Consider the following 56,186-nt stretch of genomic DNA (forward strand, 5'->3'; position numbering starts at 1 on the left):
CAGTGAGTAATGAAATAAAGGTATGCATAAGCTTAAAATGAATGAAATTGTGTTAATTGTGTTATTTTTGGTTTCACTTTTTCTAGTACTACAGAAACTCGATTTTCATCCATAAAAGAGTTCTATATAAAGCTGTTTATGTACACTAGTCTTTTACTTGAAGCTTTCATGAATCCAACGCTAATCAATTAGTTTTCCGTGGACAAAAAGTAAAATTTAAAGACAGCTTTTTATCGCGTTGTTCCATTTTTAAGGTTTTTCTAATATGCGTGTTCAATAAATATTGTACAATGTTACGGCTCAGCATGGACGGCTTCAAAGATCTTCAAAAGACACAATAGTGTAAAACATTCTATTTATGTTCTGCGCACGTTTCGCGTGACTATATACAATGCTATTTGATTGTCGAGGCCTTACGATCAAAATCGAGTGCTAGCGCGCACAAGGTTGTCCTTTGCTGACAGAAAATATAAGTAGCAAGGGGCGATGCTATTTCGAATGTAATTGAAAAGAGTCTTCTTACGTGGTCCAGTAATAAGCTTTCCTTACATACATGATTTGAATTACTCATTTTCTTCTAAACGTATGTCATCTTTCAGAATTTTTTTTCTGGTTCCCTGCTAACTCATGGGAAATCAATCAACGAAAAACGCAAAGGGAATTGATCGTAAAAGTAACAGTATACTCAGAAAAAGTATCTTTTGATGTGTAGATACAAAGGTTATTTAACTAGTGTCACCTTGAGCAAGGCTAGACATTCAGTGTTATCGGCGAGTGGTGAAAACATGATGCTCTACTCAAGTATGTGTATGTGAAATAAAGAGTTATGTATGTATGTTATGAACTTTCCCCACGTATAACCGTTTATATATCACGCGCGGTTTTGTTCAATTATATTCAGAAATGTTCAGGTTTTAACCTAACATTTCTGTATCTCGCCGATTGTTCCTTTGAAAAAGAATATTTCTTCGAAACGTCGGATTTAACAGCTATTAATACGGACTGATTTATAAGTTCCATATGCATTTCTATGTATGTATGTATGTATGTATGTATGTATATGTATGTATGTATGTATGTATGTATGTATGTATGTATGTATGTATGTACAAAATGTATCTCACTGACACCACTGATCATGAGAATGACCAAATCATCACATCAAACTTCTGAAAAGAAGCACACTAACTGAACCGTAATTTAAATTGCAAAATTCTGGCAGATAGACTACCTATGGACGATGTTACACGGTTGGCTATCTTTGCATGTGTAATAGTGTTGATATATAACATCATTTGTTGTCATCCAGTTACATTACATACATCTTTTTACAGCTATAACGATATTGCTACATCGTTCTCTGTATGACTGTGTTTTGTTTAGGCAAGGAGAGCACAAGTGGTTTTCTCTGAGATCTTAGCAAACCAATCGATTGCATATCGTGCCATAATACTAGCTATCTAGCAAACATTTTTCTTCAACCTTGTTATTTTCAAACAAGGATAATTTGATAAGGTAAACCTTTATTATTTGTACAATGTGATCAATCGTGAGAGTGTGTACAATTATCTTTTTTTCACGTGGACCATTTATTTGATTTGCGGCCTCTTACCCCAGAGACGTCATTTCAAGCTTGTGTAGCGAGTACCAAGGCAATATGTACATCAATTTCTCCTTTATAATATCACAGTATCAGAAAAAGGTCCTTCCGGCATAAGCATGAAAGATCTCACACAATAAAATAAAGCGATATTATTAGATTTTCAAGTGTATTGAAAAAATGTATTTCTACTCAACAATGGCCACGTGGTATGAATGTTCTTCCAAGGTCGGTACAGTGTAAGCAGCGTTTAAGTGGTTTACTTTGAAATAAGCCGCAATTCCGTCATTCAAAATTGGGGAAGGCAGTTCGACATTTTAGCATAGATAGAATATTATTAGAAATTGGTCCCAAATGAATTGGTTGCCTTATGGAAGACAACCAATGACGTTTACAGCGGCGAGCCTTGTGAACGTCTGGTAAGACTTAGAGGGATCGAACTTTCAAAACCACCATCATCAATGGTGCATTGTGCGATATATATTTTCGAAGGTTCTATCGTCACTGCAAATAATCCCAAAGCCCCTTGCATAACTCAGAGCGTGTTCAGAGAGCTACTGCATGTGTGTGATATGAAGTTAATGGCTGTGGTCCCTAATTCTAAGGATTCAAAGAAGAGTTTAATACATATTTTAAAATTAAAAGAAAAACTGGCAAGACTCTGCGCCATACTTTAAAAGTCAAAATACATCTCTATTGAGATTATCGATTCTTCACATGCATTTTGATTTTATTGCGAATTCTGTCAAATGCCGGTAAGTACGATTTAGTCGAAGTGGTTATGAAACATCGTCGGCCGTGTTCATACGTGGAATCGAATACGAACCATTAAACTTTCAACAAAAGGCTTCCGGGCACGATGGATGTGTTGATGAAGCTAGCACTGTACACAGGTTAATACGGTATTAGATACTACAGGTGGGTGAAGCAAATGTTTATCGTTTATGCACAATTCATTTGAAAGGTTATCGAGATATCACATGAGTATACACCTTCGTGTGTATACATGACAAAAGCTACACACAATCTTTCAAATGTATTTCTCAGGAACATGGCGTCAGATCTCAGACGGATCTCACATTGTATACCTTGACCCGGGGCGTATAATACATTACGTTGTATAGTGTTTACACTTTCTTTTGCTCAGATCGTGCTTAGGTATAAATCTGCCTTAATATTTTACTCTGTCAACGTGTGTTTGTTTGACAGTGTATTCCTCATATCTTTCCTATTGAGTTTCCATTTCTATATAATTTTTCTCTGCCTGTTGGTCTCTGTCGCAATGTTTGTCACTATTAGTCTCTCTCTTTGTCTCTCGTTGCCTCTGTCTCTCTGTCTCTGTCTCTCTTTCTCTCTGTCTGTCTCTCTCTCTCTCTCTCTCTCTCTCTCTCTCTCTCTCGGGGATATTTCGCGGCTCGGAACAATAAATAAAGTATAGCAATGATATTCCCATATATTTTCTGGGCGAGTAAAAATGCAATGTAGATACATATTTTATCATCAATAACTTCATTTAGAAGAGGAAGAAACATATTATTTAACGATTACCATATAGACGAAAGATTAACTTTCATTTGCATATTCAATATCTATTGTGTGCAAGCAAGGTGAAGTCGGGTTGACTTTGCTGTGCCATTGGTTAATAAATGCGTGTCGGAAGGCACTGTATTGTTTGCACGTTGCCAAGAGCAACGTTTCCATCGCGGCTCGTCATTAATAACGCGTACGTATTCCGACACCTTTATTCGTTGCTACTTTATCAAACGAACTAATAACCAAGATTAATTAAAATTTCTGTCTACTTAAAAATAAGCAGTTTAATTTGACAGAAAATTACATGAATGGAATTTGACGGATCAATAAAGGCCTAACACAGAAAATTCCAGTAAAATCAAAGTCACTGTGTTCGGTAAAACCCTATGTGTTGAAATATGTTTGTCTGGCACTGAGCTTACGACCAGGGTGAAAATTATGATTATTATTTGCTGTACTATAAATAGTATTTCCACGCTCAGTTAATTGTAATGCCAGTATTAATGTGACAAGTTTTAAATTCGTGACAAAAAGGTAGCGTACAAGCCATTTCATTAGGCATATTATGAAGCGTATTGCCCTTTCGATTTAGCTTTTGTGCAATTTACCCTGGATTCGATAACTGAAAGTTGACTGCGTTCACAGCGCAACAAGAGTATGGACGAGATACTTTGAATAGGGTGTCTTTTTATATTTCTTTCTAAATATTCCATGCAATACACTATATGCATGGCTTTGGGAGGACGACAGTGTACGAAGAAAAGGGGAATATTGTACAGAAAGCCCGGGAGATGCATCGAGAAATGACGGTGTTCAACAATAAAATGCCTACATGGGGTTAAGAAGTCCTGCTCTTTCAATTTTAATCAATTACTCATCTTTCTCAAACTTATGACATTGCATTTCAAATACAAATTCATACAAAGAATATATATATATATATATATATATATATATATATCATCTTTTGAAAGATGATACAGTGTATTCTCGTGAATTAAAAATAAGGGTTTAACAGTACAGTTTGGTAAGGTTTGTCATCAAGACAAATGTAAAATGCATTTTTAAGTAACGTTCTTCCGTTTTTCAACAGACTTAGCCCCTACATTCGTAACAATAATATCATACTTACGACGTAAGGAATGCCGTCAATGAGGTAGTCGAAGAAGACAAGACAGCAGACCAGAATACAATTTTGATGATTACAACGAATGTCCATCCTTCCTTCTAACGCTGGCGTTCTTTCTCCAGTTTCACTTTCTATAACAATGGAGGGAATTCGGTTGTTGCGTCGATGTCGTCTTGCGGCCCTTTGTGAAGACAAGTACATTCCGACAACACAGGCAATGATACAGGTTGAACCCACAGCCTGTGTTAGCATGAGAAGTATTTCCATGGAGACCGCATAACCAAGACCCATGTTTGACAGTAATATGTGACACTGACCCGTCTGCTGAACGTCGGCGTTCGTCGTGTCTTCCCAGCCAAGGATTGGCATAAACCCGGCTAAGGTACTTAATAGCCATATAAAAACAACTGTTTTACTGCTCCGGTGTGCTGCAAAATGTACTCGGTAGGTAGATGGCCATTTCAGAAACCATACACGATCTAATGCAAGAAAGGCTTGGTGTAGAGCCACAACAACTCGAAACGTTAGCATACTCCACAGAAGGAACTGACAAGTTGTCGTATTCCACTTAGACTCGGCCACGGTAATAATTGATAATATTGACATAGGCATCGCAAGGTTGAAAAACTCCGTTAATATCAATGAAAATATCAACATATCACCGCTCTTCCATTTCTCCGTGTATTCCGCCACTACGTGCATACATATCATATTATGTATAAGACTAAACGCCACGACCGCCGTCCACGCCACAGCATTGCCGTATTCCATCGAATACGTCTCCTCGCCAGCTGTGTCATTCATTTCAGCTGATGTAGGCAACATTAGGAAGAAAAGTAATGAATCGATCCAGTTAAAGCACTCGTGCTGCGAATATGGCGGTAGCGCTGTGAACTGTTCAATTTGATATTACGCTCCATAATTCTGGAAACACCGAAGTCTTCCTTACTCGGAGACGGGGTATTGTGACTCGCGGAGAATAATAACATAGTAATTAAGCGCAGCTTCTGGATATCGAAAGTACTTCCTGTGAAGCACACGTCATGGGGTCATGTGATCACGTCTCCAAGCAAGACGACTACAAAAGATACAACGACGAGTTGGTTTCGCTCCAAATTTTATTACACGAAAAGAAATCCTGAGTTTTCAGTTGGTATCGACGTCGTTAGCACGTAAAAGACGCTGCGTTTGTTCTTGTATGAATTAAAGTGTTCTTGATGTATACCATCCTCTTTGCACGTGGTCTGGTGGTGTAAAAGATTGTTCCCGGAGTGACGTACTGAAAAACAAAATTATTAAAACGTACGTCACAAACTTGAAAGTGCAAGGTTGGGACAAAAATAATACATTTCATGTTTAACATACGTGATTATTACTATGCTGTCTTGTTTAGCCATTTAAGGTAGCCATATGGATAGGAAATAGGTCTATTTGGACAACTTTACCATGTTTGAAAAAATGACCAAGTTTGCGTTTTTAAGTAAATAACTTATTGTACTATGGGAAGTGATTTGTAAACAAAGTGGGGACACACACAAATTACTATGTCACATTCAGTTTGTGAATGCGTCTGTCATTTTCCTTATATACAGAAACATCATTATGCATAAATAGTTTGATAATTTGAATTGCATTTTACTTGTGATTGGAAATCTTGTGCTTACCCAGTTTTATTTAAAAATCTCTTCCTGTACATGCAGACGTTTTGGACATTCTTTTGAATTCCCTGAGTTGCGAACACGGAATTGTTTATGTTATTTCACATTGTTTATTCAAATAGGAACACAAAGTATGTAGTTTTTTTTAATAATTTAAGAAAAATGAAATTAAATAAAATCTTATATCTCATCCAGATGGTTACGTTAACACAGTCGTGTTTAGTGCTACAGTTGTCGGTGTGACATCAACGAATAAGCTCTTCTGATGCTGACAAATCCCAGACTTATTGTAACATCCGTTCTGATCATGACAAGTATCTTCGCGCCTTTTTTCAAACGTTTATCGTTTTGCTTTGTATATTAATAGTTTATCATTTTACATCTCAATTAATGTTAAGTGCATAGAAAAACAATATTTCAAATCAATATTTTCGTTCACAAATGATGATTTCCCCCGAAAAAGTAAACTAAATGTAGTCTCTAATTTCTTCAGAAGTAGTTGTGAGTACAAAGACATCTTGAATTTTTTTACTACTTTTGAAGTTGAACGGGGCTTTTCAAGAAGTATATAGTTTTAATTTACATTAACAACCAAAATAGATTAAAGGGACATGAGCCAAATAAAATGTTCTTATCCACATTTAATACTTACATAAAACACATGAATATAATATTCATTGTAATTTGCGCATTGATATGAGTATAATATGTCGACATATCCTTGACAGATTTTACTATGATCATGACGTCAAATCTGGGTGTTTCTTGATGCACCAAAAAATACGTCGTTGAATTATTCAGTTTGCTATATTGTTATCGTATATATTTCAGTGATAGCTAGAGATGTTTCAGTAAGTACCATGCACGAGCCAAGTTGAATAAAAAATATGGAATATATACACATGTCATGACAACACATATCTACGTCACTTTTTCTGTTCAAATATGAGTCATAACATTCAAAATTGTCATTACTTTCCCTGATTTTTCTTTGATATTATTGGCGCTATTATTATTATGCTATTCTTCAATATATTTCTTCTCGCACAAAATTATTTGTAACCTAAGGGTTGTCAACGCGTAGTGACAAAGGCCTCATGGGTCACTCGTATTTCCCTTGGCTGAACGAAGAAAAATATTGGGAATAATATTTATAAATTTTTCATTTGAAATAAAAATATCAGAAATTTTTTTTACACCTCGCCCAAATGTACATCTCACCTCATCAAAATGTACATCTTTGCCATATCAGTTTGTTGTGTAGATTTGGGATCGTCTACGTAACTATACAGTTTTTTTTTAAAAAATTACCTTCACTTGGTTGACACTGTTTAAAAACCGCAGGAATGGGAGTATAATACACCGTTCTCGTGATAGACCTAAATACAGGGACAAGAGTTACTGTGAATAATCTGACACATTGAATATTGGATATGGATACAGAACAAAACATAATAACAGCCAAATGTTTAAGGTTAATGCATTGCATATTATTACTTCCACTGTTTTGTGATAACTATACCCTCTAGTGAGTAACAACCAATGCATTTATCGGAAGCTCACGATGAAAGATGATATGTGTAAGCCCAGAAGAAATCTCCTAGTATACGGGCATTAGAAGTTAGCATTTACAAGAAGTGAAACCATTAGCATGTCTGCTGACTACATTGCGATATTATAATGTACCTGCCTACAGCTATTCCTGTCCAGTATTACGGTCTGCTAAGCCGATTTCATACTAAATGTTAAATGACGCAACCACTGCAAATGAAAGAAAAGTCACGACAGATTGCATCTTTTGAGGTGCCTAGACCAAAAGGATCTGAAGGGGTTGATTTATCCAGCCTCCATATTTAGTATGTTTATTGCATGTGCGTGTGTCTTCTATGTGTCTGTGTGTGTGTGTGTGTGTGTGTGTGTTAGCTTCGGTGTATGATTGCTTGATAAGGTGTGTTTTCTTGTAACAGGGGAGACAGTCATAAATTGACCGACACGACACGACACGACACAAAAGACCGGGAGCTTGTTTGCACGATAACATGTGTTTTCTTGTAACAGTTGGAGAATACAGCCGCAAATTTGATCAGCACGACACACAATAAAATCAGAGTCGAAACTAATTGTGATTCCTTCTATTTCTTCCTTTCATTATAACTCCTGGTGAATACAAAGAGTGGACAGGCTAAACCAAGTTCTGTGTTCAAGTTTCTGCATTGTATGTTCTATCATAGGGGCAGCAAAAACAATAGTTGAGAATCTGCAGTTTTCTTTATACTTTTCTAGTTTTACTTCTTTTTTTCTATTTTACTCGATAAAGACGAAACTACAAAAGACTAGAAGTGTGTTTTATTTCCACTTCTTCATCTCTTATCTTTATCTGTTATCGGCTAATTCACTAAGTGTGCATTTAGGGTGTTAATGGTCTTGGGCGATGACCGATTTATTGATTTCGGGGGGGGGGGGGGGTATGGCAGCAAATTTATTTCCCATCACTGTGACAGCAATTTTATTTCTCTTGTCAGTCCAGCATCAAATTATTTTCTTCATATGCAGAAGCAATGCAAATTCTTTTTTCTTGGTTACCAATTTTGTAGCACACCGCAACAATTTTTTTTACTTCTGTCTGTTGGAACGATTTTTTTTCTCACGCTGAGATCAATTTTTTTTCTCCTTCACATGCCGACAATGTTTTTTGCCCAAATCCCCCCCCCCCACAGAAAGCAAGTGGTTCTCACCTTATTGCCATTTGAATTTCCACGCCAACTTGATATCATTGGAATGAAAGTATGGTATTTAATCTATGAACGCTTCACAAAAACAGTAATACCTCTGTCGTATTATTGTAATATGCACATGTACATTTTGTACGTGCATGGATCTATCCTCTCCAAGATCTATGGTATGTGTCATTGCGTTTATTTGTACCTTTTAAAATATCCAGTAATGAACGCCATGATCGTAACGGATATGACGTCGCGCATTTGAAACAGAGGCTCATCGCGCAGTCGCAGAACTCGCTTCTTTACATGTCATGCCTTGCTGCGACCATGCATTAGCTTAGTCTTTAGATTTACAAATTTCCGTACTCCATCGAACATAATATTGTGTACTGCAATTTCAAGATTTCTCTCGTCGTGACGGGTTCATTAGTCATGATTGACAACAAGCAAACAGTGTTGTGGTCACCCTCACTTCAAAATCATGCATTAATGAGTTGCAATGTTCAGATCAAGAAAAACACACCAAACCAGAAAAAAAACAAGACGAGAGCCTTAATAAGTGTATTAAATATGTAGGGTAATAGAAAATCGGGAAATGAAAAAATAACAATCGACAGAAGTTAAGTCTACTTATTTTAATACTGAACAATATTGAAATGCAATTGATATTGTTTACTTAGTCAGGTAAGATTACAAAGCTGTATTAATATGAGACGATGAATAGAATTCAATTCTGAATGGTTTGGGATGGTTCCGTGCTCATAAGCCTACGCCATTCTCTTCAACAGCTTCTCTTTGTTCGACATTCTTTTACTTGATTGGATCATACTGGCTTAAACATTTCACCTTGGCTGAGGGGGCCAAATGTGTGCTATATTTTCAAGGTAAAGCAATTGAGCGCAAACACAAAATATAATGCAGATATTATTTCCCGTCTGTTACATGGAATAAGAGTATCAGGAATAAAGATGAATTAGGTCATGTTGTGTAGTGTAGATATGACTCGCATAGACCAAAGGTCTTATTATATGAGATAAACAATATCTTAATATGATGGCTGAGTATATTATATAGGTCTGCCATTGAAGCAATAATAGGAAAATATGCTGAAAGTGTATGTACACAGACACAATTTGAAGCATAAGACAATGTGAGTTTGACGTGACAGTTTCAGGGAATTCGACACGCTGTAAATTGCTGGGTTCAGTGAATACATTATTGCACCCTTCTAAGGCCTGTCTCAGATATATTGATCATATTCAGACGCTATGCCAGATCGAAGATATAGTGTACTGTTACAAAGTAGCATTTTCGATCTATGCATGGGGGATGGCAGTGTAGGGAGAGGCCGACATGAACTTAATTACCTTAGCAAAATTCGCAACCCTAGCTAACAGGTGACAGATATTCACTATCGAAAATTCAAGTCAACATCCTATGCTTTCAGAATATTACTGTATAATTTATTAGTAACGGAAAAATGATGTATTCTAAACTGTAGCACCGTCCTTCTTTTCAATTTCAGCCTCGAACCGACATGATGGCCATTATGTGTAATATTTATTTTTAATTAAATCGATAACATTTTGCATAACTGCTAAATGAAATAACACCGTGAGCACGTGTCCATAGTTCTGAGATGGAAATGGCTTACATGTCCTCGAGCTTCTATCTACAATGTAACTATCAGCTGTCACTTTCAACAACACTACACTACACATTGTGACGTTTTGAGTCTGTTTTCCCTCGAGTTATAAAGAAACACAATCAAAGTTTCTGAAACGACTGAAGTATTCCTGTGATTACAGTCACTGATGATTACAACAAAAGTGTTGTAGAAGCTATTATAAACAAACTCCTGTTGAATTAAAGAAAATCTTTCAGGTACCATTACCAGTGGATTTCCACAGTATATGAATAGATAAATACAATTTGATGCAGAATTCATAGCAGTCAGTGAGGAAAATATTGTGCAAATTCAAACTGAAACAAATCAAATGAGGCCATTGTCATCTGTATCGTCTGTTAGAGCATTCTATAGCACACTCCGATGATTGACACTTTTGGCGCAGACGATAAGATGTAGTCACTTCAATTTCTTAGATGTGTTGAAAACGTTCTGCGTCATTTCAGGCAATTGAATGCCGGGAAATTAGAAAGTGGGAAAGTGAATTGAAATTTTAGAAATGCGCTGCGAAACGCTCCTTTCTTATGAGAGATCTTATTTGGAGACAATAAAATGAAAGGGAAGCCCATCAGAATGCAAATGAAGCTATAATACGGGGTGTAATTCCATTTGATAGAGAGCCACTCTTTCTGAATTACTGAGAGTGTTGTTGAAAATATGTACGCTTTGTAAGGTGCCTGCTTGCTCTCACTACCGTCTTCAAATTGGCTCTGGCGGTTCAATAAAAGTTCAAAACCTTCAGTTTATTTTTCCATGCTTAGAAAAGAGCGTGATCCGCTTATACAAAATGTTACAAATGTGTTCTTAAAAGGCTCAATTATATACTCATATTTTCGTTCTTTTAAAACTGCTCTATAAATTAGAGAGGAGAAAATGGTTTTCAAAACATATTCGTGCATTGCAGCTTGTAACATTTGCCATTATGTTGCGATAACGACGAGATTGCGGATAACATTCTAAGTAGAGTTATCGACACGAAAAGATGTTTATACTCTTTCAAAAACTTCCCCTTCTGAGGGTAAGACTCTGGCATTTCATACGATGTGAATGTCTGTTATACCACTTCAGCAAAACCGGAAAATGAGGTAAATTTAGTGAACGGACCGGGTTATTCTTACCCCAATCTCCACGTGTTTGCAGATGCATCTTGCAGAACTTGAAAGCAATCTTTACGTAGGAAAGTTTAGATCCTTTGTTATATCATTTTAAGAGATATTTTTGATGGATTGTTGCTAACTACGTATTGTAATGAGTCTTTTTGTTTTTTGAGCAATTTTATGTGTATGAAAATACTGGAAATAACTTATTATTTATCATCGTTATTATTAAGTCGTCAAAATGAATGAAAGTAGAGCAGTGAAGTTAAAAACTGTAACAGTACGATAGTGTTTTGATATATTAAAAAATATGTGGGTATGGTACATGGTAGTAGCAAGGGCCAAGGCTTTCAAATATAAAATGAGCAACTGGTACTCTATATTAAATATAACATCGCCTTCAAGCTTTCTACACCTTACAATATGCATGTGCAAGCTTAAGTACTCTGTTAAGTTGGTAGTGAAAATAAAAAAGTAAGTTGTTGAAATGACGTAATGTTGTTTTGTTTTGTTTGAGTTCATAAACACCAAACATTACGTCCAAAGACAACACAATTGGCAATCCACTGCACTCGAAAGCGTTAATTCCAACCACAGACTGGCTGTCACCAAGTAAGATTCCTTTATAATAAATACAAATTTTAGCTTTGCGTTTAGTCGAGTATCTGCTTTCTTTGACACCATGGATACATGAGATTAATCCAAGCTATTTCAATCCGGGTAATTACGGCACAAAAACGTCACAACGTCTGGAGATTATCGAAAACTGGACGCCAGTCGTCTGGGCAGTAAGATTTTAACTACTGTCCTTCCGGGCAATCATTTATTGTATCGCCTGTCTTCCGTTAGGTATATGTTACACATGTGTAACTGTAAACCAGTGAAAGACAATTTATCGTTGGATTTGTTCACCAAGATAGCCATTTGCGTCGGATATTGGTTAAGCTAAGAAAAATAACCGAACGACTGAACATGCACACTAATCTGAGCTACAGTGTGGAGTCTGGACAGGAGGCTTATTCGTTATTTCATTTACGACATGGAGATAGGAATATACTCCCAAATTAATTATTGTGATGAGTTGATGTCTTTGATGGCACAGTATTGGATGACTACTACTCAATATGTTTTCTTCGTTCAGCCAACGAAAATCCGAGTGACCTAAGAGGCCTTGTCACTACTAGTCGCGAGATGAATAGGCTACGTTGGGTCACGAGTATTTCCCAGCTTAATGAAGACAAATATTGGCGAATAATATAATTATACCTTCCCAAGCATAATTTATGAAATTTGGGTAAATATTTTAATGGCTATTGGGAACGTTTTGATTCGTATTTCAGTATCTCAGAAACAGTGACGTAGACACGGGTTGTAGTGATGTAGAATGTCCAGAGTATATAATCCGTATTTCTGTTCAATACAATAACTTGACTTGTGCATGGAATTTAATAACTATCTACCCAGGGGAAATGTACACAAACCATATTAGTTTTCCAACCCACATTTTAACCCACAAACCCCATTAACAACTTTTGTTTGCGCTGAGGATGAGATAAATGGACAATTTAGGGGATTTTATATGAATAATCCATTTGAAAAGATCCACGGTTTGGACAAATGCAGTCTTTATTTACAGTATATACGGGCATACACGAATATTGATTATCAAAACCTGAAATAAATTCGCAATGATAAAGCATAAATACTTTAATATCTGTACATTTAACTCAAAGTGGTCGCAATCAAGTGAGAGAAACATGTGCGATAAAAGAAAACTGTGCATTATACCCATTTAAAACCTTTCAATTGTGCAAATAGAATTTGACACGACGTCTGTTTATGATGAATGCACAAAATAAAGTGATAAAATGCCTTTTAACTGGTAAAATGTTTATATCAGCAGCCAGGTGCAGCAGTAATTGTTAAAGGTGATTCAAAATGCCCCATACCGCAACCTTGAAAAATGTTTTTTATATGTTCTCTTAGCCAGTACATACAAAGCTAACTATTCAAAATTGCATGATCAGTGAGAAAAAAAAAGAGTTAAAACATGGCGATCAGCGGCCGACCTGAGCAGCCACGAATTTACAGTTATACTTACCTATTGTTGTCCCATTCAGGGATTATGACGTCATAGAGGGGAGCGTCTCAGTTAGCATAGTAAGGAATGGCAGACAGTAGTAATTTTGACTTTGATACTCGTCAGAATTTATCAGAGAGTGATGAATCTTCGTTCATTGACGATTTTACCAAGTTCGATAGATTGAACTCTAGATAGAAAAAGGAAATCACCAGAAATATCCATGACTCTACTGATTTCCAATAAAGGTTAAATCGTTCGATTTTCCTTTGCTGGTATTGAAGCTACCGACAAATAATATCAAATCTACAACTGTCTACATTGTCAATAAACTTGAAATGATAGCAAATGGGGTTCAGTTACAATGCGCATGTGCAATACATTATTTTATTTCTCTGCACATTCATCGGTGAGATGAAACAGTTTGGCGTGGTTATGACCATGAGATATTGTGAGGAAGCAATCAACATTATGTTTAACTGTAGGCGTCGTATTGGTCCCTTCTTTGCCTTTTATCTCTTAGCGCAAAAGTGTATCATCTACAAATCATCCCCACTATTAAAGAATAATTGTGTCCAATGATTTATTCAAAATATTCAATCTAAACGAAATTGGAATATAGAAATACCTGTCGGTGAAATTCAATTCCTTTCTCCTCACTTTCTTTCCTTATAATCTTAATCAAAATATCGATTTTATGTCAATGTCTATGTCACTTAAATCAACATAACCACAAGAAAGAAAACTGGCTATTATAACTGTGTATAATATTTAGCTTTGTTTTTCATATTTTGAGCATTACTTTATGGCGTTTCATACCCAAAGTAATTTTGATGTGTGACTCGATTACAAGAAAGGGTGTGTAACATAATGATTTAATATTATTGCAGATAGTAGCCATTTTTTCTGTGTGGTTCATATCCTTCTTTATGGAATATTTATTAATCCAATATAAAATCCTATGGGAATTTCATATTTGGATAAGTCTGCATGTAGTAAGGCTTCGATTGTAGCACGGTGTAAGTTACGAGTAGTTGTTAAAACCCTGGTAATTGAGCCTTCAGTTTTCTAAGTCGGACACAAACTAACTAAAACTATTGTCACAACATGTTGATACAACAGTGATGAGCTATTGAATGAACGTTGGTTTAATTATAGTCTCAGTAGGACTGGCGTCTCTGAAAACTGGTTTATTTAGAGTTATAACTTACATGAACTTGCAGTGCTGTTTTGGGACTTCCAATGGTGACTCTATCTTGATCAGAGTGATTAGAATCACACAACAGAGGGAGCGCAGTCCCCTACTTGTGTAATCTACCACATTGAAGAACATTATATTTAGTTTCCATTTATCTCTTAGCAAACCGAAGGCTGGATTACCAGTGTCCTATTAAGCTACATGTATAATCATAACTCACTAGTTAACCCATTGTTTTTGTTACTGTAGAATTTTATTTGATATGAGTGGGTTGTGTTGTTTTTGTCATATCAGCAAAATATATATAAGACAGTTTGTCCTTTTATATTTCTATGAACAATTGTGTTCATACAACGTACAGGGTTAGGAGACAAATTGATATCTTATACATATATATGTAAATGTCAATTTATCTTTTTTGATCAACATGTGAGGTGACCAAGAGGGCAGTGTACACCCCTTTAATTAGGTTTGAACGCTTACATCTTGTCTTACTAGTAATATAATCATACTTATTATTACTGAAGTTTTTTTTCTGCTGTTATATTTTCAGTTGTTGTGACTAGTAAATGTAATTACCTTTTGTTGAATGGTAGAAAAGGGACGACGAAGGAAACATAATGAATATCGACACTGCTAATTGCATCGTCACATCATGGTGGTATATGAATACGATCGTGTCCACACGTATACTAGATAAGAGAGTGTGTATCAATACAAGCCATTCCAAATGCTGTACAATCGCTGTCATATTACACAGCAATTACCCTAATTACACCTCATTCACGCCTTTTACTCATTTCATGAATAAGTAATTGAATACTAATTATAATATGGTAATTGTTAGAACATATAAATCACATGGAAGTGTATTTGTACTACTAGTCTAATCATCGTAACATCGTAACATTATTGAGGTAGTCATCAGCAACAAAATAGAAACTGGTAATTCTTGTCACGCTTCGGGCAGCTACAGTAAGACATGCTAGGACGGTGATTGTGTATACGTAGTAATGATCCACATAAAGGTCGTTCGTGTATATGGTCACAGTAAATCTCTTTAGATGACACTATTTGAATATGTAACAATGTTGCACGGTTCCTCAATCCCGTGGTGTAAATATTTGCAATGCAAACAAACATAATATTTTCAGGAATGTATGTGAATCTACAGAACAATCTCTCTCTCTCTCTCTCTCTCTCTCTCTCTCTCTCTCTCTCTCTCTCTCTCTCTCTCTCTCTCTCTCTCTCTCTCTCTCTCTCTCTCTCTCTCTCTACAATATTGTCTAAGTATGTGGTTGTCACTTAATACAAGCATTAATCCTCATGCATATGGCTACTTTAACTGAAAGGCTGTTTTGATCTATAATACCTTCACACTTGTATTAAATACCTTTAGAATAAGAACGGCTGTTTTGGGCCAAAACTGCAATCTTACGACTACTTTACAGCAACTCTTCGCGTCCTGTCCGTGTTTACTGCGCACGGTTCGTGCATATATAATCACACTATGTTTAATCTTTACTTAATGTCTAATGTAAATTTTTAACGAAGAGAGGATCATTAAACTGCCACTGTGACTGAATTCTGCATCAGTTGCTTTAGAGTTTATATGTGCAGAAGTGTTGCCAATTCTTTTATATAATGAGATTGTCTGTTGGTCAATTGATCTCTTTGAATAACTCCATAAATACAACTAAAATGTCAAATAATAAAAACAAAAGTTAACGTTAGAACTGCTAGATAAATTCGGCTAGATGAGACTAGAACGCATGCGCACGTTATTTATTGGACTCCAGTGATGGTAGGAATGTTTTTGAAATGTGCACATATTCATTAATCTTAATATTCTATTAAATTCATTGCTGTGTCCATTTCCCTTTTGCAGCTAGATTAATTTTCATGGTAGCTGCAGCATTATAATATTGATGGTGGTTATGTTCCTTTTTGTTGCTGTAATTTCAGACAATTACAATCATATTTTAGTCAGGATCATTTCGAGTAACCTATTCAAGTATAAGGTAAAAATAAATTGATGCCAATACATGCCTTCTGTTACATTTTAATTTTCTTCTGACATTGTTAGAACAGTTGATTGCACAGAGATTCCCTCAACATCTTATACGTATAATAAATTACATCATCAAATCGTCTATGAATTATATCTTCTAATACATGCGGTTTTAGTTTAGTCAACTGCAAGTGAGGGTGAAGGATGCTTCATTAAGTAGAATATATACTGCGAGTACCTTTCAATATGCAGGAGAGTTATTGCCAAAAACGTATAAACTCAGCTTGCGTCCCTTTAAAGACATGGAATAGTGGGAGTTTTATTATAATAAATGACTTAAGGTCGACAAAGGATTGCAGCATTGTAGATATATATACGATTTATTTTGACAAGACGATGAATCTTTTCAATCAATCTATCAAGGCCACAACAGAGAGTCGTTTTACTATCAGACTAGGCTTTTTTTTAAAAGCAGCTTAATAATGCAGTAATAATGCAAAGAGACGGTAACTCGACTTGTCATTGTTTAATTGTGTATTTATCTCCAAAACCAGTACATGGATAAACAAACATGTATTTAATCTTTTTAAAGTATGCATTTGCACAGTCAGTTCAGATCTGAATGCGTAATCAAGACATCGAAGAAAATCATAATTAACTCACAATTCCATATACCAGCGTACTTTATAGACGGATTTTTTTGTTTATTTATTTATTTATTTATTTATTTATTTATTCAGGTAAACCAACGGGCATAAAGCCCCTTGACAGGCACCTTTAAAAACAAATAAGGAAAAACATTTCGTAGTATGAATATTTTTGCATTCCGGTTTGTTTCTTTTTATTGCCACTGGTATTATAGTTATCATGTTGCGCATCAAGTCGATTTTACGTTATATTTTATGATTTCACAGAACGATAAGCATATTAATCTGCGATCACTGATTGCTGTCATGATCGTAAAGTGTCGTGTGGTGAGAGAATAGTGTATAGCCGTGATTAGCGATAATGTCTTGGTCAGTGTGAACTTTGATATTTGAGGAAGAAGACGTCATATAGTGGCAAAAGGAATGTTAATAGGTGTTTTATTTTATGTGATGACGTTTTTTATTATGCATCGTGAATTGTTCATGGTTTTCCTGTTATTCCTTGTTGTATAATGTGATTGGATTGCCTATGTCTGGTGTCATTTTAGGTTTAATACATTTTTGAACTGATGTCGACGTCACTGTTGTTGCTGTTGTTGTTGTTGTTGTTGCTGCTGTTGTTGTTGTTGTTGTTGTTGTTGTTGTATCAGCTGTTTAGTTCAAATTTGTGGTTTTGCCATTAATTTGTGAGCCTATGTTGTATCACTGTAGTCACTGTCATTTCTGGGTTGTTGTTGTTGTTGTTGTTGTTGTTGTGGTGGTGGTGGTGGTGGTGGTGGTGGTGTTAATATTATTGTTTTCCTTGTTAAGTTTCTTATTTTGTTCTTTTTAGTAATATAAAAGTGAGCCATATTGTTGTAGTGTCATTTTGTGTCTAATTCTGTTCTTTTCACTAAAAGGACAAACTACTCGAACCATTGGAAATCTTATCGCGAACCTTTCACTGACGAATTAAACGATGAACCACTCATTCAACAGTTAAGGAAAAAAATACCATGTACTGTGATCATGATTACTTGCAAGACATTGAGCTAGTATTTACAGGGTGACCATTTGTCGATGTGATTGAATATAGGCTATTACTGTTTGACAGTGCGATAGATTATCTATTTTACCTCTCTTATTCCCTTGCCAGGTAAATCAGCACATTACTTCCTTCTGTCTACTTCAAAGTAACTAATATAAAACTAACGATATCAATGTCATCGCCTAGTCAAATATTGAAATGATTACAGATGTATGTAGTCCAACATTTAATAGAAGGTATTGCTGTATGGTTTTCTAATAATTACATCAAAGACGGGTTAACTAGATCTGCGATTTCCATTCTCTGTAGTCGCGACAGTCTGGACAGGAGCACGCGGATCAAACATATTTACATTTGTGAAAAGAGAAGGACAGAAATGTGTGAAATGTTTGAGAAGATAGCTTACCTTGTGTCATCTTTCTGCTAGTGTTTGCTGAGATTATCAACGAGCTTAGCCTGACAAAGCATGTCTATACACTGTCATTGTCGAAATGATAATCATCAAACAGACCTCCAGGCGCTTCATAGATGCTTCGCTATAACGAGCTCCCGTGGTATGACTCAACTTTGAAAAAAAACCAGATAAATGAATTGAAACCAACTCGCATGCGCTAAGCCACTAGAAGATGTATATACTTGAATGAAAACTGGGAAGAAGATGGAGCGTGAAATGTGACTTCCTCGTAAATGGGAATTAAGAAAATCCTGTCCAAGCATGGTTTGTCACGCTGCATTAGATGGAACCATTAGTACGTTATGTATGTCATAACGTTAGGGTTGATCTTTAATGCTGATCGCTTTTAGCGATGTATGTGAATGTTAGCTGAAGTGACAAGCTACATTAACGTCACATTAACTTGTATTGGGTTTCTTGTTTGGAAAGTAGTTTACCAATTGCTAATACCTATACTCCATTTCGCTATAAACCTGTGTTTTTAAGCGTATGTCATAAACCAGTGATTTATAATAGCGTAGCTCGACGGGTGTATTTTCATGACTTGTTTGGAGAGACTTTTAACGTTAGGAATGATTGTGGTGACGGACGTACTCTTATATTAACGCATTATGTGTTTGCTAGACGAATTATAACACAACTACACTACAACGTCACTTCCTGTGATAACAATGTCTAATTTACTGTTAAGATCACGAAAATGTGTTTGTATATGCTACTTCGCCAATAACAACCCTATAATATTGTGTCTACCGTCACCGTATCCTAGTAACAACTACGAGTAGGAGAAAACATGATAATTAAAGCTGTAAAACTGTGTTTGAATGACCACAAATTTTAGCAGTTTGATAACGGGTATTTTAATTTTATTTTAGGATCAGACCATCCATTCATCTATTTTGGGTTTCGTGCATTTAAATTTCGAATTACTATATATGACGTTGTCCAAATTGTCGAAAATTGGGGAAGGTAGTGAAACTCATTATTAAAGAAATACAAAGCAAATATAACACTTTGTTCTCGATTTGTTTTCCATAAGCTTGATTTGTAGCATTCGTTAGACGTGAGCAACGCAAAAATAGACAATAGCATTTTCAGCTATCAGCAGCAGCAGCATCATACATGAAGGAGTTTGTATCCATGGATTACACAGTCATTGAATGCAAGGGATTTAACCAACAATATCAAAGCTGGTATTTTCAAATTTAAACTAATAATATCATTATCCCATACGTATCACGATGCACAAATGTCGTGATCACGATATACACTAAAGTAGTATTTGTAGGAAAAATATCCCAGTTCATATTGCATTATATTGGGTTAATGCTTTGCTAAATAAGTTAAGATTGCCATTGGTTGAGTAATAATACATGTGGCGCAGCTGTTTTCGTGATATCATTAAAAGGCAGTTACGACAATTTTCTTCAACTAAAATGTTCTTTCCTCTTCTTAATGTTGGAAACGATATTAAATGCATAGATTAACTTCTGTTTAATGCAGCCAAATAAACATTTAAAACCAATTGATGTATTTCGGAGACGCTTAGCGTTTTCTCTTTATTCAATTATATAGTATCCGATCTCTTTCCCTGAACTATAATTCATATGAGTTGTAGGTACCTGGATTGTACATTAATGAATGATTTGATCAAATATTAAACTTTGGCAACCAGACATAACTTAATCATATATTTTGAATGTTTTTGTTAATCTCCTACTCAAAATTAAATTCTTCAATCGAGCATAGTTTTTTTCTCCTAGTCTGAGATTATCAATTGCAAATCATGCCAAAAACATCTCCAATAATACTAAACAATAAACCTCCTCCAGCCATTATCATTACTTCTGTGTCTACTTCCAATTATCAATAACTACACATATTGAATAATTTATCTTCGATGATTGTTATGTTGTCAAATTGCATCATTTCTAAGAATTCAACATATAATTAAATGCATTTTTAATAGTTCCCATAATATAAGATTACATATATCAAAAAAGCTGATTAAGATGTGCACCGGTTGTTGTTCCGAGGAACAGCTCTTTCCATACTGTAAATCGTTGACAATTTGAGGCCGGGACTGGAGGGTACAGCTTGATATAACAGCGCCATCTTTAGGATTACCTGTGACTGCCTGTAACTACCTGTACCATTCGTGTAGCAATTTTTGATATCATATCGAAGTTTCCTTTCTGTAAACTGTCGGATTTTGATCGTATTTACGCACACAGACTGTACTGTATGTACACATTCAAGTTGACATTGCTGTACAGTCGGAGTACCACTTTTTACTGATAAATACCAAACGTTCTTCTAATTTACTTGTCTACGGCCATACTACGCAGAATAAAACCGGTTCTCGTCCGATCACCGAAGTGAAGCTGCGTCGGCCGTGGTTAGTACTTGGATGGGAGACCGCCTGGGAATACCACGTGCTGTAGCCTTTTTTATTATTTTTTTTATCTTTTCATTCAGGTTACCCATCATTCACCTCACTATTTCAGAGTGCATTGTCTCCTATAACAGTTGTCCTATAACAGCCTTGTCGCTGTAATGTAGGACTCAACACTAGTGAGTAATTTACATAATCAATCATTTGCAGTAAAATAGGCTACTTATTAAGTGGGCATGAATTTTTTTGAGAGGGGGGGGGGGGGGGCAAAAAAGTTTTTTGACCAAAATAATTCTCCCCTCCCCTGCCATAAATTCTGATCCCAGTCTAAGCCATGTGCATATCCTAAACGATACAACTTTTAGCGCTCTCTTCAACAACATGAAAGTTTGTATCAAACCTCTTTGCAAATGTACCACCATCAAATCATTGTCGCCAAACTCAACTTTCGCAGAAGTAGATATGTACAATGTTTCGGCTGGAGGTTTCGGAGCATGTTTCCAAAGCTACGTTTTTATGATGTACATGTAGAAACTAAATTGGATATACACAGTGTCATGTCTTTTCGAGAAGGTGTGAAGGAATAACAAGACATTCAGTTTACATCTGGTGATATATAATTGGTATATTTTTACCATAATATCGGGTTGATACATTATCACTTGTATATCATGCTTTCAGAATCATTCTATAATAACTCCAGTCATGAGTATTTATCCCCTTATTTATTCATTTCAAGATACCATACCATACCACATCACATCGCCTAACATCACATCACACCACACCACAAGTCACCATACAACAAACACATCACACCGCACATCACACCACACCACATCACACTGCAAGGCACCATACAACAATACATCACATCACATGGCATTACACCACACACACCACGCACAAGACACCATATAACAACACATCACATTACACCATACCACACCACAAGACACCATACAACAACATATCACATCACATCACACCACACAACTTCATATCACATCACATCACATCACATCACATCACAACATATCACATCACATCACATCATATCACATCACAACATACATATCACAACACATCACATTACATCACACCACATCACATCAAACAGTATGACATCACAAAACAATGAGTCTTTTTTTATTATTATTTATTTATAAACGGCAATGCATCCATTAAATGGCTTTTCATGCAAATGCAAGATAAACAAATACAATACAGATTTAAAATACAAATATACATAACAGACACAAATTTAAGCACTGTACAATAATGACCATCTTGAGGAAAGAGTACAAAGGGCATTAAATTTATGAACTATTTGCAGCGATGGATGCCCTGTATCTGAAGGAACGAGAGTGGGCTTTCGGAATGTGGAATTTGGTCCTTGTATTGTATTGATGAAACGTATCATTGGTTGAAATAAGTTCAGAAAGGTACGATGGTACTTTGTTAATAATACATTTTTTGACAAGTTTATTGAAGTTGTGGTTATGTCGCTCTTGAATGGTTGGCCAATCAAGTCTAAGTCTGGCGGTAGTGACATGTTCAGACTTCTTTAGCCCACATTGGATGCGGACAGCGAAATTGATTATACGTTGCAAGCTGCATTTTAATGTGATACTACAGTTTGAATAAACAGTGTCACAGTAGTCCAGGAGTGAGAAAACTGTAGCTGTGATGATATTCTTGCGAATTTTTTCAGGAATACAACGTCTTGCTCTAGCCAGGGTAATAAGTCGATAACCACAAGCTCGACGGAGGTAGGCTATATGGTTTGACCATTTGAGTTCAGGGTCAAGTCTAAGACCCAAACAAGTCGCACTGGTGGTTGCCTGAATAACATGATCGCGAGTAGAGAGGGTTTTAATGTGATCTGGTATTTTCTGCAATTGTTGACGAGTGCCAAGTAACATGAATTGGTATTTAGAAATGTTGGGTTTGAGAGAGTTGGAGTGAAACCATGTTGTGAGATTGTTGATTTCGTCGATCAACTCATCGTGTAAGGCATCTAAGTTGGAGATAGGAGCTGCTTTTAAGATGTTGATATCGTCAGCATAGCCGTACATTGGTGTATTAGATTGGAGCCAGAGTGGAAGGTCGTTGATATAGAGGGAGAATAGAAGTGGGCCGCAGACGCTTCCTTGAGGTACCCCGGTTTTAACAGGAATGTGATTTGAAGTGTAAGAATCAAGTTTAACACATTGAGTGCGATCAGTCAGGTAGTTTTTAAACCATGATATGGTAGTGGGGTGGATGTTATAGCGTTGAAGTTTTTGAAGAAGAATAGCATGATTCACAGAGTCAAATGCTTTTGATAAATCCAGCATTAGAAGACACGAGATTTTCTTAGTATACATGTTGACAAGAATGTCATCAGTTACACGTTGCAACAGGGTTGCTGTAGAATGTTTTGGTCGAAAACCTGAGAAGGTTGAGTGAAGAACATTATTTCTTTCGAAAAAGGAGCTAAGTTGCTTGCAGACTAGACGTTCCATGACTTTTGATAAGGTGGGCAGTAATGAGATGGGACGATAGTTACAAATGTCTTGTTTGTCTTTCTTACCCTTCTTGAAGATGGGGACAATTGTAGCCTTTTTCCACTGTGTGGGCATAATGCCTTGGGTTATGGACATATTGAAAATACGAGTTAATGACGGAACAATCGCTGGCATAGAAAGTTTGATCAGGCGCGAGTCAATGTCATCAGTGGAAGATGATTTATTTGATGGCAGTGAGGATAATTCCGAATTTACATCCTCTTCAGAGACAGTCGAAAGTTGGAATTGAGAGCCAGGTGTTGGTATGTGATCTATCAAGGGGTCTGTCGGTTGAAGTTCATCCTGAACAAGCACACCAACATTAGCAAAGTAGTTGTTAAAGTTATTTGCGAGAGGGATGGCATTGTCGTGGACAGGGAGAGTCTTATCTGATGGTTTAAGAAGTTCATTCACCTTCTTCCAAACTTTGTGGCTATTGTTAATATTTTCAGATAGCAGTTCTTTGTAATAACGGCATTTGGCAAACTCAATCTCCTTCTTTACAAGGTTACGAAGTTTTATATATTCGCACCAGTAAACATGAAGACGAGTGCGGTGGTGCATTTTACGAACCCAGTCGCGAAATCGCATTTTTTTCTTGATGGATGTAGTTATCCAGGGATTGGCTTTCGGACGAATGCGTACTTTAGTTATTGGAGCATGAGAGTCGAGAACTTTGTAATACAGGGAAGTCCAAGTGTTTAATGCTTCGTTTACTTCACTGCAATGATCAATGTTCTCCCAGGGTACACGCTGGAGGTCATTTAAGAGTTTAGTCTTTAGGTAGAAGTTTAGTCTTTAGGTAGAAGTCTTTATTTAAGAGTTTAGTCTTTAGGTAGAAGAAACATGGCAATTATGCATTTAGTCAATTATTTGATTGAATAATTGGAACTTTACCAAAGCAAGGAACAGCTAATATTATATTTCATAAACCCACCAAAAGGGAAGTTCAGTTGCTTAAATTTTGATTTCTGAAATAACCAACCTTCAAACAAACAAACAGACAAACAGACAGACAGACATATAGACTATAACAAAGTCCTTTTCGTCTACAACAATATATTTATTGACCTGACTGGAACTGCAGACATTTGAAACAATACAATATTAGCTATTATATAAACAGAATTCAAAACAGAAACATAGTTGAAAGTTGTAAATAAATATTTTAAAACATGAGAAGTAACATACAGTAAATGTAACCTTCTAAAAATATTTTAAGTAAATACATATATAGTTATATTTGCTGCCAGTTCAAAAACATTCATTTATGAATATAGCGATCACAGTATAATATCACTTGGAAGTTAGTTACTTGTGTGGAAAAAGCTGCCTATCCTCACCCTTGTCCTAACCCTGGCAACAGGTTCCTATGATGAGAAGTAATTAACTATTCAAAAGTGGATGGACACAAGTATTTAGGCAGATAAACATAGTTGATAAGAATTCCATCTGAAATCATTACTGGTACAGCAGTGACTAGAGTCTAAAAAAATAATTAAAACCATGTGTGGGTTTTGGCAAGCTTTAGCCCTTCCGGGAGGTGGGAAAGCACCATACAGGACTTTAATTGTAGATTTTGGACACAAAACACAATAAGAATGAGTCGATATGAGGTTCTTATCTGTTGCATGTTTGTATGTGAAAACACTTGTCAATGCCCCTTTCTCTACCTTGATTAATTCTCATTGTAACCAATTTTCCATTCTAAGCATTTGAGGTATCTTGAATGTGGATCAATTTGTCTACCAATGAAGTTGACAATGGGTTGTTGGTGACTTACAGACCTTGTGCAACTGTGGTTGGGGTTCTCAAGCGCTGGTCTCTGTTTGCTTAGTTTGCAACATTTACAACATGTACTGCTGCATGAGGATGCACAAGCGAAAGTGATACTACAATCTTTGGAACAGAATAGGCCTTTCCAAAAATTTGCCATAGTGGTGCTCTACTTCCTGTCTGTGTGTACCTTGGGGGTATACATGGTATAGGTTCCTAGATGTCTGCACAATGCGAAAAACATCCCTGATTTACACTTCTGTAGAATACAAGGAACAAAGCTCTTAAGATACAGTACTATGAGGTGATGATGCCCCCAATTTGAGCGAGGGCACTGTATTCTCAATTTCCTGTTTGCAGTCTGCAATGGCTTATTCACATGTCGCATCGAAGACTTACAAGCAAACTGGGCTTATACTAAAGTGTGCCCTCTATCTGTCAATATATCCAGATATTCTGGAATAATGTATATATGAGACCGCTGTGAAAAACTATATAAATATACATGACTATTGAAAGAGATCCAAAAATGAACATTTTTAATACAACACCAATTTCTTTTACAATGTCTTACCAGTTTAAATTCTACCTGTCTATGTCACTGGACATTGACTACGCTACACCTGTTCTAACCATGAAGGTAGAGTATTCAGTGTTCCAGTGACATAGACAATGCTGCTACCATTTATAAATTATAGCAATCTCCATTATATATTATTATATATAATAGTTATAAAATTATAATTTTTACATTAATTGCAGTATTTTATATATCAATTTATTTCCAAATTGTACATACATGTAAAACTTGAAGATAAAGGGTTTTGTTTATTGCTGCTAAAATCAGACATTCTCTTGTCTGTATATAATAGTTTGTAAAAGTTGTTAGTGGATTTTCAATCTCTGTAATGGATACAGCTCTGGTGAGCACAAAGTATTATATAGAATTATCATCTCACTTTGCTATGTTGTTTGTCTTGAGTACTTTTTTTCAGGAATGTATAATCTAAGAGTAAATATGGATTGCATAAGTAGCCTCAATTGTCAAACTTCCTGTAATACTTAAATAATAAGTGATATCTTTCCGGCTCCAAAGAAAATTTGTACTCACGATACAAAGACAACTTATCAAGGGAACACACTTCACTGTACCATTGGGAAAACAAAACCTTTCTGAATTTCTCGACAAATATAAACAAAAACTTATCAACATTTCTCACTGTTTGAGATTCCCAAAACTCATGTAGATTACAAGTAAATAAAAGGTTCTTTATGTCATTTACCCAAGTTTTCCTGGCTCTTTCCCCGGATTCTTCAATAATGTATAACATATTGTAACATTTCTTCGGATATCTATATGATGGCATGTTCAAAATTTTAGCCCAATATTTCATACAACGCTTGGCAGTATACAAGAAAACTGGGTAACGACCGCATTCGCCTAATACTGTTACATTTGGTACATTAGTGGAAACTCCTAGAAATGTACGACAGGCTAGGTATTGAATTCTCTCAATGCATTCATGCCTCTGAAATCTGATACTTACGGTCAATCAACATTTCTAGTCATAGGCAAATGCTTGCTAGGTTTCGCTGTTCGTCACATTTCCTGCGCATAGAGACAGACAGAAAACACGGCATTGAAAGAAACCAGAGAATATGTTTATTGTGCGATTCAAATGAAGTCGAAGACGAATATCATTTTTTATTAGTATGTTCATTTTTCAATCATTATAGGGAAAAATATATTTCTAGATTTTACTTTGATCCTCCGTCTGTACAGAACTTTGTCGATTTACTTTCTTCTAACAATGTAGATACACTACAACGTCTCGCAGTATTCTTATTTCATGCCATGAAACTACATAAAGAAGTTAACAGTGTTATGTAACAGTTTCATTGCCTTTTCAATACTGCTTTACTGTAATATTGGTATATTGTATCTTTGGGCCGATGGCCTCTGAATACGGAATAAATAGACCACTTATATATAAGTGATATCAAAGAGTGAGATACAGATGGATAGAGAACTTTACTGCCCATTTCATGTCACTGTTCACTTGCTCTGTTTGATGCAACCATGCTGAAACCAGTAAGAAACTGCACATGCTACACTTTATATGTAGCAAGATTGAATGAATACAGTTTCTTGTGACATGTTGCCTAAATGGAATGACCTACATGGTTTTACTTTCTCAACCAGTTAAAAATTCCTTTCAGTTTTGCTTAAAATAATTTTCAACACCTTGAGTTGTTTTAAGCATATTCTGATAACTGCTCATGCACTGCCATGTCATGTTAGCTGTCACTTTTTCTGCACCTAGGCCTTCTTATGATACTTCTTTTGAAAATAACTGCACGATGGGTAACCAGAATATGACGTATTAGAAGGATTGAACCATTCCTAGTATAAGATAGATAAATTTTCCACTAGGCTAAAATTGACAAAACTGGTGAAAAATTACAACTATTTGAACTTGAAAGTGGCACAAGCTGAATTTATAAGCTTTTCACTCATGAAAATCTTCCATAAAATCTCGATCGGATTGTTCTAGTGTAATAAATGTTAATGTCAATGCATGCAGTATATGACATTACAACTGTCACAGTGGTATTGTTAGACTAATGTTGATTTGATAGTTTGATTTCCTTTACAATTTTCATCCTTATAATAAACTATGTCATTGGATTATTTCTAAGTTATATGTTAATACAAGGTTTGATTTCAGTCAACTGAAAGTGAAGGTTAAATATACTTCTGTCAGTAGAATACGCTGAATACCTGTTAAATATGCAGGAAAAAATATACCCCAAACTTATGAACTCAGCTTGTGTCCTTTTAAGTTTAATATCACTTACTGTACTGACGAACTTCTCAATACTGGGTGAAAATTAAAAGATATAATTAATGGACCAAAAGAAATTGGACCTGTCAAAAATACAATGACCCTGTTGGATAAGTTCACACCCTGCAATCAACTGCTTTTAATCCCGAATATAAATACATTTATAAACTGTAAAGATATAAAATGTATAATTGCTGGTAATATAACATAACATTTTTTCTTTGCTCTGGTATCCCATTCTGTAGTATTTCCAAACTTTTTAGCAAACCACAGTTTAACATCGGATGTCATTTACTGTATATTACCAGCTTGTACACCATTACTACCAACCACTTCATCTTTCTTCACTGGCTTAGTTTTCTCTTCACTTTTCATCTCTTTTTCACGGTTTCTCTGAGCTTTTCTGTACTCGTATCGTAATCTTCCTTCCTCAAATCTACGCTTTTCTCCAGCACTGTGCACCTGAGGAATAACATAGTAAGTGAATCATTACAACAAGTCTTCGTAGGAGACAGCTCCCCCTCAAATGCCTTACTTGTGTGTGACTAACAGATGAGAGAGAGAGAGAGAGAGAGAGAGAGAGAGAGAGAGAGAGAGAGAGAGAGAGAGAGAGAGAGGGAGGGGAGGGAGGGAGGGAAGGAGGGGGGGGGGAGGGAGGGATGGATGGAGGGACAGACAGACAGACAGACAGACAGACAGACAAAATCATTAACTAGTTATATCATACAAACCTTTAATGGAGGGATTGGTAGTGCTTTTTGATCTGGGCCAAGTGATACAAATGTCAGAAAGGCATCAACTGCTCTGTCCTTGTGAGGCTGGCCACCAAACACATATTCCACATCTACCAGTACTTCTATTTCCATTGATTTTGCACTGGTAAATGTGGCTCGACCAGTCAAGAATAATACACTACCTGTGAAGACACAAGAATTTAAGTTTTACACGAATTAATTTGAAGTGAGGTCTCAACTAATGCTCATGGAGTTCATCGCCCATAATTACATTATTTGCTCAATGACCTTGTATTAGTAATTAATTGGCCCATCTAATGCACAATCTAAATAAAGGTAATTATTTTTGTGAAGTACAGTTTTCAAATTTAATGATTGATTCATTATCAATAGGGGAATATTAATCAACCTCAGAGCATACACTAGCCTCCTTGTCCATTAACTTATTAAACCATATGTAAATAGGGGAATATTCATTGACTCTGAACTGTACATTGTATAAACTAGCCAAGTTCATAGTCAATTAAGGTATGTAGATAGGAAATATTCCTTGACCTTGGCTCGTACACTGTAAACTAGTCTCCTCGCCCATTAAGTTATCAAAAATATGGGAATGTTCACAGACTTTGAATTATGCACTGTATGAACTAGCTTCCCGCTAAATGCTGCTTATGACCACAATAGAGTAACAGAAAGGAAATAAATGTAAAATGTCCATGTTTGAGATATGTTTTTCCCAAAATGTCAGCATTTCATCAACTTATTTGGACTATTGGCATCATATACTCAACCCCTTTTCCCCCATTCCTAGTTCACCAAGCTCTGTATTATTACAAGTATACCATTTCTAGTATTATGATTCAGCAATCAACATTTGGCAGAGAAAAATTCTCATACAAAAATTTGAAAGCATTGAGAATTGATATTGTCTGACACAATTCTGTTGATAGTAGAAATGATTTGTTACACAAAATAAACATGTAATGAATGGCAAGAGAAGTAATTTTACAGACACAGATTTGCACACTACCTGTTATGTGATAAATTGTTACATTAGTAATCAATAAACTCTTTATTTGAACAAGTAAAGGCTTTCAGAAAGGTATTCAATGAATAATTTACAAGGTTGAATGCACACACTACATATTGGCTAGCACTGTACAAAACATGTCAGCATATTGGAATTCTATTCATTTGGAATATGGTAGTAACTATTGCTATGTCTACATAAAAGAATGGCTTTATTTAGATCAATGTCATTGTAAAATATTTCAATAAAATTAGTTGAAATGAATTTGAGGGTGCCTGTAATTAAAAAAAAAAAAGTTATGTTGGCAAACATTTTTGCAATTTAGGATTTACAGCTATACATCTTTAATTCTCAATTTCATTTTACTGCGTGTATTTATCTTTTATTGACCGATGATTAGGACATGTACATGAGTTATGTTGGCAAACATTTTGGCAATTTGTGATTTACAGCTACACTTTTTCAATTCACAATTTAATTTTACCTTATATTCATCTTTTGACAGATGCTAGGACATGTAAATGAGTCAGCTACATTGCCATTGGTACATGTATATATACCAACATGGATTTTAAACGTTTGTTAGTATATATGATACCAAATCACAATTCAAGCCTGTAAATGGTATGTATATTCTCCATGATGATGAAATACCTAACAATTTACAAATTGAAAGTCTAGACAGGCAATGTTGATGCAAATCATGAAGATAATTGTCACATAAAAAAGCAAAGAATTCTCAGTACCTGTAATATTCAATTATAATAAGCAATTTTACCACTTAGGCACACCATAAAAATAACACTTGTTCATTTTCTTGGTTGATACCATGACTTTCACTTCATGCACTTCACATCCACTAAAGGTGTTTGTAAGAATAATTTAACTGCTTGTTCTATTTTGATTCTATAGTATGAGGTACAAGACACAGTTCCCCTTCAAATACTTCACTTGTGACAAAGGTGGCATGATGTAAAAAGAAATTGGTGACAACAAATAAATACTACAAAGTATCTGTAATAAGCAAGAAATGGCTAAATTTTGATAACTGAGCCCGAAGGTCAAAGTCTTAAAAGACAGCTTATACTTAAAGTAGCCATATGGGTGAGGATTGGCTAATTATTTTTTAATTTCTAATTTTTAAAACAATTTTATCATGACTTCCTACTTGAAAAATCAATGTGCAACAATATATGCAAAGTCCTTGTTTTTAACTCAAAAGATTAATAAAATGTTTGTTATTGTATGTACAATAACAAACTTTTTACACATATCAATTATTTCAGCTTTTTGCAAGGTATTGAGTTACAAACACAGACTTGGTATATGTTGTTTCACATTGATTTCCTAAGTAGAAAGTCATGATAAACTTGTTTTATATATCATTAAAAATCCAAAATTAATTACACAATCCTCATCCATATGGCCACTTTAATAATATGGGGGTGAAAATGGCATCATGTGTACCGACATGATTTTTATTTCTCTACCTTTCTTGACAGGTACATGGAAGTCTGTAGCATCCAATGCAGCAGTGACAACCTGTGTTCTACAGTGTCTGCGTGCAACGATTCCAGCACATTCATCCATGAATTTCATAGTTACACCACCTTTACAGTAGCCATGTACAGCACAGTCTGAAGGTCCAACTAGATGAACCAGGTTGGACTGAGAGAATGGTACAGAGTGTGGCATCACACCTACAGAATAAATGTTATGCACTTAATCAATCAATCAGTTAAACAAGACTCAAACAAGAATTTCTTTTCAATAGCTTTATCAGAAAAGACCGAACTGGTAAAGGTAACTCAATGTTCTACACATCTGATTGCAATATTCATTTGCAAGTTTGACATGTATGGAATCAGTGTGCCCTCTAATGATAGCCAGATTTTGTTGTTGTGAGTCAAAATAAAAAAACTGGCAAATCTTGCGAGTCATCACATAGTAAGAGATAGGGGAACACCAAATTTTGGTGCGTCAGTGACACGTCAAATTGGCTTAGAGGGCACACTGTATGGAATAGTAACTACATTTTTCTAATCATCTTTTTAAATACCCCCAAATCCTCAAAACAAATTTCAAAATGTTCTTTCATAAATAAAGAAGGTATCTTTACAAGGGTTCACCCAAACTATTTATCCATATATCCATATTTTCTTTGGTATTAAACAGGTACAATTTTATCAGCTGTTGAATCACATGGGGTGTATTGATAAAACAGTTCCTAGCTTTTTTTTTTTTTCCATAAATGCAATGACATATATACCTGAGGCCCTGAGTTGATCCACTTCAGTAATGTCATAACTATATGTCCTTGCAAGTTTGTTGAGTTTGTCTCTTTCCTCCTTTTGTCTCTGATACCGCTTTCTACCCTGTTCTTCAGCCTCTGGATACGAGTACTCAATCTTTGGTACTTTAGGAATGACTGCATTTGGGGACGGAGTAGCCATCATTGAAATTGGAACATACCACAATGTTGCTTTGTTGGTTAGCCTCTTGGTTCCTGGTAATATGAAAGACAATAATAATAAGACAATGTAAAAAGATTTCCTGACCTTCTACCCGAGACTAGACTTTTTCAAGTTGATGGGGTGTCGCTAAATTTGTTCTAAATAAATTAACTTTAAACATTTAGTGTGCTTTCATACATGTCCTTTACGAGATAGTCAAGAGATGTACCTGGGATGAATGCAGAGATAACTACTATACATCTGCTGTATGACACACTACACGACTAAATGCAATTATGGAAATTGGAAAACAAAAATAGTAAAAAAACTCAAGAGGCAAATCACTTGTATGTAAGTCTGGCTTGGTATATGTGATGATTTGAATAATGGACTGGAGAACAATGTCAATAAAACTAATAACCTGTGTTGTTTGGTAGAGTCAAACTGCATGACACTCTTCTTACTTAAAGCCAGAATGGGGTCGAACCCAGACCGCAGTGGTAAGAGGCAAGTGGTTTAACCACTCGGCCACCGACAACCCCACAAATATTACGGTACTTGTATTCTTAAGTCTGCCTCTATCTTGAATTGTCTTATGCAACTCACTGGCAACAAGTCTATGACTTATTACCTACAACTTCAACACATATTTTTACATTTTAAGATTGTGCATATCTTTCAGCGATTTTATTTGTCTTGCTACTGATATAAACCGATTGTATCTAATTTACTCACCATGCATGATATTTTCAGCCCACACAATGACTTGAACTTCCAAGGAATGTTCTGAAGTGTATGTAATTTCAGCATGGAGTTGTGCTACCTCACCAATAAACATTGGTTTCAAGAACTCAGTTCTTTCAACCCTGGCAAGAGCTGTGATACACGGCTCTTGAGTACTGGATGGATCCTAAAAATTAATTTATAGGAAATAAAAAACAAAGCAAATGCAAATAAGTGGTGAAGTCATTTGCGAAACTTCTGTTCTGACAATCCTCACTGCTCCACTGATCAGATAACATTGTAATATAAATGTCAGAACTTTGGATTGAAAAGTTAGTAAACAGTCAATGGTTTACTTACCCTGTGTTTATTACAATGTCTAGTAGTAATAATTGCACCAGCCTCTTCTATCATCTTAAGAATAACACCACCATGAGTATTACCGGAGTTGTTAGCATCATCAGGCATCATCAACCTTAATTAGCAAAACCATAAATTGAAATAAATACAATGACACAATGGTGATCATGATAAACAGTGCCATCTATCATAATGTGAACCAGATTTACAGTTTACAGCTCTCATCTTATCTGAATGCAGTCATCAATAGGGAACTTGCAAACCCACCATGTTGAATGTTGCATCATGGGATATGTAATAATAAATACTAATCAAAAAATATTGTAAACAATAATGTTATATTGTTTTAACCATAAATAATCAATTCACAGTCACCCTGATCATTGTGTGAGATTTACTTTATCGGTAGCTCCAGATTAGATATTACTGTAACCACAGATAATCCCATAGTCCTTTGCATCTGAGCATGCTCAGTCTGGATTGCAAGTTCCCTATTATGTGTTTCTGAAAATTCTAATTGTCAAGTATATTTATGTATATTCAATATATAACTTTGTTTTACATACATTTAACAAGATAAATATATAACTATAAAATAAAACATTTTATTGACATTATTGGATACATATTTGTCTTGAGTTGTGTGCTAAGATATATTTGTACTCTACATAGATACATCTAAAATGAAAACATGTTGAGGGAATATAAAAGGGTTATAACCAATATGATCATAGTGGCTTGCAAATCATTTCAAAAGAAAATGCCAACATTCTAAGAACAGTTTTCAAATGAATACGAACTGTCCAACATCATCTTGTCGTCAGTAAATTTTCAAGCATAATGTTTGAATTTGTCATGTTATAGCGTCATAACAATTTGTTAGTGTCCAATACAATATGCTGTACTTTAACCTTTAGTAATAAAACCTTAATCAATGTACACGTTTTATATTAGGTACGTGGCAGTCGTTTAAATAGAGTGTGATTATAATATAACCCTACGTGCTCTAAATAACAAACATGCCTCCTATATATTGAAATTCAAAATATCAAACGACATGTCTGGAAAAAAAGACTCGTTTTAAATACCTGAAAGTCGGCCTACCTTTTGCGAATTCGGTGAACCGAACGGGCACTGACACACACAGTGACATGACTTCAGCTGTGTTGTGTTTACGGAAGTGATATATGCAAAGCAACAGTCAACATTCAGAAAATGGAAAATGGTACTCGCGAAATGTTTTCGTTAGATTTTTTATCTTTTCTTGATGGCCTTAAGTTACATTCCTGTATATTCGTACCTATATATTTGTACTCACCGACAAACCTCGACAAATCTTTGATCCGGTGCGTGAGACTCGACGTCATTTGTAATCTTTGTTGCAGACGACATTTTGAAAAAAGATTGTTTGCGTCAGGCATCGGCTTCAAATCAGCGCGTGACTGACAGTGACTTGTTACCAACTACTGAATCACAAAATAAATTAATGCTGTAGCACACAACACGGTGTAATTTCGTCGGTGTGGTAAAGGAGATTATAGCACTCCCATTACGATGGAAGTGGAACAAAACCCCGTTTTAGTTGAAGAATGAATGATCATGGAACTACCAATAACACATAATCGTTCCGTGTGAGGTCAAAGGTCAACGCGCATGTCAATTAACGTTAACCGCATGATGATCGTCGAGACAACTTTTACTAATTTTTCTTTTGAATAAACCAATGTTATTGTTAAACTTGCGGATAAAATTAGCCTAAAATTCAATTTGCTGTCCTATCTCCTGACTGACTTTTTTCCATTGATATTTCAATGGAAAACTTCTCTACATTTTGATGTTTTGATTACTTGGAAAGTCCAACAAAAAAGTTTCTTCAAATATTAATAGCTAACTTTTTATGAGAACATTTTATAGACAGAATAACTTACTCGTAATATTGAACCCTTGAACAACGTATGCTTTGTAGCTGTATACACAATGTGGTTCACTCCGCACCCAAAAATCAGCGCCCTCAACGGTGGTTGCAATTTCAACCTGTTATTTCTTTATGGAAGAATATGATCTACCACTGATTATTATGTAAAATGTCTAAATATTGACATTTTAGTGAATAGATTGTGGTTGTTTAGTCGAAAAAGGATACTACAGTAATGCAGTTTTAGCATGACAACAGATTGAAAAACCAATCTTTCCCTCTCGACTTCAAATTTGTCACTATACTACCGGTATACCTATGGATAATATTGACCATTAATTAACAGACACAATGTATTTTTATATGTAATTGAACAAAGTTTAGTGAATGTATCTTTGGTTACTTGGTGAAAAAAATGTCCCAGTTGCAGTTAGTACAGTGTGGTGTACTTTTCAAGATACATCAATGTCGAAAAAGTCATTTTAACACTTAGAAGCATGCATATACAGACAAACAGACAGACAGACAGACATAGACAGACAGACAGACCACCAGATAGATACATACATACATACATACATACATACATACATACATACACACATACACACACATACATACATACATACATACATATACACATACATACATACATACATACATACATACATCAACATACATACACACACATACATGTACATACATACATCAACATGCATACACACACATACATACATACACACATATATACATACATACATACATACATACATACATACACACACATACATGCAGTTTCACAGTAATACATGTTTTCACCACGTTAGTCTAGTGCTATCCTTCATCGAATCTTTCAGATCTCTCTTGATCAGACGGGGTTAGAGACCATGTTGGCATCCAGACTATTACATATGTATGTCTGTGAAAATGTGATTGAAAATATACACAAATACCAATATACAACAAATGTGTGTAATCCTTCAACATATATTTTATTCTTTCTAATAAACAATACTTTGTTTAAACTTTCTAATAAACAATACTTTGTTTAAATCTTTTACTTTTAATACTGCTTTATAATATTGAAGTCTCAAACTAGAAATAACAATATAATAATTACAACTTTGGCACGGATCTATAATTAGCTTGTAAATATCCTTTGACATAACTTTGACATCCGTTCTCCTAAACAGAGGGGAATACGAAATGAGTAAAATCACGTCTACAGGAGAACCTATTTAATGTGCTGTCAAAATACAGTTAGCCTACACATCCTACTGCTAGGAGGTTGACCGATTTATCTCGACAGCACAGTAAACAGACTAGACTATACACACGCTTGCACAACAGGTACGTATGTACATCATTGAAGAGTTTAACTACTTCAAGGTGGCCATACGGATGAAAATATTGTATTTATTTGGATTTTTTAATTCATAAAACAAGTTTGTAATGGCTTCCTATTTGAAAACATTAATGTGAAATAACATTGACCAAGTCTGTCATTGTAACTCAATACATTGTAAAAAAAAATACTTTTAAGAAATGTGTGTAAAATGTACGGCAATAACAAACATTTTACACATTTGTTAATCATTTGCAATGTATTTAGTTCCAAACAAGGACTTGACATGTTGTTTCACATTGATTTTTTCAAGTGGGAAGCCATGGTACTATAATTTATAAACCTCTGGTCTGATAGTATCATGAGAAATATAGAAGCAAATTACATCACATGAAATTTATATCAAAAATGATACTTCACAAAAAAATACATGACAACAAACACTGTCCTAGACAGATTGTAATGGTGAAGTACTGACATTAATATTGTGTAAATAAATATGAAACATAAATATACAATTTATTTACAAGACTATTTAATATTGGGATATTACTATCACCTGAGTTAGCATGCATGGACTACACATGGAACAAAATATCAAGCATCATTTGTAAACAGTTTCAAAAAGTCACTTAATCTTAGGGAAGATCGCCAGTCACAAGCACAATCAACAAACTTAGTTCGTTTAGGGGAGGAGGGGTTCTGGTGTCAATACGATTGCCGAACTTCATGTTCACACTTCTAGCCAATGTTTGAAAACTTTCACACTTTCAATGATAACAATTTCTGTATTTACTCCTGAGATGTTGATAAGTTGATTAAAAAATGTATTTCTCTAATGTAATATCCAGTGCTAGGTTTCCGGCAGTATTTTAATGTGTTTACCATCATGTTTTTAAATTGCACTGATTGTAGTCATGTCGCTACAATTTTCACCATACTTTACATCATATATAAACATGTTGATCTTGCACGTGTGAATGTTTATTTAGGGGGAGGGACGGGAGTTTTGTCCTAAACGAACCAAGTTCATTCATTGAGCTTGTGCAACATTGTGCAATCGTCCTTAAAGAGTCCCATTTGCAAATTACCAATACCATTTGCAATTATACATACTCACTTCACCTTAGGATAAACATGAAATTTACAAAGACCTATGGTAAACTTTGCTGTACAGCTATTTACATGCTTACAACTTTTACAAACAATTAATATATTTCCACGATGTCCCTAGGGAGTAAAATATTATTTCAGGTAAGGCCTAACAAAATAGGTGATGTGGTTCCAATTATGCTCAATTTTAGAAAAAGTGGGGTAGGAAGATATTTTTATTTTATTTTATTTTAATATATTTTTTTTCCATATTTGAGTGTCTCATTCAGGTAGTTATGTTTTCCATTGTTTTCTATATGGTCTCTGTGTTATTTTTTTTTTGTCATCAGATTTACACCCAATTGCAGATTGGAAGAACAGTTTTATATTGTCTTTCAAGTTGATGTCAGTTTCCATATCCACTATTTCTTGTGAGACTTCACACAATTTTTGTGATTTTATTATTTTTTTCTTGAATACGTAAAAAAAAGTTTAGGGTCGGCATGAAAAACTAGGTGGGGGTCGGGTAACTGGAACCAAACAATTTTTCTTATTAGACCTAGTGGGAATTGGCAGTAGCTTGCAGATATCTTTTTCTCATAAGTCTCAAATCAATGTTGATATTCAATCAAGCTCAACTGTGTATAACAAGAGTGGATTATACATACATTGATATTTTTTGGTGAAAAAAAATCACAAGCTTCATAACAGTGCAAAAACATCATTGCCTCATATTAGCCATTTTTTTTCGAAATGCTGTCAAGCAATGTTAAAAAAGATAAAAACTCATAATTAAAACTGAGGTAAAAAGTTGTTTCACAAATTTAGTAAATGAAGTTTATGTTAAACTAACTCAAACTAACTTATATAAAATGTCATTTCATATTTCAGTCCAAAAAAATATTAGATTTTCAATAATTAAAATTGCAAAAGTCACATCAAAATAAGTTCTAGAAAATTGCACGTTTTTTCTTTCTTTTATAATTTAAGTCCTGCAAGTTGAAATTAAGTTTGAATGACATAAAGTAATTAATTAAAGTAGATTTTAAGGAGAGATAATTAGCAATGAAAACTAACAATACTGTAATACATTGCTTTGGTCACACAATTTACACTGTACATGTTTATATAAAGACTATGTTATGTTGTACATGGGGAGTAAGTTTGATTTGTGCTCCTTGTTGCCAATAGCAACCATTATTGCATGCATAAGCTGCCAAAGAATTTTTAATTCATAGTGAAACAGTGCGTGTTAAGTTTGATTCGTGCTCCTTGTTGCCAATAGCAACTGTCATTATAAGCAAAAGCTGCCATCGAGTATTTCAGTTTGTATGAAATAACAGTGTTAAGTTTGATTTGTGCTCCTTGTTGCCAATAGCAACTGTCATTGTAAGCAGAAGCTGCCATCGGGTATGTGAAATAGTTGTTTAAATACAAAACGAGATATTTTGACTATATAAAAATAATAATACATGTATTACATGATAAGTCTGAGTAAGATTGATTCGTGTTCGTGGTTGCCAATAGCAACTGTGATTGCTAGCACATGACATAGCGTTTAACCACAAGGCAGATGGTTTTTGAGTATACAACAATGTCTTACAAGTCAACAATCTTGGAAAGGTAGCACAGTGATTTACATTATCTAAAATGTCTACCTAAAATGTCTACACCCTCAACAAACACAACAAGCTGTACACAAACAACACTGATGTATATACAATGGAAACTAGTTCACAAAATTCTATCAACATATTTACTAAATATTTTGACTTTTCTCTTTCTGTCTCAGCTCTCTACGTGCTTTGTACCTTTGTTCACCCATTTTGAATCTTTCTTCTTCCTCAGCAGTTAACAGCTGTAAAATTAGTAAATAAATAACGATTGTTGATTAGAAATTAATAATTGACTGCATTATACATAGTACCCCTGGTAGTTATGATAAAGTTACCTTTGTTAATCTAAATGTGAAGCGCTTGCGTAGTTAAGGTCTGATTCTCATAATAATTATCGTGACACTGATCATGATGACATCTGAGGGATTCAGATGAAAGCTACGGAATCACTTCAGAATTAGATTCCACAAAAGTAACTTTATCACTACTGCTAAATAATAATTATTAGAACAAGTACTGTCTTTGAATATGCTGTGAAATGTTCAAGTACATTACAATCCCTATTTTAATTTTGTATTTATACATCTCTGGTGTCACACTAATAAGTGATTTGCAAATTTCTGCTCAGAATCTAAGCAAGAGAAAATAATCAAAATATCACACTATAAACATTGAAAGATAGGGACGAGCCAAGTTGTATGCAATTGAACAGGAAAGTACTGGATTTATACCCTAGCCATTTGACATCATGGAAACCTGTGTCATTAGTTCTGCAGTGTTCAAAACATGAGTCAAAACATTCAGAATTATTTACACACTTTCTCCTAAATCCAAATTCTGCAGGTATAATTATATTATTCTCCAGGTTTTTTCACTGCTTATCTTTGACTCATAGCAACAGGGCCATCTACGTCACTTGTCTTTTCCTTGGCTGAATGAAGAAAAATGTGTGGAATTATCTAAATACATACCTTCAATGGAGGAACCTCCTGAGGGGACATGTTGTCAAGAGACAAGGCTACAAAGGTGAAATAGGCATCACACGCTCTTTCTCTATAAAATTGCCTTTTCTCCAAATCTAGATACTGAACATCCACAAATGCATGGACTTCAATCGTCTTTCCACTTGTGAAAGTTGGTTGAGCCATAATGTTGATCACACCAGCTGGAAATGTGTTGAGAAATGCAATAATGAAAGTTGATGTAACTACACATCAGAAATATAGATTACACATCTACAACTTCTAAAGGAACAATCTTTAATTTATAAATGAAACTTTGTAAGTTTACCACAAAACTGCAAGTCTATCACAAAAACGCTCTAAATCAAGCTTTCAAAAGATAGACTGCACCTGAGCAGACAATTTGTCTGAAAATCAAAATTAGCTAATTGGTAAATATGACTAAAAGAGGCCTGCAGTACAATGGGGTAAAGTTTTATGGGGAATAAATGATTCTTAAACAGATTATATAGTTTTCATTATTTTAGAGTAGATGTCTTGTACCAATTTTAAAGTACATTTTGTGCCTATTGTGTTAGTCATGTATTGTTTTCAGAATTTGAATTTGACCAGTTTTCCAAATTGTCCCTGGGATTAATAAAATATGTATGTATGTATGTATGTATGTATGTATGTATGTATGTATGTATGTATGTATGTATGCATGCATGCGTGTGTACGTACGTACATACGTATGTACATATGTACGTGTGTGTATACATCAGTAGTTTTTTTTGGTATATTTCCTAGCCAATGGCACTTCTTGTGTACACGGCTTTAATAAATAAATAAATAAATGTATATGTGTATGTATGTATGTATGTATATATGTATGTATGTATGTATGTGTGTGTGTGTGTGTACGTACGTAACGTACGTACGTACGTACGTACGTACGTACGCACGCACGCACGCACGCATGTATGTATGTATGTATGTATGTATGTATGTATGTATGTATGCATGGCATGCATGTACTACATGTATGTACATGTACATACGCATGTATTATTTAATAAACTAAAGAATGTGTATTACATGGAGAATAATTTAGTTTTTCACTTACATTGTCTGATTTTCTTATAAAAGTTGATAGGATCCACCGATGCTGTTACTGTTGGTGCAATACAGTGTTTGATAGCTGCCATACCAGCTACTTCATCCATTAGTTTCATAGTGATGCCACCTCTTACGTAACCATTCAATGAACAGTCCGACGACACCACAAAATGAGCTAACATGGACTGGGAAAATGGAACAGTATATGGCTCTTCAGCTGTACAAATTAAAATAAAATACAAACTTGTCAGTGACAAATGTTGAATTCTCGCTACCTGAAATGGCCGTACCTATTACCTTCCCATACAATCACGAGTATTAAAAGTTCTCCATATATATATATGTATGCAGACTCCCATGAGATAATGCATAACCATAGCAAGGGCCCCATTGAATAGTAAACATGGAACACTAAGTTTCAACTTTATGCTTCTAGGTAATCGTGAGTCATATATACCAATGAAATGACTCTCCAGAACCAAAAGTTTATGAAACTGCTTTAGTTTATTTCCAGCAGTCTCTTCAAGGGACACAATCTGGAACTAGTGCAAAGTTTTAAGATGAACATTTGCTTATTTTCATATTTACTTAAACATGCCGCCGCAACCACTTGCAGAACCCTTACATTAAAGGTTTGTACACAACTGCATTGTTTGAAATGTTTTCTCATCACATATTGAAAATGCTTGACCCCCAAATCAAAAAAGCTATGAAGAACTACACAAGCATTTAAATCACAATATTATCTCTTTCTTTACCAACAACACTTCAAGATGTTCATTCCCTTATTGACACATTTTTGAATGAATTTTTTAACATGGGGATAAATCAATGTTTGAAATGCAGTTGTTTTATATCAATATTATCATGGCAGGTCATTCCTTCAGTGCCAATGTCAACCTAACCTAGATGTCATTTGGAAACACAAAAGATTTATTTTCATATTGTGGTGCAGGGCATGTAGAGTAATTTTGTATGACAGTATTTAATGTGTATGTTCTGTTCCAGCATGTAACTTTGAGGACACATAACAATTCGGTATTTGCATTTCTTATAACTAATACAACTTGAATTTGAAAACTGAACAACTATTCTACTTTGACTGCTCTACAACAGATAATAGGATATACTCATAAAAGACATACTTTCTGCCCTGAAATTTGAAAACTTGCTATCCACTGGACTCTGTTTCATTGCTTTTTCTCTGGCTCTGTCAGCTTTCTGCCTCTCGTATCTCAACCTGCCTTGCTTTTCAGCCTCTGGTGAGTTGTATACCAAAGGTGGTACTTTCATTGTCTTGGAGGTTGGGAAGTCATCAATGCTTTCTGGTACATACCACAAGTGTGCTTTGTTGGTTAATCTCTGCTGTCCTGGAATAAATATATATAAATAATATATATAGGATTTGTAGTAGATTTGAAGAAATGCTGTTACTATATTGTGTTAATCAAGCAATGTATTGTTTGCAAGCAAAATAAACAGTGTGTGTGTGTGTGTGTGTGTGTGTGTGTGTGTGTGTGTGTATGTGTGTGTGTGTGTGTGTGTGTATAAATCAGAACCTGGGTGAAAAGTCTTTTCTGTCAAATACAGTAAATGGATAAATTTTAATTGACCAAATCATTTCACCAGGATTCTCCATAAAACTAATACTCAACTAACATCTGTCTGTCTGTCTGTCTGTCTGTCTGTCTGTCTGTCTGTTTCTGTCTGTCTGTCTGTCTGTTTCTGTCTGTCTCTATCTATCTGTCTGTCTGTTTCTGTCTGTCTGTCTGTCTGTCTGTCTGTCTCTGTCTGTCTGTCTGTCTGTCTGTCTGTCTGTCTGTCTGTCTGTCTGTCTGTCTGTCTGTCTGTCTGTCTGTCTGTCTGTCTGTCTGTCTGTCTGTCTGTCTGTCTGTCTCTCTCTCTCTCTCTCTCTCTCTCTCTCTCTCTCTCTCTCTCTCTCTCTCTCTCTCTCTCTCTCTCTCTCCTCTCTCTATCTATCTATCTTAAAATACATTATTTTTACCTTCCATAATATTTTCTGCATACACCAATACCTGTACTTCCAATGATTGGTTTGATACATACGTCACCTCAGCCGTAACTTTGGCAAATTCTCCAACATACATAGGTTGCAAGAAATCAGTTCTTTCAGCCCTAGCCAGTGCTGCACTGCAGGCTTCATTACCTGGTATTTTCTGTTTGCAGGAAAACAAACGTGTATCAAAATATCAATGAAGGAGAAACGATATACAGAGAGATAGGAGACTGTATAAAAAAACCAAATGGCTAGCAAAGCATTCTTTTATACAGAATAGCTAATATTTGACTGTTATAAAATGATACATCACATTCACTTCATCCAAATTTCATCTTGTCCCACATCATCATGTTGCAATTTTCAACTCATCAAAATCTCAACTTGTCCCACGATAAAACCTGTCAAAATCTTGATTTGTCAACTTTCACAAACATTCTTTACTAATACATTCAGTTAAATTATGTTGTAGAGCGCCACCAATGGTCAAAGTGTACAAAGTCAGTTTAAAAGTACCATTTTCATGCTGTGTTATGTGTAAATCTGGAAATTTTCCCTGAAGACTTATTTTCCCATATTTTGGTGGAAAACAAAACCATACAGAGACTAAATACATACAGACTAAAATGCCTTCTTGTATATGAACACAATGTACCAGTTTGACAATTAGTAAAACTTAGTCTGTGAGAACTAACTGAAGACTGTAAAGTCACAAATTTTCTAGTGTGGCAAAAATATAGGTGTACAGTAGACTCTGTACATTGTATTAGCCCAGAGAATTGGTTATCTGGTATTAAAACATCATTCGACACAAGTCAGTGAGATCGCCAAGTCTCTAGGCTAACCAAATACAAACAAATGCCCCCTTATTCTTCATGGAAGAGGCCCAAATGTCCCCTAATCATGACATCCTAGAATGAACACTGTTACTAACAATACATATGAGTATGGACTAAACAGCTGAGAACTTGATTTCTCTACTTACCCTGCTTTCTTCACTATTACAATATTTTGTGGCACAGATATACCCAGCTTCTGCAATCATTTGTAAGATGATTCCACCGTGAATATTACCCAATGGATTGGCATCATCAGGACCCATAACTCTGAAAACAGAAATGTCAACAAAACAGCTCTGCGGTCAGCTCGAGGATGTAGTTATAGTTTTTGACTTACATAAAGTAAAGTTACTTAAAGTAAGGTTTACTTTGGTTACTTCTGTGTACAGGCTTTACAACTTATACAAGTCTGGGTGGTGTCTACAGCCATGAAAGCGTTCTTTTGAAGATTACTTGTAAGTTATCTGAATTTTAGCTTTAATTTGCAAGTGATATTGACAGCTTGTCCTCTCCAAAAAAAAAACTGGTTTGGCAAAACAGTGAATCAGCAGTTCTGTAGCTGTGCCAGCAAATTTTTCTGAGTGTCCTTTATACGGTTGGTAGGTGTTCATTGCCTGATAATGCGTGGTGTGTATATTCTAATTTCTATAACTGTATTGGGTCACATGTAAAACAGTGTCAGGGCTTGAATTAACAGTAGTCCTGTGTCCAAAGACTACCAATTCTTGTCATGGGGCTACTATAAATTTGCAGCTGTTAGCCAACTGAGGCTACCACTGATTATGCATGGTTTCAAGGATGGAAGATTTATGGACATTATTTGATAACACACATACATGTATTTCCAATAGAGATCTGTTTTCAGTTCAGGAATATGAGACTATTCCTCATAATCCTTTGGCTACTAATTTCTGAAATTGGGAGCTCACTAGGATTACCAAGGGACTGACTGTCCACTCATTGCAGGCGATACCAATCAGGTTAATGCTAGGAATTCTAAATTGATTTCTATTCCTTGATAACCATAACTGTAATTTGTACTCAGGCCTGTTTTGCAGACTAAATATTAAAGTTAGGAATCCAATCTGACAATCATGTCCCTCTCATCTGGTGTTTAGCATCGTCGCAAACCACAGCCTCTTTTACGACACCGTCGAAAATTGCTGTAAGAGCAGGTTATTTTGAAGTGTAGCGGAAGAAATAACAGCTCTGGTTTGCGAGAATGGTGTTTAGGGACAATGTCAGCAAGGAGAAATAGTGGGTTCTCTGTGATGTGGTTTCTCGGTAGAAATATCACCTGATATAATATTATATTCTTGCATAAATGTTGGGGAAAGAGTTCTCCAACGTCTATGATTCAGTATTCCCCAATCCCATTCTGTCAAAGTGCCTGGGAGGAAAATATCTTTATCATGAAGTAATACCTAAATAATCAAAGGCCCTCTAGAGTGCTAGTGACTGTCATGACTGTGCAATATTATAAAAAATGTCATCATTGTCGCAGAATTAACTAATACGATGGACAATGGAAATACAACCTTTGGAATATTTATCGATTTCAAGAAAGCTTTTGACACCATAAATCACGAAATTTTATTACGCAAGTTACATATCTATGGGATTAGGGGTGAATCGCTAAACTGGTTTCGTAGCTACCTTTATAAGCGTCATCAATCCGTAATTGTTGGCGGGAAATCTTCAAGTCCACAGCAAATCCAGTGTGGCGTGCCTCAGGGATCAATTCTCGGCCCGACCCTTTTTCTCATTTATATCAATGATATTTGCAACTCCACCAACTATTTCAATTTCAGACTTTTCGCCGATGATACAAATTTATTTCGACCATTGTATTCCCCAAAACTTAACCTCAACACTATCAATGAAGAGTTCCAACATGTGATTAGATGGTGCATGGCTAACAAACTTACTATTAATGAAGGGAAAACCAATTTCATGTTGATTAAAACGCCACAGAGAAATATAACTTTGGAAGGTAATCTTTATGTTGGCAGTACGACGATAGAGCAAGTTTCATCTGCAAGTTACCTCGGTGTTTCTATTGATCCTTCTCTTTCTTGGAAATCTCACATAGAAAATATCATCAAAGTTGTTAACAAAAAAGTAGGAATTATTTCACGTTTACGTCACTTTGTTCCAAGATCGACCCTTATCATGATATATAATTCATTTATTTTACCACACTTTACATATTGTTTAGAGATTTGGGGCAATACTTACCAAACTCTTCTCGACCCAATATTCCGACTACAAAAGAAATTTGTCCGCTTGATAACATTCACTGATTTCAACGCACACTCTGAACCCCTTTTTAACCAACTTAATGTTCTAAATATATTTCAACTTAGTAAATTTTCCTCCTGTATTTTCGTGTATGATCTTAGAAATAATCGTTATCCCCACAACATAGAAAAGTATTTTGACCGTCCCATTCATACATATCAAAACCGTTCAGCCTCCAGTGGTAACTTTCGTCCACCATCGATAAAATTGACCATCACCCAACACAATTTCAAATATGCAGCGACAAAGCACTGGAACTCTTTACCAAGTCACCTAAAAATTAACATGTCCAGGCAACAGTTCAAAAATGAACTAAGAAATTATATTTTAAATTCTACACACCAACCTTAATTTATACTCTTTGGCGTTTTTACAACATTTCTGGTTTTTGCTTTATTTCTTCTCGTGTGTGTGTATGCGTATGTATGTATGTGCGTGCGTGTGTGTGTATGAGTGTGCGTGAATGCGTGCTGTGTTTATTTTTGACTTAATTTTCTTCGTTGCGTCCATTTATGAATTTGAATTAATCTAAAATTGAATGTACGGGCCATGGACACGACTAGTTCTGCTGAACTATTTTCATGGTCCCCATTAGATAACACATGTATATTTCCATTTGTCCAATTTTTTTGAAAGTGTAATGTATTATTTATTTATTTATTTCTTGTTTTGTTTTTGTTATCTGATGAAATAAATTTCAATTCAATTCAATTCAATCATCACCACCATCATTGTTACGTCATGTATGATAAATGAACATCCTACTCATTCTCCAATCAATGTATGATTATGTACGGCATTATTTGGGGAAAAAATGTAAGTATATTATTTACCTGCTAACTTGAACGCGAGAGTCATAAGGACTGGCATAAGTGACACCCGTTGCAATGTGCTCTGTGGACGTCGACATCTGTCGCCCGGGCTGTCGATGTCGTCTGCTGCTCACAATCGTTCGCAAAGCATTTGTTGTTACTGAACGGTGTATGGACATGGTCCTTAGACATCTCATCTGTAACCCTGTGGAGACACATCTTTGCAATGGTCGTACAGAAGCAGGCAATCTTCCGAGAATAGCAGTGCAAGCCATTTCACCATGTTAGGTACCAGCGAGCAATGTGAAAAAGGGTTACCGGTTTTGACCTTACTGTTATCCTTAGATGACATATGAAAATATTGAGGTCACGACGCATGCTCAGTTACCGTTCATGAACTATCGCACGATTCTTTTATTTTTCGTTTGTTTTATTCGTTAGTGGGTTTCATTAGGAGTGTTGAAATGACATGAAATATATCTTAAAATAAACAGACCAATTGATGGATGAATGAATTTAAACTTTAGAACAGCGGAAATGTTGCAAGGTAGGTTCCACGCTGGAGGTAAATGCGTGGCCGAAAATCTGCGTCATTGATTGGTTAGTTACTTTTGCTATAAATAGACCGGGCAAGCCCAAACAACCATGTACCAACAGTACACTGAATGTTGAGTACGCTCTGTGAACACTCTCTCCCTCTCTTGGCATCGCCGTTTGCTGGCATATTCTCGGACAAAATAATGTCTTCAAGGCTTCTGCTCCTCGGAGGAGTTCCAGTGGGTCTAGGTTGTGCTTGGTTGGTGAGTGCGTCGTCGACAACTGTGTTTTTGATAACTTCGTTACTCGGTAAGTCATGCCAGTTACAACCTTGAGATTAGACTCGAGAGCACAGGGTACACGTAGTCCTGCTTGCATACGGAGGAATTCGGGCCTCGATTCTGACAATTGTTAGAGTCAAGTCAGTAATACAGACTCGTGCACCGTCATGTAAGCAGGACTAAGGGTACACGAAGATCTGCAAAGACATACTATTTTTATGATCACTAAAGATGATACTGTACTATGAATTTTGAATGTAATTTATTCCCAGTGTTTTCTCCAGCTGTTATCAGCTGATTCTGCGAAGAAACACGTGACAGTGAGGTGTTAATTACTAGTATGTTACACCTCTATCCCTATATGTGTAAACATTATAGCGATATGGCAATTAACATTACAATATACTTAGATAATTAGCTGGTAACAGTTAAAGATAAACGTTGTGACTAAATTACACTCAACAGTTATAGTATCATCTAAAAAAAAACCCGTAAAATCTTCGCATACCTGTGCATATTCCTCCTGTGTATATCATGAAGGGACAACTTGCTCCCTATGCTAGCAGGACTAGTTTAAGTAGTCACCTCCGCTGTCACAGTCCATGCTAGAGGAACTTTGCCTTTGCCAACAAGGTTGAAAGGAGATCATATTTTCACCCATATATATATATATATATATATATATATATATATATATATATGTGTGTGTGTGTGTGTGTGTGTGTCAGTTATCTAAACTGTGATATAAAGTATATGGATGGATAACAATTTGTAGATGAAACTTTTATGGAAAGATTGCCTATAATGATTGATAAGATAATGATGGAACACTGAGTGATTCCAGATCTGGATTTTGGTACTAGTATCAGGCATTGAGGGCGCCCTTTTTAAAAAGGAATATAGCCAAGTGGGTTGACAGCATTTGAGTACTTTTGTGTAAACAAGTGTATCGCAGTAGATTAATTAATTAATTATTCACAATAGTGAATGGCCTTTAAATACAGGACAAGATAAAAAATAACAAGTTTTTAAAAATTAAATGTGCTGAAAGTTACAGCTATAAATGAAACATCATGTTTGTATTATAATTTATATCTACCCTGTCTCACTTTTAATTATGATTTGTTTTAACAACTCTGTTGACAGTGACATGGATGGTGTTTAAGTTTATTAGAAACTTGAAACTTGATGACCCTGACACTACGTTGGAGATGAAGATGAAACCAATGGATTACCGTGGTTACCACAATAATGATGATGATGAAGACATTCCTGAGGATGTGAGAAGAAAGTATGAGCGTGATATTGCTAACTTTATGAGTTATGATCCAATGTGTACCAAGGCCATCGTTAATTTTCAAACTATAAAGATGAACACAGAGTGCATTTTTGCCAAAAATTCCAAACTTTGGGGATCATGTGATTACAATGAGCAACTATCTTTAGGTAAGAACCTGTACCATTGGTATTGAGCTAGGAAATGTATTAGTGTTAGCATAGAATATGCCTCAGAAATAAAGACTTAGTTAGACTTATACCATTATCAGTGTTAGCGTAGAATATGCCTCAGAAATAAAGACTTAAGTTAAACTTGTGCCATAAATAATGCTGACAACGTTGACGACAACAATGCTGACAATGACAACGGTGACAACACAATGACGATGATGGTTACAATGACTATGACAATGCAACAGCGATGACAACACGACACCGATGATGACACCAACGATGATGGTGTCGACATTATTTTGACTCCCACACGGGAGGTCTTCTTTGGTGTTTTAAAATCAATAACATGAACAAAACTAAAGTGAGTAGATGATGACGTCGATGTTATTTTGACCACACATGGGAGGTCTTCTTTGGTGTTTTAAAAAAAACAATAACATGTGGAAAACTAAAGTGAGTAGAATAAACCAAGTGAGGTCTACTACAATAACAGTGATGAAAAATAATGTCAGTAAGTAAAATGAACAAGATAAATTTGGTGAAATTTGTTACATGTATTATAAAGGTTATTATGCAGATTCAAACTATGGCTTGAGATTATGACAAGTACTGTTTTTATATAACTTGAAATCAAAAACTTTACTTCTTTAATTTGCATATTATGTATCATGTACTGATAGTAGCACCTCTATCTTTCTCTTTTATTTTCCATGTATTCACAGAAGAAAATGTAAAACGGTAAGTGTCTGCATATTTCATAAAAAATTTTGTTTTTTGTGTTTTTAGAAACATGTAAATCTTTTATTTTTACTCGTCTTCAACACCACACTATATGACCTGTAGAGGGCATACTTCCATTTGATCAAAGCTAATTATGTACGGATGTTTAGAATAGCACGGTCTGTAACAAGGTGAGGCACTATTTTCAGCTAAGTCAAGGTACTATAAAAAGTTTGTACATATACATAGTACGCATTTTCACAGTCAGTATATATATTGATAGAGGTGTTTGCGTATTTATGCCCAATATGTCAAAATTAGCCCACACTCACTGGAGTGCTAATACCGTGGACACTAGGGCCTATCCAAGTCACATAGTTGGAAGCATCATGTAGATGATGTGTAGATAGCAAAACTGGTCGACATGCTGACTGTGGGTAGTGGTTGGTGTGAAAGAGGATTTATAATCGAGATTTGTGTTTGAGCTACCCATGTCATAACTATCCTTTATTATTTTCTGCAGCTCCATTCCAATGTTCATGAAGTTTTCAGCTATTTGTGCTATGAAAGGACTTGATGGGTTTGTATTTGAACTACCTGGTGGAAAGTTCCGTTGCAGTACAGATGATTTTGATGAGGGTGAACATCCTGAATTTGAAGTACCGATACAAACTGAGCAATTCAACTCTACCCTGGAACAATTCGGTGAAAGTGTGCGTCGGGTACTGACGGTATTATCAGACCATGACCCAGTTGGATATCACTGTATGAACAAATCTTTTATTGGAAAGAGAGGATGGTGTTTTGAATTCAATCGACAGACTTTCTTTATTACGACGTTTTCTTCATTGTATCCAGATTCGCATGCTAGGTATGCATTTGGGGCTACAGGCAACTTTATTCTGTTCCAACCTGAGATTTCATTTGCTCTACATAACATTCCCAAAGACACGCCGGATACGAACTGGGATAATCCTAAGAGTGTGAGGGATCGGATCCGTGTGGCTTACAAGGAGAATGGAAGGGAGTACTTGATAAGGGATACTGTAGTTTACCCTGTCGCTTATGACATTGTGAAGCCATTAAAAATAAAAGATCCGGTTATTGAATGGTGGAACACACGGACAGACGTTTTGAAGAAATCAGACTCTGTTACTGAAAATAATTCAAAATGTCCTTTTATGCACTAAAATATGTGTAATTTTAGATAACGTAACCTTGAACATGGTTTCTGCCTATGTCTTTAGTGTTTTTGTCCTTTTCAGCAATTTAACTTCCCAAACTGTATGAATTTGTTTGGAAATAAAATTGTTTCTTTTTTGTTGTTTGATAAATTATTTTATCCTGTCACTTAAAAAAAAAAAGTTTTGCCATAAAATATTAACAATTCTAACTATTTTCAGCCATGGGCCACCATACAACTGCTTTATTTCATTACATCATCAGCTAATGTGTTTGGTTTTTTTTGCCAGATTTTAACCATTTTTTAACTCTATATCTCTGGAAAGTTTTGATTTCTAAAAGTTCAAGTTCTGTTAAGTGCCTATGAACAGTGACTGGGTATATGATTTTATTTTAAGTATTTATTAATCACATGAAATACAGTGATTGACAATGCTTCTGAATAGCGCCCCTTGTGGCCAACATAGAAAATCTTATGTTTTTTTCATACAACCAGATATACACCACATCAACACACAAACAGCTGTAGCAATTACAAGAATAACACACATGTGGTTTTATTATGTTATCGCAAATAAAATTACAACCATTTTTTGTGTAATTATATACAGTACAAGATGAAGATTCTTTGGAAAGCTCTTACAAATAGATTCCTTGGTAGGTAAACTGTTCAGTAAACGTAGTCCTGCTTGCAGAAGCAGAGTTAATTGGGACTCAAATATGCGATTGTCGCTTCCGAAAGGTCCTTAGAAACAAATGGACATATTACATTTTTAGATTGTTGTTTTCCTTGTCTGCAGGCTCAAAATATAATAATATTGTGACTTTAATATGAATTTCCCTTAACCGTACTTAAGGTATATAAGAAAGTATAGAATGTATGTTACATTTGTAGTACCAGGATTCGTGTGGTATTTTCTTTTGCAAAATAACTATCTAAGAATGAGTATGTGTACAGTAGTATAATGTGTATGATACATTCGTAGTACCAGGATTCGTGTAAAATAACTATCTAAGAATGAGTATGTGTCCCTGTACTCAAAAAGACAACACATCAGTATCACGTCCCCACTGCGACGTTCTCTGTCTGCAAGTAAGACTACAGTGAATGTACATGTATAATACAATTGGTGAGGCCTAAAAAAACTTGTTTGATTCCGTATACCCGACCCGCACCTAGTTTTCCACTGCCAACCTTAAACTTTTTTATGTACTCGAGAAAAAAAAAATAAAATCGTGAAAATTGTGAAGTTTCACGAGAAATAATGGTAAACAATGGAAACATAACTACCTGAACTATACATTCACACATGGAAAAAAAGATAAATATAATAAAATCAAATAAGTAAATCTACCCACCCCCACCTATTCTGAAATTGAGCGTAATCGGAACCACACATTTTTTTTAGTCCTGATTGAAAAAAATGAGGTGAAAAAAAGGAGTGAAATACGGAATGTGAGTCACATGTCCATACTCAACAGAAAATCTTCATTATCAGAGTCTATCAAGTTCACTACCTCTTCCGTGTCTTTTGTATTACCCCTCATATTCAATTCCAAGTCATTCTGGGAGAGTTGTTGACCTTTAGTCATAAGGTAAAAATAATAGTGAAAAAATGAGCCAAACGTTTTAGTTTCTAATGACCAATCATATTTGACGTAAGCGTACAAAGGCTTCCTGAAATGTGGTTGTCCAAATGCTATTGATATGAATTTTCCATTTTGCTTCAAGACACGGCTAGTCTGAAAGAGAAAATAAAGCCGTCTTCAATTCACAGGACAGTAATCATTGGAGATATAGAGACCTAGTCTGTATAGTCCATCTGCTAAACCTTTGGCTTCAAGTTCTTCTGAAAGGTGCAATCGAGCTCGGCAGTGAATGCCATCCACGTTACCTCAGTCACTAGCGACCTTCGGTTACCTTCACCATGAGCAGAATAACGCGAGGGGTCTAGCAAAAAGAGTACAGTCTGTATGACTCAAAGTCTGAATGTCCCCATATGCCATGTCAGGGCGCCCTCTTCGGCCTTACTACTCTCACAATAGAGAAGGTTCGTAGGGGCTGAATGACACTACGTATTGTACGTAACATCTGTAGAAGCAACAGAACTCTTCATATATTTTCATATAATTCACTTTTGTATTGTGAGGTTTGTACATGTATCATAAATCTGACAAAAATGAAATGTTCAAGATTATCAAATTGTACATATGCATCGTATATTATTTACTTCATGATGTTTTTGTCATCTATCTATCTATCTATCTATCTGTCTATCTATGTATATCTATATTTATCTGTCTCTACATCAATCTATCTATATTTATCTGTCTGTGTCTATATCAATCTATCTATATCTATCTATATATCTACTTATCTATATTTATATATCTATCTATCTATCTATCTATCTGCTATCTATCTACAGTTCTCTATCCAGTTAGTTATTTTCATGCATGTTTTGTTCCATTTATTATTTCACACACACATTTAGTGTTTATCTGTTTCAGTACTTACATGGTCTTAGATTATGTAATTTCAGTCAAAAACAATCAACAGTATAATACTATATACATATTATTTTCAGAAAGAAAAATCTCACCTCTATCAATGCTTGATCTACCAAATCCTTAGTCTCCTGTGATATATTCCATGGATCCTTTTCGTCCACTAATAGCGCATCAATAGTTCCCTTTTCCAGCACAACATCAAAGCTATCCTGGGGATATTTCAGTTCTCTAATATCCATCACTTCCCAAGTCATTCCAGGACAGTTGGAATATTTGTCCATCATCTTCTGTATACAGACAGGGGAATAGTCTGTGTTAACTATGTTGTGGTAGCCATCGTCATACATTTCTTTGCTTAAGTTGCTGTTACCGCACCCTAAGACCAAACAGAGAGAAAGAATTGTTTCTGGTCAGCACGCATCACTTAAATACCCTCATATCAGTCTTTTTTCTGTGTTTATCCAGCCCATGCGATCTGCAGATGAGGGGGGAAACACAAAAATAACCCTTCCTACTTCAGTGAAGACAACTGCAGAGCCAATCATGAACAAGCACACACACTTGCTCTAAGTACTAAATAAAAAGAACAGTAACTGCCACAAATACATGAAGTAGATTGAGTGACAGGTATGTTGAGAATGAAAAAAAAAACATTTAAAAAAGAATTCGCGTCATCGCACCATTTTACACAAAATGTCCCCTGACCAGAAACAATTCTTTTTTTTGGGCCTAATAGGGATAACAATAAAATAGTGCAAATGGTACAATTTGGATGTTACACCTATATATCTTTCGATCAAGTATCTTGCAATCGACCTGGGCCAAGCAGTTTTCGGTCTTTCTACGAGAAATAACTTCTACCTAATGTTCAAACGTCACCAATATAAATTTGAGAATTCAGCCCAGTAGACGACACCAAAGGAGAAGATTCCTACTCATACTAACGTTAGATGCGGGTTAAACACAAAAACTTAAAAAGTCACCAAAACAGACGAAAAAACCCACAAAACCGCAACAAGACGCTACAATTATTGCAGCTAAGGGCTGCCACTCTTATCAACCATTTGTTGACGTGTCAAGACACTGTAGCCATGGATGTATTATTAGTGAGACTCACTAATACATCCATACCCATGCTGTAGCAAACATGTCATATATTAATATGGTGTTGCCTGTTAATTATAAAATATCCTATATTATACTGTATTATACAACCCATAACACCAAAGTAAAACATTTTCTGTATGTACCACAATCTGAAAATAACCACAACATTGGAGTAATTATACTGACAGTATATTCCTCCCAAGACACAACCCACTTAAAAGTCGCAAACTTTCAAATATACCATTTTACGTTTGTCAACTTACCCAACATTAAGATACGATCTGTTTTTGAAATATTGCCAATGATAAGATCTCTAAACCGTTCATACCCTGCAAACCATTCATAGCTATCTTCATGTTCGTATCTGCTGTCCCAGTATTCCTTGCGTTTATACTGACTGTTGTCCTCATATCTTGCAGACAATCCGAAATTGTTATCATCCGCAGCCATAATGAAACGACCCAAAAGTCTTATAATTCTATCTAAAACTAGCCAAACGACCCATACACGAGCCGGGAATTAACTACGTGTTTTCGACCGGTACATGCAAACTGCTTCAGTACAGACACACAATCTCGAGACACTGTATTCAGCCATATTTGATATCATTCATTCATTGGCCGACTGAGGGCGCACTGTATAGACATACTGCACTTGACACAAATGTTTTTTTTTTCTCATGTAATGTGTGT

At 35.4% G+C, this 56,186-nt stretch overlaps 5 protein-coding genes and 1 non-coding gene across 6 annotated transcripts; 2 read left to right on the forward strand and 4 right to left on the reverse strand.

The window, feature by feature from the left end:
• Nucleotides 1-4,235: 4,235 nt before the first annotated feature.
• Nucleotides 4,236-5,087, reverse strand: LOC144451238 (putative G-protein coupled receptor 153). Its single transcript, XM_078142039.1, has one exon. The coding sequence runs from the start codon at nt 5,085-5,087 to the stop codon at nt 4,236-4,238; it is 852 nt and encodes a 283-aa protein (XP_077998165.1).
• Nucleotides 5,088-21,168: 16,081 nt separating this feature from the next.
• Nucleotides 21,169-21,288, forward strand: LOC144451880 (5S ribosomal RNA). The gene has a single exon (XR_013482311.1). It is a non-coding gene; the product is annotated as a 5S ribosomal RNA (ribosomal RNA).
• Nucleotides 21,289-27,809: 6,521 nt separating this feature from the next.
• LOC144451409 (putative cytosolic acyl coenzyme A thioester hydrolase-like) lies at nt 27,810-35,318 on the reverse strand. The gene is made up of 7 exons (XM_078142241.1): nt 35,026-35,318; nt 33,708-33,822; nt 33,360-33,534; nt 32,441-32,677; nt 31,662-31,871; nt 29,139-29,323; nt 27,810-28,869 (listed from the first exon to the last, which is right to left on the reverse strand). The coding sequence occupies exons 1-7, from the start codon at nt 35,097-35,099 to the stop codon at nt 28,699-28,701; spliced, it is 1,167 nt and encodes a 388-aa protein (XP_077998367.1). The 5' UTR covers nt 35,100-35,318; the 3' UTR covers nt 27,810-28,698.
• A 4,500-nt stretch (nt 35,319-39,818) lies between these two features.
• LOC144451239 (putative cytosolic acyl coenzyme A thioester hydrolase-like) lies at nt 39,819-47,883 on the reverse strand. The gene is made up of 7 exons (XM_078142040.1): nt 47,726-47,883; nt 44,738-44,858; nt 43,741-43,912; nt 42,881-43,105; nt 41,743-41,952; nt 40,647-40,840; nt 39,819-39,917 (listed from the first exon to the last, which is right to left on the reverse strand). Exons 1-7 carry the CDS (start codon nt 47,881-47,883, stop codon nt 39,819-39,821), a joined length of 1,179 nt encoding a protein of 392 aa, XP_077998166.1.
• Nucleotides 47,884-48,356: 473 nt separating this feature from the next.
• LOC144451610 (uncharacterized) lies at nt 48,357-52,372 on the forward strand. The gene is made up of 4 exons (XM_078142498.1): nt 48,357-48,550; nt 49,669-49,968; nt 50,697-50,712; nt 51,218-52,372. Exons 1-4 carry the CDS (start codon nt 48,370-48,372, stop codon nt 51,882-51,884), a joined length of 1,164 nt encoding a protein of 387 aa, XP_077998624.1. The 5' UTR covers nt 48,357-48,369; the 3' UTR covers nt 51,885-52,372.
• Nucleotides 52,373-53,337: 965 nt separating this feature from the next.
• Nucleotides 53,338-55,944, reverse strand: LOC144451240 (EEF1A lysine methyltransferase 4-like). The gene is made up of 3 exons (XM_078142041.1): nt 55,758-55,944; nt 54,480-54,763; nt 53,338-53,619 (listed from the first exon to the last, which is right to left on the reverse strand). Exons 1-3 carry the CDS (start codon nt 55,942-55,944, stop codon nt 53,338-53,340), a joined length of 753 nt encoding a protein of 250 aa, XP_077998167.1.
• Between the last annotated feature and the right edge of the window lie 242 nt (nt 55,945-56,186).

The sequence above is a fragment of the Glandiceps talaboti genome, chromosome 21, assembly GCF_964340395.1.
Source record: "Glandiceps talaboti chromosome 21, keGlaTala1.1, whole genome shotgun sequence".
In the NCBI taxonomy this organism is placed as follows: domain Eukaryota; kingdom Metazoa; phylum Hemichordata; class Enteropneusta; family Spengelidae; genus Glandiceps; species Glandiceps talaboti.

Coding starts and splice junctions, on each gene's coding strand:
- LOC144451238 (XM_078142039.1), bottom strand. CDS start 5,087: ATGTTGCCTACATCAGCTGAAATGAATGACACAGCTGGCGAGGAGACG.
- LOC144451409 (XM_078142241.1), bottom strand. CDS start 35,099: ATGTCGTCTGCAACAAAGATTACAAATGACGTCGAGTCTCACGCACCG. Junction 32,678..33,359: donor GGCTGAAAATATCATGCATG/GTGAGTAAATTA, acceptor TCATATTACCAG/GAACCAAGAGGCTAACCAAC. Junction 31,872..32,440: donor GGATCAACTCAGGGCCTCAG/GTATATATGTCA, acceptor TTTATTCTGTAG/GTGTGATGCCACACTCTGTA.
- LOC144451239 (XM_078142040.1), bottom strand. CDS start 47,883: ATGTCCATACACCGTTCAGTAACAACAAATGCTTTGCGAACGATTGTG. Junction 44,859..47,725: donor TCTCGCGTTCAAGTTAGCAG/GTAAATAATATA, acceptor TTCTGTTTTCAG/AGTTATGGGTCCTGATGATG. Junction 43,913..44,737: donor GTAATAGTGAAGAAAGCAGG/GTAAGTAGAGAA, acceptor TCCTGCAAACAG/AAAATACCAGGTAATGAAGC.
- LOC144451610 (XM_078142498.1), top strand. CDS start 48,370: ATGTTGAGTACGCTCTGTGAACACTCTCTCCCTCTCTTGGCATCGCCG. Junction 48,551..49,668: donor TTTGATAACTTCGTTACTCG/GTAAGTCATGCC, acceptor CTCTGTTGACAG/TGACATGGATGGTGTTTAAG.
- LOC144451240 (XM_078142041.1), bottom strand. CDS start 55,944: ATGGCTGCGGATGATAACAATTTCGGATTGTCTGCAAGATATGAGGAC. Junction 54,764..55,757: donor AGATCGTATCTTAATGTTGG/GTAAGTTGACAA, acceptor GTTTGGTCTTAG/GGTGCGGTAACAGCAACTTA. Junction 53,620..54,479: donor TAGATCAAGCATTGATAGAG/GTGAGATTTTTC, acceptor TTTCTCTTTCAG/ACTAGCCGTGTCTTGAAGCA.